The 72,089-nt window shown below is 31.0% G+C and overlaps 1 protein-coding gene across 4 annotated transcripts; it reads left to right on the top strand.

Moving 5' to 3' along the window:
* The first annotated feature begins 17,816 nt into the window (after positions 1-17,816).
* Positions 17,817-56,928, top strand: LOC149580065 (metal tolerance protein 11-like). 4 transcript variants are annotated; one of them, XM_089788812.1, is made up of 7 exons: positions 17,818-18,151; positions 18,453-18,557; positions 18,690-18,825; positions 18,974-19,228; positions 48,853-48,933; positions 55,989-56,222; positions 56,458-56,928. In XM_089788812.1, exons 3-7 carry the CDS (start codon positions 18,715-18,717, stop codon positions 56,818-56,820), a joined length of 1,044 nt encoding a protein of 347 aa, XP_089644938.1. In that variant the 5' UTR covers positions 17,818-18,151; positions 18,453-18,557; positions 18,690-18,714; the 3' UTR covers positions 56,821-56,928. The 4 variants fall into 4 exon arrangements, with proteins under 4 accessions (XP_089644963.1, XP_089644938.1, XP_089644948.1 ...); XM_089788822.1 differs by having other exon boundaries at positions 55,989-56,111; XM_089788828.1 differs by having other exon boundaries at positions 55,989-56,057.
* Positions 56,929-72,089: the final 15,161 nt, after the last annotated feature.

A 72,089-nucleotide genomic window follows, 5' to 3' on the forward strand; every position in this document is an offset into this window, starting at 1 on the left:
GCTATTGTATTCTCAATTTTTTACTTTTAATACTATGTATATCAAACATCATAGAATCAAATTTATAAACTTTGAGACCTTAAAGAGAATATAAAATTGATATGGTTCTAAAGTCAAATCTTTTAATTCTTCTAATTTCAAAGTTTTGGTTTTGTGCAAGGGACCAAGAGTATCTGTACTTACAAGCCTTTCAGTTGTAGAAACCCTTATTAACTTGAAATATTCTTGATGGGATACATTTGACTAATTTGAGTTCTAGATCAAGCCTAATGTTGTAGAATCTTTTCTTTGTTAGCTCTTGTATTACACATGCCTGGAGAAAACAATGCAATTTTTAAGTAAATGATTATATAACGCTTCTTTTTTACATGACAAGAGTGTAAAATTTGAGATTTTTATTATAATGCATTGCATTGGTACATATAAAAATTATGTCCTACAAGTAAAACTAAAGGTTAAAGGAAAAAAAAGAAAAAAAGAGAGAAGAAAATCATGATAACAAAGTTTTTGTGTGTGTGTGTGTGTGTGTGTGTGTATCATAAATTTAAAACTACAAACAAATCCTAGCCATAAATATGTTCATCTGTTCACTATTGTTGAATTCTAGAAAATAAAATGGTTGATTTTCTATAACAGAGATGTAGTGATCACTACTTCTATTTGATCCACAATAGGAGTGCATGAAACTCAAACAAGAATGTGTGTGTGTGTGTGAGAGTGTGTGTGTGTGTGTGTGTGTGTGTGTGTGTGTGTGTGTGTGTGTGTGTGTGTGTGTGTGTGTGTGTGTGTGTGTGTGTGTGTGTGTGTGTGTGTGTGTGAGAGAGAGAGTGATAATAATAGAATTGACAAGGTAAATAGAAAATTTTATTCACTTAATTTTTAGTCACTTGGGAATGCAATGTATGGCATATATATCAACAGTGCATGCAAGGTTTCCTAAGCAGCAATGATGTGAAGTGAAATTAGAGTACTCAGCTAAGGGGGCCAAACACAAATATATTCAATAACATAATAATTTGAAAAATATTTAAATTACTTTTAAAATTAATAATACTAGCTTATATATACCCATATATATTACATCGAGAGTAATCATTCTCGAGACATCTATTTTTATTTAATCCCAAGGTTATTTTAATCACAATTGGGATTTATGAAAATAAATGCCTTGAGAATGATTATTTTCTAACTACACCCAGTAATATCTCCCCCCCACTGTCTAAATACACCCTCTAATCTCTCTCTAGTCTCTAGATATTCCCCCTAATCCCTCTCTCTAATCTCTAGATACAACCCCTTATCTCTCTCACCTTGCTCTTTAGATACACCTCCCAATATCTCTCTCCCTCTATGCTCTCTAGATACACCCCTAATCTCTCTCTCTCTCTCTCTCTCTCTCTCTCTCTCTCTCTCTCTCTCTCTCTCTCTCTCTCTGCCCCCTTCTCTCTCTCTTGATACACCCCCTAATATATCTATTTCTAGATAAGTCCGCTAATCTATCTTTCTCTAGATACACCATCATATGACTATCTCTTTCCTTATCTCATATAAGCTCCCTCTTGTCTACAACTCTCTCTCTCTCTCTCTCTCTCTCTCTCTCTCTCTCTCTCTCTCTCTCTCTCTCTCTCTCTCTCTCTCTCTCTCTTTTAGGTATGAGATTTAGGTGTAGTGTTGGAGTATTTGGAGTACAACGATGTTCAAGTTTGGGATATATGTTATACAAATGACTCGAATACTAGAAAAATTTTAATTCATGAAAGGGGAATTATAATTCGCAACACAACTATTTGGATGATGTAAAAAGTGTGAAAGTATATATAAGAATCAATTTTATGGAAATTATTTCTCCATGATGATGTGAGAACATTATATATTGTTGAATTTTTAATAATGCTAATGCAATTTTTATTGCAATGATTAAGAATTGTAATCAATAAATATGCCTATCATTAAAGACATCTATTTAGACTTATGATTTTCTTTCTTAATTAACATATTTAGTAGCCACATCCATTGAAGAAATGTTTTGTACAAAAATAAATATATTTTTTGTTGTTCTTTTCTTCATGAAAGTTACATAGAACAATGGGGAAACAAAATTGCCAACACAACTAATTAAAAGTAAAATTCTAAAACTGGAGACAAGAATGAACTATATACAAAAAATACCTCTGTAATGATGTAAATACATGTCACATTCTTCAATGATTAGGATTCTTTTGTGACCTTTATTTGAACAATGATTATGAAAGACTTCTTTCATCATTGAGGGAAACCCATCCACTTTTGTAGATGTGTCACGCAAGAATTTTTATGCATCTTTCATATGCATTATTTATGTTTCCTCAACATAGTCAATTGGAAATATTGCATTCTCCACAACTTTAATTATAGTTGTGCAAGTCTCTTTAACTATTTGTAGGCATTTGTCAAATTCGATCTCAAAGAAATCATTTGAGGCCATTGAAGTAGTCAGGCTATTATCAAATAATGTTTGATTCTCTGTTCGAGACACCCATAACTCAAATAGTAACCTACAAACTTATAAACAAACATCAAAATATAAAAATAATCAGAATAAAAAAGTATTAATAGTTAACATAAATTCTTTCAAATGAATAATGAACAAAATAACATTAATAAAAATCAAAACTATTTCAAATGAAATAGCTAGATTGTAATGTCTGAAATATGGTGGCATTGCCTTCTACTTTTCAAATATTACAAACATAAATATTAATAAAAATCTATATATACTATGAAAAATATTTAAATAAAACACATACATATTCTAATTAAGTAATGAAAAAATATTAACTAAATATATGATTCGTTCATTTTAAATTAATCATTAACTTTAATAAAAATATAAATTTTATTGATAAGGTGACCTTGCCATCCACATTAATGACAAAATTTAATCATGAAACATGAAAAATATAAATATCTTGAAACATGCAAATATAAAACTATTATAGAACATACAAATCTAAAACATGCAAACTAAAAACATTTTGAAATATACAAATCTAAAACTAATATGAAACATGCAAATGTAAAATTAAATTGAAGCATGCACCATTAAAAATATGCAAATGAAATGTATTATCAAATATCTAAATCAAACAAATTTTGAATCAATTTGAATTTTGAACCTAAATCAAACATGCAAAGCTAAACTATATGAAACTTATTGAAATTGAAATCTAAATCAAAGGATAATATTATAAATTATGTGAAACTCAATCTATATTTAAATCTAAATACATAACTAAATCTAAATCTAAATACAAGAATAAATAAAAATAAAAAATAAAAGTAAAAATCTCACATGCAAAACATTATTCCAAAACTTCAATCTACTCCTCTTCAAAAACTATAATCTGCTCCAATAATCTCCACGTCTTCTTCCTTGTAAAAACACAAAATGAATATGAAACGAGGAGCATTTGTTTTATAACCTATGAGAGACTCCTCATATCCCCCAATAGATGTCTTTTGACATTCCACGAATTTGTTTCAAATTCCCCCACTCCCCACAAAAAATTAGCATGAATTTGCATGCAAAAATATATTTAACAAAAAGAAAGTCTTTTATATTTAAAAAATTTAATGAAATTATTTCAGCCCTATTTTTTTGGGTTCTATTTTTTTGGCCTTATTTTTCGGGTCCTATTTCTTTGCCCTATTTTTCGGGTCTTATTTTTTGGGCCCTATTATTTCTACATCCATTTGGCTTCATATTATTTTGGCCAACTATTATTTCAAGAATGTTTTTTTAGTTTATAATTTAATAATGATAAAATACATACTAAATATATGATTCATCTACTTTAAATAAATCATTAACTTTAATAAAATACGAACTGTATTGATATGGTGGCATTGTCATCCACATTAATGATAAAATTATACTTTGAAACATGAAAATATGAATACTTGGAAACATGCAAATGTAAAACTATTATGAAACATTCAAATCTAAAACATGTAAACCAAAACTATTTTGAAGTATGCAAATCTAAAACTAATTCAAAATATGCACTTTTAAAATATGCAAATGAAAAGTATTATAAAATATATAAATCAAATAGATTTTGAATGCAAATCTAAATCTAAATCAAACATGCAAGACTAAACTATTAAATGCAAGCCTAAATAATTTTGAATAGAATTCTAAATCTAAATGAAACTAATTGAAATTGAAATCTAAATCAAATTAGACTATAATAGCTAATTTTGAATCTCAATCTACATCTACATCTTAATTTGATTGAAAATCTAAATAAAAAATAGAAATCTCACCTGCAAAAAATAACTCCAAAAATTCAATCTACTCATGTTCAAAAACTCCAATCTAATCCTCCAATAATCTTCACCTCTTCGTTCTTGCAAAAACATAAAATGAAAATGAAATGAGGAGCCTTTGTTTTATAACTTGTGAGAGGCTCCTCATATCCCCTAATGGATGTCTCCTCACATTCCACAAATTTGTTTCAAATTCCCTTACTCCCCATAAAAAATAAACATGAATGTGCATGCAAAATTATATTTAACAAAATAAAAATCATATTGAAATTATTCTGGCCCTATTTTTAGGGTCATATTTTTTGGGCCTTATCTTTTTGGGTCCTACTTTTTTGTGCCCTACTTTTTTTAGCCTATTATTTCGGCCTCCATCTGGCTTCCTATTATTTTAGCTAGCTATTATTTTGGGAATTATTTTTATTTTATGATTTAATAATTTAATTCTTAATTCAGAAGTTTGTAACTCCTCCCCTTTCTTTTATATTGACAAAGAATCTTGGCATATTCTCATGCTCGGCATTTGTGTTGCCATTGTATAGAATGCCTCTCAGCATAATTAAGTTGCAACTTGTAATCATAGGTTGTCACTATCTTAATTAAAAATCTCAAAGTTGTGAATGTTTGCCTATGTCTTTCTTGGATTAGAATATAGTTGTAATCTAAAATCCAAAATATATAACAATGTTTTCAAAAGAAGTATGGATTTAGCATATCTCCATTTTTATTTCTTAAGATTTTATGATCCTAGTATCAATTAAAAGTTATATTTTTTATTGCAAAGGAAAACTATTTTTAAATTCATATCTATAGGTGATTGATTCTCTTTTATAGTTTTCCTTTTGACCATTTTAAGTTTTTTTGTGCCACATCACAACAAAGTAAATAGAAGAGAAGAGAAAAAGAATTGAAGGGATAAGCAAGCAAGATACCTCTAAAACCAAATGAATGGAAAAATCATGCCATTGTAAAGATTATTCACATTATAGGACCACAAACACGGTGATACCAAAAGTCATTTATAACAAGATTTTTTTGGAGAAAAATAGAGAAATCTACTAGAATACTAACAATCTACTAAGATTTTCATGCTAACACATCTCATGGTAGGATAATCTTATTTTTATTAGATTAAGTGCACTAATTTTAGTTAGATGGTATTATTTATTCAAGTAGATATGCATTACTCAAATTTGATATTAAGTAGAGGTCTTATAGTTTATTATATGAAGTCTTACTATGGAACTAGCTAAAAGCTATTATGGCTCAAGAGAATGTATTACAAGAACATTAGATATTTAAAGAGAGGGTATTATTGCTTATAGATAAAGGGAATTTAAATGATATTTTTCATATACTTGAATATTCCAAATTTCTAAGAGAAAAGATTCAGTCAAGCTTGTTTTAATAATTGTTCTAGTATTGGCTGATAAATTATCAAATATATCTTAATCATTTAACTATATCTTGTTCATTTACTCTAGATTTTTGTAGATTTGGAACTTTGATGAGTTTATTTTCTTTTTCTATTGGAAAGCTCTATGCATTATATCTACAAACCTCTTTGAAAAACTTGATTGTCCTTTGTAATTTAATAAAAAATGCTTTATACAATCGTGAGTGAAAAATTGAGTCTCTCTTTTATTTATATATCAAATTATATATCTATTATGTTCTTCTCTATTAATCCTTATTTTGGTTGCAAGAAATTTGGGTTGTAAGAGGAATGGTTATTGCTCTGTTTTGGTTTTTTTGAAACTCAAAATGAGCTTTGAAAATAACATGTTTTACTGTTCTTCTCTTTTGTAGCCTACTTAGCTTCTAGGCTATAACATCTAAAAATTGTAGGCTTTGTAATTTTTCATACTGGTTGTAGATTCTTCTTATTTTTGTGACTCTTGAATATCTATACTATCATAGCTCACCTTTTGGAGCTCTTCTAATGAAATATTTATTGTATTTCCTTGTAACTCCTCTTATTTGAATAAAGATAGGTTGTCTTGTTATTTTGTATATATTATTTAAACTTTTCATTTCTTAGTTGTTGATGAGTTATAAAATGAATATTTTTTGAAATTATTTGGTATTTCCTCATAGTAGTGGATGTTTGAATACCTTTGAATGATCTTGATGACTATAAAGGAACATGTCTATTTAGAATATTTTGTATGGAGTCTTTCATGGATGGTATCTAAGACAAGTGGAGGTTATTGATAAATTTGGAAAATCTCATGGAAAATCTTTATCTATTTTTGTAGTACTTGTAATTAATAGTATTTTGTATCTAAAGCTCTTGAATAATGAATGTGATTCAGATTTTTCTTGTGATATATCATATAAATGCTTATAACTATTGCCTTCACTTTTGGTAGTGAGTATACATAATGGATTGAAATCTATAATATCTCATGGTTACACTACTTCCAATAACATTTTGATATTGTTTATTTAATTCAAAACAATTTAGTTATTCATTTAGCATGAGAACCTCAAAAAGAAATGATGGTGCATTGAGGCTCTATCAAGAAACAAGTGTATGGACAAATTTTTGGGTTCAAATGGCTCACAAAAAATTGTGTCTATTATTACAATGGATTCTCATGCCAAACAATTCTTCAGTTGATTTATTAAATTATTCAAGAAAGATTTTGATTGTTTTTTAGTAAATTCTAATTAATTATAGTGGAAAATATTGACGCAATGCATATAGAAGTTTAATTAAAGCACTCCATTTAAGTTGTTTAAGGTACTAATTTTTATATAGTCATAAATATATATTTCTCTCATAGAAGTAAGTACATTTATGTTATATGTTAGATGAAGCTACACATAAACCAATTCCTCTCAACAAAATAAAAATTTAGAAGCTTGGAACAATAGTAAATTAACATCAAAATAATTTGACCCCTTGTTTGCACAAATAAAGGTATTTTTTTATTTAATGTTCCACAACTTTATGATAATAAGGGAAACAAGCCACATCTTTGACAATGATAACATTCTCTTTATTTTTATATTATGCATTTAATAATATCACTATTCTTTAAAGGGTATTAGCTCAATGGAAGAGCACCTACTTTACAAGTAGGAGGATGGTGATTCAATTGCATCATGCCCTAATATTGATTAAATTTAATGATTAAATAAACTACCAAATAAACTATCAAATAAATTACTAAATTAAACTAACAAATATACTATCAAATCAACTATTAAATAAATTACTAAATAAACTATCAAATATACTATCAAATCAACTATTAAATTAAGTACCAAATATACTATCAAATCAACTACTAAATATACTACCAAATAAATTACTAAATAAACTACCAAATTAACAACCACATCAAATACCAAATAAACTACCAAAATTATCAAATAAACTACCACGTAACAATAATAAACAACCAAATCAATGACAAAACTAATGATTGAAATAGTTTAGTCATAAATTTGGTTACAAGATTAATGACTGACAATAAACTACCATTGGTCATGTGATAAAAAATAGTCATATACCTACAATTTTTGGTAGTTTATTTAGTCATATATTATTATTTTTGTACTAGTGACAACCAATAAAAAATGGGTCACTATTGAAAGGAGAATAATGAAAGGGAATCTTCCACTGAAATAAGTGCTACACAAGTTATAATACTATAATAACCCTATGGTCTATTGCATCAAATTGCACACTTTCACATACTTCTAAATAATATGATATATTTCTTTCAAATTTACATCCTTCGACCAAACATATAAAGATTAATTGGAATAATCTTTTACTCATACCATTCCATGCATTCATAATCTTCTAAGTTGGTCAAACACAATTTGAATAGGTCATCAAAAATCATTCCCATAGTGGAAGGAATGCAACATGGACTACATAAAAACTCCTTGATCAAATAACATGTTACCCATTTACTACAATATATAGAGCCAAAAAATAGAATTTACATATTACAATGCATTTGTTTTTTGGAGCATGTTGGCCAAATTCTAGATAGGGCTAGACCTAAAAGAGTAAATCTCATGATCCACCAATCTAAATGGGACTAAGATAGACATGTACGAAGATAGATCATTACAACACAATGTCTAGAGCACAGAAATCTACAAAGATAGATTATTGCAACATAACAACATCTAGACTGTGCTAATCTAAATCACCAAAGAATCAAAACAAAACCTCATCCAACCAACCAAGATATGTTAACATTAATGACAATTATTAATAAAAATAACAATAACACTATCACATTTATAACATAAGACACTAACAATAATCGTATGAAGACTATGGAACAAATTATAGGTGATGACCTTGTTCAAGCTACTTCGACTAACTTAAATGTTTCAAGAGTCAATTTATAGCCACCAAGAAAAAAAGATAATAATAAATTTCAAGTGATCCCTTATGGGATCCTAATTTTTTTCTAAAGAGATAAATTATAAAATAACTCAAAGGGAAAATAGATTTTTTTTATAAATTGTGTAAACAAAATATTGATCCTTCTGTATTGTGGGTCACCCAAAAGAAAGTGTAGACCTCGCTTCTCTTAGTGTCTAGGTTATGTTTAATGAGGTAAAAGAAGAAAATTCCCTTGGGAAAACTACCAGAGAATGAATTGTAGATCTTTATACCAAAGGTTCCCCATTTTTACACCAAATATAAAGTTAGTTTGATAACATAGTACATATAAATGAACTTGTCCATTGTAAAATGCCCATATTAAAACAAGATAAATCCATATGGGATAAGATACTTATAGAGATAAAGTAAATAGTTATGATAGATATTTCCATGCTATCTCAAAGAAAATTATAATAGATAAGAATCGTGTGAGGTGCATGATATGGTTTAAAGATTTAAAATAGAGTAGTTATCTTGTCAAGCAATGTATCTACATGAATTTGTAACAAAATATGTAATGCCCCGCCAAGGGATCCAAAGAATTAACCTAAAATTTCACTAAGTTTGGTAGCATTTTTTTTTTTAAATATGAAAGTAAATACCACATATAACTTATGCACAATTACAGAAGTAATAGCAATGTCCATCTAAAGGTAAACATAACATACATAACATATTACATTCTTTAAGGATCCCTTAACATTGAATTACATCTAAGTCAACTAACATTATTGAATCCATCTAATATAAAAACCACATGAAATAATAATGATAAGTCCAATGTTTATACATTACATTTCTAAATGCTCAATCATCCACTATACATGTCACAGGGTATGAAAATCTTAAAAGAATATACATATGTGAAATAAGGTACATCATCCTATTCTAATCCATGATACATCAAAGTAAAGATAATCACATGTCATACATGATACATCATCATAGAAGATACAAACATCCATCATAAAGATCAAACATAATAAACTAAGTGCATGGTTCCTCCCAACCGTTAATAGCATCATTAGACCATCGTGGGCCCTAGTCATCCCTCCATGCATAACATTCCAAATCACCAAAGAGATCATCGGTATTAACATAGTAGGAATGTCACTCCTAACATATATTACATCATATGTAGAAAGTAATCTAACATGCAAATATAAGCTTAAGATAACATCATCTAACATATGCTAATCATCAATGGAAGGATACATATCCACCATCATCAAGGATGCATCAGCCACGATGTCTCAATGAATCTCAAATGATAAGAGTGGAAAAACACTACCACCTAACTGCATGGTACCTAAGTGGTCCACTCCCACCGTGCTGAGGAGAAAATCTCAAGTCCCAAATAGGCTATCCAAAACACATAGCATAAATATCTATAAGTCCAGGAATCCTAAACGTATACTACTCAAAGGTTCCAAACACAAAAATTGACATCTAATTCTCAGAGGCACACAATGACATGTAGGAACCTACTATGCAAGCGGAAAAGTGTCATCACATATATCATGTACAAGTTACCTTGGCAGTTAGCTAAACTCCATAGGTCCATACTGATCCTCATGTGGCCACTAGTATCCTCTCATACTAACGAGGCATACTATGGAATGCAAGGTTGCAACCATGCGTTCTCTCTACTCCCATCCTAGTTTGTACCAGCATTCGAGGCATGGGCGAGAACAAAACAATTATCTAGTTAGGTTCATTTAGTTACTATTATGTGTGAATATTTTCACTTATTAAAACAACTTACAATGAGTTACCCTAGCAGCCTCTTAGGGCCCCGACCCCCATTGCAAGCCACTTCTTGACACTACAAGCAAATAGCCTACCCTAAGCTCATGGAACCATAAATCTCAAAATCACAAAGATAATCCATGATAAGAACATCAAATATGCACAATAAAAGCATCAAATCTCCATGAGCAAGCATCCATAGAAAATCATGACCGCAACAGCTCTCTATTGGCAACTGAAGCATCACTGATAATCAATAGTATCCATTGGTTCTCAATAACCAAAATATATCTCAAATCATACTGATCGAAGACTCCAAAATGGTTGAGTCAAAACATGTCACAACATGACATCATAAATCATATTTCAATCCCATCATGGTGACTGGAAAATTAAACCAAGGATAACTGATCGATGACTCAAAAATGGTTAAGTTAAGTGTCTCATACATATGAATCTCAACTATAACAATCAGCAATTACAAACATTACATAGAGCATTCCATCACATAACCATGGTTGGGTTTATAAAGATCGAAAATAAAACATCATCATGAAATCACAATCACATAGCCCCCAAGCCTCTGGTAGACGTCCTATAACTGGTCAACACTAGTCAACCCAAAACCCAAAACAATAGCATAAAGAAAACAAAATGCAAACACATGTTTTGGTTTTGCTAAAATTACATACTTGAATTTAAATGTGGAGGTCTCAGTTTACATTTTCCAATCTAGATATCAAGTGGAGAAATTTCACGTTTTACCTAACCCATGTATTTGTTTGATAGATAAAAGTTTCTCCCCAAAACCATTAGACTCAATTTTCTAATTGATCTAATAATATTTTGTTTATATAAAATTTGTTTGAAAAATGACATTCCCAATGAATCCAATATTATCAACAAAAATTTCATATTTCAAAACTTCGACTTATAACACGTTTTAATAATTAACCTTAATTAAACTAAGTTTAATTAAGTTAATTATTAATATCTCTCCATTTTAATAATAATTGATAAGTTATTATTCATATTTTTAAATCATTTATCTTTTATAAAATGATCCATCTATACAAATCATTTTAAATAAAATAATTATTTATAACTAATATACATATACTTATATACGTACATACATACATACATATATATATACAAAATATATGTATATATTATAATATACAATAATAACATTTTATAAAAATGAAATATTAAAATCGAATTATCAATATCGATTTCCATCCACATAACCCCCAATGTCCATATTAAAAAATATATAATTTCTCTTCCCCCCCACCGTGGTACGTAGTACCTGTGGTCGTAGGCACTACGCCGACAGTGGGTACAGTGTACCCCTATCGTCACAGTCCTATGATGGCAGGCCTCTGCGACCCGCGGGGGTATGGGTACCATACGTGCCCAATGTGATTTGCAATATATATATAACATTTTAATAAAATGTTTTCCCATTGATACAATTTGCGATTCAGAATTTAAATAAAGTTTTATCACTGTGATTTATAAAATACGATTATTCAATATATATATATATATATATATATATATATGCATGTGTGTGTATGTGTGTGTGTGTGTGTGTGTGTGTGTGTGTGTATGCAGATTCGAAATAATAAACATGTATATTTTACAATGAGCATATACACAATTTATTTAAAGGTCTCAATTTCTAGAATTTTCCTATAAACTTTTTGATCTCAAATTTACCCAATAATTCATCTAATGGATTTGGCTACAATTTAAACCCTAGCCCCGTGTTCTCTACAAATCTATGCATATAAAATTTTCTCAATTAAATATTAACTACCCATATTGAGAAAGCATACAACCAAAATAGGGAAATCCTCATAAAACATATGGAAGACACGAAGAAGACAGGAAGTGCAAGATGCGGAAATAGCATAAGCAAAATCACAAGAGTCTACCCAGATTCTGATGCTAATTCACTTTTCCTCAAAAAATTTGCAAAGCAAGCTCCTCCCTTATCCAAAGTTCTCGAGTCCTCCAATGCTCCAAAACACTCTTCCATGCTGTGTCTAAGCTTCTAGGAATGCTTGAATATAAAGAGTTCTTAGGAAGCACCTAGAATGTCTCTAGAAACAACTAGAAGGTGTAGACAACTAAGCATGAGTCTATTCCAACCTTTTAGATGAGTCATTAGGTTGTAGACACCATGTGCTTAATTGGTGCACTAACCCCCGTGTTGTTGACATATGAGAAATGAAAAGGTGTGTTTACTCCTAGGAAAGCTTATAACTTTTATTTAATTTTTTTATAACTTTCATTTTAATTTTTATAACTTTTATTATTATTATTATTATTTATTTATTACTTTATTATTATTTTATAATTATTATTAATTTTTAATTTCTAATTTTCTTTTATTTAATTCTTTTTCCTCAATTAATTCTCATTTAATTAATTATAATCAAAATATCAAAGATCATGATATTATATTAATTTTTCCAATTAATTAATTTATTAATTAAATCTACTTATTAAGACTTAATTAATAGAATATTCACCATAGACCTCCAAGATAAAATATGAAAACCCATCACAGAACAATTCACACAAAATCAGTCTAAAGGGTTAAAATCACAAAATATGTCATCCAACACATTCGATGGGTAAAATATCTAGATACTTGTCCTACCTCACTAGGACAAATGGTTTAAGGGTTTGGGATTTGGACTTGAGAATTTATCTCCCTTCTCTTATCATTGAGATAGTATAATAGGGTACACTCATCCTGGCAATTCAAGAAAGTCGATACCCAGTACCTACAACCTGCAGAAAAACCATACATGTACATACAATATATATGATGCTAAGCTAAACAGGAAATGGCAAGAAGTGGTGCATCGTGTAGATCCTGACTAGCAAGTGACTATGACTCCCTTCCTTAACCACATTAGAAATGCCATACAATATCAACAAACACGCACACCATACACATGCAAGTATGGGATAAGTATCCATAATAAAGCACATGAGATAATAAACCATCTAACTAATCATCATTAATAACTGAAAGCAATGTAATCATCATCATGCGTACATGAAATGTAAAGTCTAAATGATCTCATCATATATCCACTGAATCCATAACATAATGTCTGATAGTCTCAAAACAATACTACTAATCCATCAACATAAAACTAGTCTAACATAGTCTGATAATGATATCAACAATATGTCTAGAAAGATGTGAATGAGGGTAGGCACTACAAAATATATGCAAAGATAATCAAATTGGATAATAGTGTTTCTTGTACAATTAAGAAGAAAAATAGTAACAAGGATGGATCGATGGATGAAATCAAAGGAGGAGCTAGAATATAATCAAATATCTCTTTATAAAAATTCTTATAAGAGAGCTTTTAGATGGTGGTGAATATTAGTGCTTATCTTAATTGCAATAACAATCAACAATAGACAAAATTAAGGGAGGAATGGCATGTGATATTAGATTGAAATTCATTTTCATCTCTAAACACACAATATCAGTCTGAGTACTAAATACCTATAGTTTTTAAAGGATTTCCTTGCCATGCCTAAACCACCTCCATTGATTTAGATAAATTTGACCCTTATCATCTCAACCTTGATAGCTCTTTTAACATTTATATTTATATTTTAATTTATTTTAGAAACTTTAGTGCTTGTTTTCCTACAGAATAAGAATAGAGGAATAGAGATTTTTTATACTAGATTTTTTATTCTTGAATAAAAAATAGGAATGTGTATTCCTATTATCTGTTTGGTTCTACAAAGCTAAAATTAGAATTATATTGAAAATTTAAATTTACTTTTTTTAGGAAAAATACTAATTGATTGTCTTTTAATCAAATTGGTAACTACTAATGAGTCTCTCTACATAGGATTCTTGTCCATAAGACACCCACAAATTTTGCCCAATCTAATCTTTTTGCTAGCAACTACTGATCTATTATCTTTTTCATGCATTTGTAGAGGGAAGCTTCTAATGGTGATATTTTGAATGTTTACTCATTATTCAACAGTGGTTGTCGCTATTCAAAACTTGACTAGAAAAATAATGTATGTTTCTCTTTGCAAAAGGATTTTGCATTCATTTCTTTTTCTTGGACCAGTAAGAGGTCGAAGCCAAGATTCATTACAATGAATATGTCTTGTGATTAATTATTATTATTTATTAACCTCATGTAGATTTAAACCCAAGACCTCGTAGAAGAGAGGCTCACAATTTATCGTTGTGTTGTAGGCTCTTGCTTGATTTTGCATTCATTTCACTTATGGTCTATTTGGTGATTTTTGTGTGGTTGCTAAAGAAATCAATGTATACGATGGAAAAGGTTGCATCATATGGGGAAACAAGACACATAGATGTGTCTTATTTATCATCTTTCATTTTTATTTTGAATATGTCAGATTCCTTCTCTTTCAATTCTAAATCATCAAAATCGCATGCATCAATCCAATGAACGAAATCAATCTATTCTTTAGTACTATAAGGCTTCCTTTTCTTGAGCTTGGTGCAAAATGTTGCAATCGATGAAGTTCATATAGAACTTGGGATAGAAATACAAGAAATGAAGAAAGATCAATAAGGTGTTGTGTCAATGAACCCTTCATTATTGTCTTTTGACTATAGCAATGTATTGTGGTCTGGTAACAAAGATTGTCATTAGTTAGATGTGAAGTGCATCAAAGAATGGCTCCAAATCATATTTCATCGGCCAATGGACTTCAAATTTTCATAAAACATGAAAAAGTAAAATTGGAATATGAATACATATTCCAATTCCACTTATTTAGGTGAAATTACAAATGCTCTTTTTTGGGCAAAAATTAGAATACGTATTCTTATTCTCAATTCTGATTTGGTGCACCGAAACGAAGAATTCAAAATTGTAGGAACTTGCATACGCCTATATTTCCAATATAATTCTCAGTGCCAAATGAGCCTTTACGTTTTGGAGAATTTATGTTTAAAAATCCATGTATTTAAGTGGGACATTTGATTTTTTAGAAGACCTTTTTAAAAGAAATTTTATTTTTTAAAAGAATTGGTTACTTAGAGGCAACTGTTACATTTTGGATTCTATAAATATTTATTATAGAGACTATTGACAGATCTTAATATTTGGAGAAACATATCACTATGTGACCATTTTTGGTGGGGTTATGATAATCAAAAGAAAATGGATTTCATTTGTGTTCTCTAATACTTAATTATTTGTGTGAGAATTGGAGTTTCTTTTATTTATACTTAATATGTGTATTAAAACCTATTTGGATTTCTTTCCATTAGGCTTTCTTAGACCTTTCTATTTTTAATTATCTAAATTGTTATATTTTTTTAATTGTGTATTATGGATCTATGATTGTACCATTTTAATGAGTTTCATGGAAAAACTGACCTTTATGTTGAGAGAATATAAGAAATAAATTCAATCGTTCTAGTTTTATAGTTCTCTATGTTAGGTTTGTGTTTATTTCTATAAGAGTTTTCCTAAGACAAGGAATGAAATGCCAATATCTAGAAGCTCAAGAGATAACACAAGAGAGAGGAAAAGTTATGGCCAATGGATTAAATCAATAATGATCAATAGTAGAATGCTCAATGGCCTATTGCCCCATTGATTTACAATGAAGATGTGTCTCAATTTATAGGCAATGCATGATAACTAGGAGTGATGCAAGTGATAATGAGAGGATCAACCTCCACTACAAGTGGATCAAGCTCCATTGTGCACCAAAGTACATGCAACAATGAGAGGATGATAATTCATAAGAACACAAAGGTTGATCTCACAAATAATGAGGTGTAAGACAACAACTAAGTACAAATAGATTTCTCCTACACCATGTGCTAAAATAGAATGCAAACTCTTAGTTGTCTATATGAAAACTAATATGTGAATACATTATGTTAAGTAAAGTGTAACTTGTAAGTTTTAATTACACAAACAATCTCATGGTGATGAATAAACATTAGTCACCTTTTATTATTTATCCAACTATGGTTTTTTTTTTTTTTTTTAATGTTTCTATTTTCTTGGGCAAAAAGAGTTATTTCTTTTATGGAATTTATGAGAAACCAAATATTTTAACCAACAATTTTGAGCTTTGTGCAAACAACCATTCTCGTGACGAGCCCTCTTTGGCACCTTTGGTCTATTGGTTTAGGTTTTGGGTGACTTTGTTAATCCTTATATGATCACTGGGACGATGTAGGTGGTAGGTTTTTGACAATATTCTTAAAGTGGTGGATAGTATTCTTGTGATGCCCAATTCAAAGTTTATGGTTGACATTTTTCTTATCTTATTATTATTCTTAATAAAACTAAAATGAAACAAGCTTCAAGTCTATATAAGCATGGGGTGGAGAAGAGTAACAATATTGAGGGCTTTCTAAGTTATGTTAACAACTTTGGTGTATTGTCTCTTGAGATCTATATGGTTGTCAACATTGTTGCTAGAATTAGTTTCTTGTACTACTAGTGTGATCGTGTGGTTATAAATAGATGGAATATTATCAAAGCATATTCTAGATTGAAAGTTTAAAATTCAAAAATTAAAAGAATTTTTACATTTTATCTAGACTAAAATCTGCTTTTAATTAAATAATCTAGCATCACCCAGTTTGGAAGGAGACTAGACTTTGTGACCCTCCGTTTCACCATAAGAAGCTTTGGTCAATAAATTAAGCCCCTGCCTAAAATAAAATACTTTAATTCTTAAATAAATATGATAAATAAAATTAATAGATTTAAAATATTTGTATTGGTTTTAAGTATACCATTTTCATCAAAGAGAGTAATAAATAATATCAAGGATTTTGTTAAAAAAGAAATGATAGAAAATACACATCAATATTTTATCTTAATAATTGGCCTACATGGAGAACATGGCCACCTTTGCTTTGCGATAGGAATATCTATCATATCAAGAAAGGAAGAAAAAGGAAGAGCCATGGGCTTTTCTAAATTATTCTCTTTCCTTCTAAGCCATGTTGTAACTTTGCCTTTTGCCTGAAGAAGGATTTTAGAAGTTTAAAATAGATGGGATAGATTCTCAAAGCATATTGCAGGTTGAGAGAATGATGAGAAGGCTGTCTTTATCAGAACCAAAATTATTCGATGGATTTTATATTTAGTTTTAGATTCTCTATGCATTTGAAGAACATAAAAATAATGGATTAAACTATTGTGAAGAAACGTATTTATTCTCCGTTAGCTTTCTTTAGAATAGTTTCAATGCATTACGAATTACATAATAGTTTCTAGAGCAGAAGAATAGATGCCATCCTATAAATATCTAACAGGATTCTTACTTGGTGTAATGCTTTTGGTAGCATATAGTACAGTAGCAAAATAAATACATATTGTATTCTTCCTGGCCTTTCCCTTTAACCTTATAGCGTTTCTCACTAGCCACTTTATAGCCTTCTAATTACCCACTTTATAGTCCGCATGAGATTGAAGGGACAATTCAATGGTGTATATTTTTTCATGATTTTCTTGATCAAACAGTGACCTATTATAAAAAATTAAAAGAGCGCTTCTATATTCAATCGTGTATATGTTCTTCACTGAGATTTCTCATCATACAATGGTCTCCTGTATCACACAATGATCTTTCATCAAAATTGAGCAATGATACATCATTAAGGTGAGAACACTAATCTTCGCTCTCATATAAGAGAGATTCTACATTCAATCGTTCATGGTTTGTAATCGAAAAGTGATTTATCATGAGGAATAGGAAAGTGAATTCAATTGGATATTATTTTCATTAACATTTCGTATCATAGAATGATCCATTGTTTCGTTGATTGAAGTGGGGCATTAATCTTCTCTTAGCCTTTAACTACAAAATCACAGAGCAGATATATGCTTAATATCTTTCAATTTTTTCTTTAGAAATTTAAGTCTATTAGCCGCTTGTTTATGTTATTGTTCTTGTCATGCAGCGATCTAATATCAGAGAAAAGCCAATTCAGTTGGGTACATTTTCTAACAATATTTCGCATCACAGTGATCCATCATTAAGAAGAGGGAAGTAATATTTCATTGAGGTGAGAGCACTCATCTTCTAACAACTTTCATCTTTCAAATCATACAAGAATTGATAGTAACATGTTTAAGTTTTTTGCTCATACATGTTGCCCCTCAGCTGCTTGCTCATGTTGTTATTGTTATCAATATAGTCAAGTGCAGAGGATATAGATCTCAATGGCTAGCATCTGTTTTGCAAAAGCAATAGCTTTATACTATCAACAAGGGAAGATGACTCAAGAATTTGAAGAAATGAGTACTGTTAATGTAGAAGGTGTGGATTCACAGGTATAATAATACTTCTTTCACTGCTTATGATTTCATGTCAGTGTGTATTCCATCAACATAATCAATGATTAATCTGTAGAAGGGTTTTGTGCTTTTATGTTTTTTTCCCAAAATGATGTCATGCCAATGTGTATTCTATTGATGGCAGTTGGAGAGAGGGGATGGGGAGGATGATCAAAGACAAATGACGATTGCAATTTGGATCTGTAGCTTGGCCAACATCATGCTCTGTATTGGGAAAATCTATGCATCAGTAAGCAGTGGATCTTTGGCTATCATTGCTTCCACAATGGACTCTTGTTTGAATGTATTGTGCGAGTGGATTCTCTGGCTGACTGCAATTTCATTGAAGAGATCAGATCCCTACATCTACCCAATTGGGAAACAAAGGATGAGACCATTGGTAAGTCTTCTCTTTCACTTGTTTCTTAGCTGTTGAGAGATTTATACTTTCTAAGGAATTGACAGTTTTACTTATGATTCTAAGAGAACCCAATGACGATAAACAATTGTAAACATCGAGAGAAATTTATAAGGCAATTGTCGGCATAACCATAAGTTATTCATTTTTTAGGCTATAGTTAGTTTTGGGACCAACTTTTAAAATAAGCAACAAGAAACATTTTAATGAGGTCAAGCCAAACGATTGAGCAATAAGAGAACCAATATAGGAAGAGGAGAAAGTTCATTGGGGTTCCCAATCAATGAGAACAAATTTTTCCTTTTTATCTATAGAATGTTGACCATAAATAAAAGAAATAATTAGATTTAGATGAGGAAACTCGTTAGAATTTGGTCAATTAAAAGCATCACACCCATGGGAAGAGATGGAAGGAGACTAAGAAAAAGAAGGACAATTATGGACAATAGGATCTTAAAAGATGGAAGGAGACTAAGAACAGCAAGAATAATTATGGACAATAGGATCTTAAATTCTTGTAGATTAAAATCTATGAGATTGGGAATCACAATTCTTTCTAATAGGCAATTTTTGAACCATGAATTGGCAAGTGCAAGTTGAATTACCCTAACAATCTAAGAAGACCTACAAATGAGTAAATGTGAGTACAATTCTTTTGTCTTTTGGCTGAATCTAAATAAACATTATGGAAGAAATAATCTTTAATAAATGATGAGAAATTAAAATGAAAAGAAAATTTTCATAAGAGAATAAATTATATTTTCAAATTCAGTAAAAGGAATCTCCATATGTCAAATTTGAGAAAATTTAAACCAAGGGTTAGGGCTAATCTCCTAAAAGAATGATATACCATGAAAATGGATCAGGTAAAGAATCATGAATCTAAGACAGTACTTGCTTGACTTTGGTGCAAAACCAAAATGAAAGCATGCTTTTGTCTCAAGCTCCCCACAAATTAGACAAGAGGATTAAGAACACCCAAATGAGATAAAAGGGAACAAAGTATATATCTTGATAAATAAAGCACCACGTGAAATGAGCTAACTTGGGCTGGAAAAATATCAATAGATAATTTGAAATATGTGATGTTGATTACTCATTGAGGAAAAGAGATTCCGATGATGATTTAGTTGAGCCACCATAGGTCTAGGATGAGACATAAGCCATATATATTACTTGTGGCCTTTTGAAATTGAAAAAAGTATATCAACATACCAATTTCAATATAAGCAATATGGCTTAAATTTTCTAACTCGGATTGTATGAACCATGTGTTGAGGAATGACATTCTTTGCAATCTAATAGATCTCATGTCCCCAGTTGATTATATGAAACTTCAACTTAATCTTAGGCCAAGACAATAAATTCTTGATAGATTTATTGAAGGATCAAGCAACATTTTAACTCCTCATTATAAAACATCAAATCATAGACCAAAGGAGCTTTGGTTGTATGATGGTCTAATATGGTAGAACTAGAGATAACCATATAGAACATTGACTAATAAAAAGTTCATTATAGAAATCAACACCCATTTAAAGAAGAGACAACTTGATGAACCACTAATTCTTGTAAATTCTCTTCATAACAAAATTGCCTTGGATTTGAATGGTTTCCATTAGAGTGAGGAAAGTATGAATCCCTATGTCTTTCCACACTAGATTCTTAGATGGAACTTCAAAATACAAATAATGCTTTATATAAGAATTTCTGAGAATTATTACCTTCCAAGCCCTTGACCCATTTACAAAGACAAAAATCAATAGCAAGCTAAAAACCCTAATACCATAACTTAGAGGCAACAAAGAATCCAAACCATGAGATATTATTTATTATTTATTTTAGAAGATGCCAATAGAAAATCTTCAACAAACTCCTTAAAAATCAATTGGGGGGCCTAATTTGAATACAATAAGAAGAATAGACATGAGTAGTGGATATTTGTTTAGAGCTTATTTATAACTTTCCAACCAAAAATAAGTTTTGTTATCTAGAAACCCAACTTCTTTTCAATTTTTGAAAATGGTAGCTTACCAAAAAATTAGTAGGAGGATCTTAAAAGGAAAAGTAAATGCCAATAAATATTAATATCTCCTTCTAACTAATTGATTTCCAACCATAAGAATCTAACTAGCTAGACTAGGATCTAGAAATAATTTCCCATACTATTGAATCAGTTTCCATTGAATACTAGATACTAAGACATAACAAAATATGGGGTGACTACACAAAGATGGGGGACCAAAAAAGGAGTATAAATAGCCATTTTTTTAAAAATCAAAGATTTTTTTATTTCAATGATAAAACCAAGATAGTTACACTCAAAATTTGTAGATGTGATGAAAATGAGTTGTAAGACTCTAAATCTAGTTTGTAAACTACTATTCTTTTTTTCAGATTAAGGGCCTTAAAAGGGGAGCACACAAAGTGGTCTTGTTTTATTTAAAAAGTAAAACATAACATAGAATCTAAGTGTTCTCCCTAAAATGTTAACTTTTTTGAATTTATTTAATTATTCTAGTGAGAAGTCACTAATGCCACATAGTTTATCCTAGATTTCTTGGCTAATTTTTTGATGAATGCATGACTTTATTACATATTTTAAATATGGACACATCATGAAAACATGAAATTTGAGTTTACCACCACCCACACCCCCCCCCACCCCACCCCCACCCCCACTTCAAAAATAAATAGATAAATAAATATTGTGGAAAATTCATCAAAAATGACTTTCTTTAGGTGTGTTAAATGGACTGTAGTTTATAAAAATATTATTAATTTTAAAACTTGATGATCGAGTCAAAATCTATGCCCCAAATACTAGACATTGGGTTTTGACAAAAAATGAACCTAATTATTAAAGAAATTAGAGATGGAAACCATAAAATAATCATTTAACGTAAAATAAATTATATGGTTAGATATTTAATATAAATCTCAACAACATCATGGTGTCTGATTTTGTCTCTATTAGACCATATTAAAACCTGACGAGGAGCACAAATCAAAATATAAGAAATCTTTGCATGTTTGTTGAAAAACACTTTTCAAGTTTGTCATAGTCTTCGAAGCCTTTGGTTTGGATGCCCAAGGCAAATCCAATCCTAAGGATGGGTATTTCTCAAGGTAGTTCATATGGTACATGCCATATTAGTCATGCATCATATTTATAAATTCTCTCCATATGGCATGCACCATATATGGTACTAGCCAAATGAAAAAATGCATTTTTTTCATTATCAAGTTATAATTAATCTCTTAACATGAGTATATACATGAAATACAATATCAAGTTATAATTAATCTCTTAACATAAGTATACATGAAATATAATATTTAATCATAATACCCATCTCAATATGTGTTTTTATATTCTTATACATTAACTATAAATATTCCATGTATATATTGTTAGGGTGTTTAAGAGTGGTTTTAGATCTCTAAGAGTTATAATGTAGATTCTAGGTTTTTATGATCATATAATTTTCCAAACTTTTTCTAATTTCAGCAATTAGCATGCTCCTATTAATATTATCCCAATTTTTATATATCTAACTCTATTTATCTCCCCCAAAGTATAGACCTATCTCTCATCGTCTTTTATCTCTCTCACCTTTCTCTACCACCCCCTTACTCTCTCTTATATTTCCTTCCCTTTTGAGGGTGATATATATATATATATATATATATATATATATATATATATATATATATATATATATATATATATATATATATATATATATATATATATATATATATATATATATATCCTTCTCTTATCTCTCTCACAAATATCACCCTGCCTAGGTTCCTACCTCCATTTTTTCCTCTCTCCCTCTTTACTCCCCTCCCTCCTTACCTTTATATTTATCTCCCTCTTTCTTTCTCTTATTTTATGTATGCATTCTCTAGATTATTGCATCTCCCTGTCACCCTTTTTCTCCCCTCTCTTTATTCCCCCCTCTCTCCCTCTCCACCTCTATACCACTTTATCCATGTCTTATTGAAAAAATCTCTCTATTCCCTACTATCTATCTTATGCCTCTCTCTCACCATATAGGTCTCTCACTTATCCCTCTCACTTACACCCCACCCACCTCTAGGTACATCGTATCACTATCTATCCCACTCTAGTTCTATCTCTTTTTATTTCCCTCTCTCTTTCCCACCTTACCCATCTCCCTCTATGTAATTATCTCTCTCTTCTATCACCTTCGTCCCCCTTCCTATAGTTTTATCACTCCATCCATGTATATCTCTCCCTCCACCCCTTACTCTACCTTCTCTTTGTTCTTCTATCTATCCTAGATGCTTCATCCCTCCCACCTCTAGGTAATTATTTCTCCTTTTACTTTATAAGGTAAATTTTTTAGGGCATATAATTGTTAATGTTATAGGTTTTTAGAGATAGGGTATAGGAAATAAGATTTAGGGTCTACTATTTAGGATTTAGGATTTACGATATTGGTATATATTTTAGGGTACAATGTTAATGGTGAAAGGTTTAGGATACATAGGTTTGAGGCTATTTCATGTGTGTACCCTCTCTCCCTCTCTCTTACCCCCATATATCACCCTCCCACTCAATTATTATCTATGCCAAGAGGGTAGAAGTACATATATGTGTCACATTCAAATTTGTTTTGGAAAAATCTCATTTCCCATCACAAATAAATTTTTTTTTAAAACTAAAAATATACTTTTATAGATTTCAGAGTCAAGATCATCATCATGTAAATTTTTTAGTGTTGTAATTAGCTATAATATGTTATAATTTTAATATATTGAAAGTAGGTATTTTAACATTCAAGAAAATGCTTCTTCAAGAAAGGAAAAAAAAATCATATCAAATATATATATAGAGAGAACTAGATGACAGACTCTTCTTCAAGAATATGTTTTTTTTTTCAAAAATTTGTAGATTTGATAGGGAAATTTTGACGAGACGAAAAGAAATTTTTGGTTTTTGATAAGTTTGACTTTGAGTACTTATAACAGAGAAAATATACATAAAAAACCAATAGTTCATTTTTTATGCACTGGTTATACATGTCATCTATAACATAAATTTTGAAATCAAGGCAAAAAATGATTACTTGCATAGACTTATTTTACGGTAACTACAATCCATATTTCCAGTGATTAAAAATTGGACTTCAAAATTTTTTTTTAAAATACATAAATTCATGTTCAATTTTTTATATAAAAAAAAACTATAGGTATAAACTTCATCCAAATTTACACATTTTATCAGTTTACATTATCTTCATATTCTAAACATAAATTTTACCTTTATGTCATTAAATTTGAATAGTTTGTGTTGTCAACCTTTTCCTTTATAAATTATGACACAAGCTTGTACTTTCACCCAAGTCGATCGTAAAAGTGGAAAAGAGAAATAGAATAAAGTGGTTAAGATATTTGGGAGAGACTGAGAGAGGGAAGAATAGAGAGAATGGAAAATATATGGCAAAGAGAGGGAGAAAGGAGAGAGATAGGGGAGGGAGAGAAAGAGAGAGAGAGGGTGGGCAGAGAGGATGGGGGAGTTGGGGGAGAGTCATGGGGCTTCACTTGTTGAACTTGAATCATAAAACATGAACATATTCACAACATACTAAATATATCCCCTATTTTCAAAAAAAATTGCCCCAAACTCCTTTCTTCAGCCCCTTCAATACCCACTCGATACACTCCACATGGTTTTTCATATATAAACCTCCACCCCTCCCCAAAAAACTCCTCCACCTTATTTAGGGAACATCTTACTCCCTTTATGAATGTACATGGTATTATGTGTTTCCCATTTAGTCAAATCCCTTATGAGGAGAGGGAGAGAGAGGTTTGGAAGAGGGAGAGGATGGAAATAGGGAGAGAGTGAGAGAGGAGAGATGAGATAAGGAAAAAAAGGGAGAAAAGATTTAAGTTTCTTAGGGTTGAGAGAGAGAGAGAAATTGGAGTTTAAGTATTATGTTTATAGAGTTTAGGGTTTAGAGTTTATAATGAGAAAGATGGGATAAAATGATAGTGGAAGAAGAAAAGAGATGAGAAGAAAAATAGAGAGAGAGGGAGAGAAGAGAGAGGTATACCTCTTTCTCTCTCCATCTCTCTTCCACAAAACCCTATATACATAAATCCTCAAATTTAATTTATTTCTCCCTCTTATCTCTCTTTATTTCTCCCATTCTCACTCTCTCACTCCTTCTCTCCTCTCCCTATTCATAATATCTCTCCCTCTCTCCTCATATCTCCCCTGTCCCAGTTCCCTACTTATCCATATTTATCGGTACCTCTCTCTCTTCAACTCTCCCTCTCTCTCTTTTCTTAAACCATAAACTTTAAACCCTATGCCCTAAAACTTAATCCTTATAACCATAAACCCTAAACCATAATTATTTATTAACTTTCTCTCTTCCCCATCTCTTTCTCTTTTCCTCTTTCCCACGTCTCCCTCCCTCTTTCCATCTCTCCCTCTCTACATCCCCCATCTTCTTCTATCTCTCTATCCTACCCTCTCTTACTTTTTCTCTATTTCATTTTTCTCCAACTTCCCTACCTCACTTATACTCCCTCACTCTCCTCTATTCATCACCCTCAGTCCCCCATCTCTATACATCTCTTTCTCTCTTCATATCTCTATATCAACATTCCTCTCTTTTGCTAAACCCTAAACTATTAACCCTATGCCTTAATCCTAAACCCTATAACAATTTTCCCAAAACCTTAAATCATTTATCCATTTCTTCCTTCTCCCTCTCTCTTTCCTCCTTCGTCACTATTTTTATTATCTCCCTTTCTCTCTATTACATACCTAAGAGGGGGGTGTATCCATTTTCCTACAATGCCTTCAAATAATTTCAATACCAAAAAAACTTCATAAAAATCATAATCATTCACTCAGTGTACTCACTTAACTTCATAATTAACTCACTCAATTACTTGACTCTAAATTGTTCATTCACTATTCTATAATAATCAACTCATAGCAATAAAACTTAGATATTATCGGCCATTAACCTAGTTGTTACTAAGTTGTAGTAAAATAAAAATAACATGTAAAAATCAACTTGTGGCATCACAACAATCACACATTTGACACCAAGATTTTTAACATGGAAACCCTACAAAGGGAAAAACCACCTAGGACTGATAACCCAAAATTTCCACTCTTCTAAAGTGATCTCTACTAGGATCTAACCTTGTTAAAGGTTTACATATACATTTCTAATGTGACTTTGTTGGAGGATTTACACCAAAATATCATCTAGACCTTATCACTTCTTGATCTTGCCTAAAGAGTGGTCTTCTCTAAAGGACTTGTAAACACCACTAATTGATGTTACTATATAGGGTTTTAAAAACTTGTTAGGTCCACTTGGTTAAGATATTTTTCTACTACAATGTTTAGAAAGTAATAGTACAAATGATTTGTTAGGTGCACTACCTAAGGTCTTCTTTCTGCTCAATCTCTTCCTAATGTCTAACCTCTAATCTCTTTACTCTTTTCTCTTAATTGGTTGATTCACTCCTTCTCTCTTTCTTCTTCTTTAAACTTTTCTTGGTTCACTTGTCTTTTCTTCTTGAACTTTTCACTTTGATCTCCTTCTTCAAAAGTTCCTCCAATGATTAGAAACCAAAAAACTTTCTCAACTACTCTTTAAATAGTAATCTATGTGTTTCCAATTTCTTCCAATTACTATCACTTAATCATAATCATTGATCTCAAGTTCATACCGAATGCAAGAAATGTAGACACTCAAAAAATAGAATTGTCATATCACTTTGTTTCTATTCTTATGCTTCTTCAATATTCATCATCATATATTCCTTACATTTTCCTAGTCATTGATCTTGTAACAAACTTTGACTCATGACTTTGAACATCTTGAACATTCGTTATTTCCATCAAAATTCAGCCTCTGATTCCATCTTTTCAAACTTGTTCTTCTTCTTTTTACTTGGTGAACATAACATTTCACTTGGGTAGTCTAACACTCGAGCAATGCTGAACTTTTGACTTTACTTTTCCAACTACTTGGTGAAGTCACTTGATGAATATTGTCTTCCTTCAATAACCCTATCACTCAGTTTAGCTTGTATATCTCAATACATTACAATATTACATGATTGTAAAATAATCAAACCAACTTTTTATTATCACTATCTAACTCATTCAAGTTCCCATTGAATACCATACTTATCAAATCTATTGTGAACATACTTTCTTCAAATCTTCTTCATCAATCAAAATGATATGGAACTCTACTGAATTAGCATAATGTCTAGCCAACTAAGACTTGGCATCAATGACAACATAACAATTGATATAGCTCTTTTACATACATTTATAGAATTGTCAATTTCATTATCAGTTGGGGCTAAAAGTATCTCCCTTTGGCATTGATGTCAACACATAACATATGATTTTATATTACATAAGATAATGAAATGTATGCATTGGCAAAAATACAATTTTTTAGCTTTTTGACTTCATCATTAGGTTCTCTATAACTCAACCTATAGCAACAATCATCATCAAGATTATCTCCCCCTTAGAATATGATACTTCTTCTGTTCAACTTCACTTTTGATTTTTTCAGACTTACTCCCCCTTTGCATAGCATTATTTGATTCTTTGCATCTTCATTCTCTCCTCTTTTGTATTATGATATTCTCCCCTTTGTAATCTTCATATTCTCTCTTTGATAATCTTCTCCCTTTGAGTCATCCTACTACTTTATTGATATTCTCCTCCTTTGACAACAATGCCAAATTTCATTATAATTTTGAATATGAAACTTATAAAACCTTGTAGTTTTCCTTGTACCTTGCATGTATTGTTTACATTAGTTTCATCACAATATTCTTCACAACTTCATAAAACTCCTAAAGTGTGAACTCTTGCATCAACTCCATAAAGATGTTTATGTTCATCCATGAATTGATTAAACATGAATCTTCACCTAGTGAATTTTGGATATGAGCGGGACCCCTAGTTTACCTCTTAGATACTCAAAAGCATCCTTAGGCAATGGCTTATTAAATATGTCTACAATTTTCTCTTTAGACTTCACATATTCAAGCCTCATTTGTTTCTCTTGTACTTTCCACCCCAAGTAATGGTACTTGATTGGTATATTCTTTTTTTTACATGAATTACAAGATTCTTTGATATATTTATTACACTAGTGATCACAATAAATAGTAACAAGCTCGGTTATCTTTTATTGCACACCTTCCAACAATTGTTTAATCCATACAATAATTGAACAATTGATTGTAGCAGTAACATAGTCAACTTCAATAGTAGATTGTGAAATACATCTTTGTTTTTTACTTATCCAAGTTATCAATCGTTCTCCTAAAAAGAAAGCTCCACCACTTGATCTGTTTCTATCATCAACATTACTAACCCAATCAACATCTGTGTAGACTTTAAGATTAAATTCATCATCTTTTTTGTACCATGGCCCATAATCTTCAATTCCTTTTAGATATGTGAATATCCTCTTCACAACAATCATGTGTGTCTCCTTGGGATTAGAGTAAAACCTTGCAACTATTCCAAAAACATGTGCAATATCTTGTCTACTCGGTACAACATACTATGATTTACCAATCATGGATTTGTATTGTGTTTCATTCATTTGTCTAATAGTGTCTTCCTTTGATAAATTTAATCCAATCACCATAGGTGTACTCACTAGCTTAGACTCATCCATCCCAAATGTATTCAATATTTCTTTCACATACTTAGATAGGATCACATATATACCTTTCCTTGTTTAATGAACTTGTATAACAGTGAAAATTTTTATCCCACCAAACATTGACATCTCAAATTTTGTACTCATTTGATCATAAAATATATTACATAGCATGCCATTTCATCCAAATATAATTTTTATCCATAAATAGTTCAGCAATCAATATCATATCATCATATTGACATTTCAAACAGGGATTAATTTTCTCACTTGTTCTAGCAAAACCAATCTTAATCAAATAAGAATGTAACTTTTTTATACCATGCTCTTGGTGCTTGTCTCAATCCATATAATGCCTTGATGGATTTGCAAACCATGTTCCTCTGGTTAGGTTCAATGAATCCTTTAGGTTGTTCGATATAGACTTCCTTTTTTGGAAATATAGGAGTAACTAAGAGGGGGGGGTGAATCAGTTACCACTAAAATAAATCTCAAATCCCTTAGATGTCAACAATAAAATTTAGACTAAGAAAACTAATTGTTGCTATTACTTGGTAAACACATAGAAAATGTTGTAACTTGGTAAATGTAGAGTGTGAATTACTTTTTAAATCTTAAGATATTATCATTAGTTATTTGCAAGCATGAAAGAAATAATACGAACACATGAGACACCATGATTTAATGTGGAAACCCAATTTGGGAAAAACCACCAATGTAACTAATTACTGTTTTTCACTCTTCTAAAGTGAGCCCTGATAGGAGTCAACCCTATTAAAGGTTACAAAACACACTGTTAGGTGTGACCCTGTTAGGAGATTTAATCACCCTACTAGGAGTGGCCTTGCAAGAGGTCTTAAAACAATTCAATGGAATTGCCGCCTTGTTAGAGGATTTACAACTGGCTGTTAAACCAAGTCTGTTAAGAGATTTTAGATCACTGCTAAAATGGTTAGAGAGTAACAATGAAATGGCCTGATTGTGATGCTACTGAATTTCTGAATCTAGATCTCTATTCTGCTTAAACTTGATCCTTCCTGATCAAATATTACTTTTCTACTCTCCAAGGATACCTACTTATGCTTCAAGTTCACTCCCTCTCTTTTCTTCGCAATTCAATCAACACACTTGCACACGCTAGAAATCTCAACCTTTTATTTATACCTTCTAGATTGTCAAGTCAGCTCAAATTCAAATTACAATAACCAATATTCATCACCATAGTTGGCTAGAATCAATACATAAAGTAATTAAGCTTCATATGCAAAAACAAGAAAAAATCCTTCGTAAGTCAACCCTACTCGATAGAAACCAACTTTAGAATGATTTCCTATGTTAACCAATAGAAGCTTGGTTAACACTGCAAACTTGCAAAAATCCTTTAGCAACTGAGTGAACTCAGTGAACACTGACTCTATCCAATTTTCCCTTCATTAAATAAGTGGACTCGGTCAACACTCTTTTTTGCTTGAATTCCTTTGATGTTCAAGTGAGCTCGGTAGACACTGCCATCTATTCAAAGTAAACCAGTGAATGCTTGGTAGACAAGGAAAACTATCTTCATTGACCAAGTGAGCTCGGTAAGCATTGTCTGTCAACTGATATGACATTTGTGTAACATCAAAGACAACACATAATTAATCAATTGTATCCAACAATCTCCCTCTTTGGCATTGATGGCAACACAACATGTCATATCACAATGAAATTTTGAGAACAAGATTATTTTGAGAGAAAATTTCTCTCTTTGATTTTTCACAAGAACTTCTTCTTTATGTTGTATTCTCCCTTTGTATACCTCCTTTTCAAACTTCTCCCTCTACAAAATTTCAAAAGGATAAAGATATGATAGTAAACTTCTCCCTCTTTGACAACATATGCCAAAGACAACACATGCCAAATTTGTATCAATCTACCTTGAGTATCGATTCATATGCAATTTTTTTTTTATTGTGTTGCATCAATTGATTGATCTTTAGCTTTGTTCTAGTTGATGCATCACTAAACTTTATTTAGTGAGCTTCAGATAGGGGAATGACCCCTAGCTTACCTCATAGATACAAGAATGCATCCTTAGGTAATGGCTTGGTGAATATGTCTACAATTCATTCTTTTGTATGGACATATTCCAATCTAATTTCTTTGTTTTGCACCAGTTCTCTAACAAAGTGATATTTTATAGCAATGTGCTTTTTTTGGAATGCATCACTAGATTCTTTGATATGTTAATTGTGTTATTGTTATCACAATACATGACTACTAGCTCTTTGATTTCAACCTTCATTCCTTCCAGCAATTATTTGAACCAAACAATGTTAGAATAATTCACTACTACTGCTACATACTCTGCTTCTACTGTAGATTGGGATGCGCATTTTTTCTTCTTGCTTGTCCAAGATACCAACCTTTTACCAAGAAAGAAAGCTCCACCACTTGTGCTTTTTCTATCATCAAGATTTCTTGCCCAATCAGCATCAATGAATACCTTTAGGTCTAGGTTTCGTCCAAGTTTGTACCATATGCCATAGTCTTTAGTACATTTCAGATATCTCAAGATTCTTTTGATTGCCATGATATGATTTTCTCTAGGTTTAGCTAAGAATATTGCCACTATCCCAACTGCTAAGGCAATATCAAGCCTTGTGTGAACTACATATTGTAATTTTCTAATCATTGATCTATATAAGGTTTGATCTACTTCTTTGGAATCATCATCTTTGGTAAGCTTGAGTCTAGTACACATGAGGGTACCAACTAGCTTAGAATCTTCCATACCAAAAATTTTGAGTATCTCTTTTACATACTTGGATTGGGTGATATAGATACCATTCTTGTTCTATTGTATTTGCAATCCAACAAAGAATTTTATTTCACCAAACATGCACATCTCAAACTCTTTGTTCATTTGTTCTAAAAATGCTTTGCATAGATCATCATTTCATATAAATAAAGTGTCATCCACAAAAATCTCTGCCAAAACAATTTTTTTATTTGGCCCTTCCTTGTTGTACAGACTATTGTTATCATTTGTTCTCTAAAAATCAATCTGTATCAAGTAGTTATGTAGTCTTTCATACCAGGCTCTAGGAGGTTGTTTGAGACCATATAGAGCTTTGTGTAATTTTTAAACCATATCTCTTTTGTTAGGATCAACAAAACCTTCTATCTATTCAATTTAGACTTCTTCATCAAGAATTCCATTCAGAAATGTAGATTTAACATCCATTTGATATACTTTGAATCCTTTGTGAGCAGCATATGCAAGTAGGGTCTTAACAGCTTCTAATCTTGCAACAGGAGCACAAGTCTCACCATAATCAATTCTTTCTTCTTGAAATTACCCTTTACACACTAATCTAGCTTTGTTTCTTGATATTTTTCCATCTTCATTCAACTTATTTCTAAATACCCATTTTGTTCCAATCACATTTTTATCTTTAGGCCTAGGAACAAGAGTCCAAGTTTTGTTCTTTTCTATCTATTCTATTTCTTCATTTTCTCAATCCAACTTTCATTTTATATAGCATCCTTAATACTTCTAGGTTCAAAATCAACAAGTAAACATGTAACTTTCAATTTGCTTCTTGTCATAGTACCTTCTAATTTATCTCCAATAATCTGATCAGGTGCATGCTACCTTCTAACATATTTGGCCAATACAGGTTCTTTTCCTTTTGAATGAATTGTACTTTCTTCATTTTGAATTTCAACTTTACGCTCAAGTCATTTAGACTTGGTAGATATTGGCTCAGTAGCTTTAGAATTTGACTCGGGTCCTTGTGACTCGATTTTTACTTCTTGCAACTCGATAGCTGAGGAAGAATCAGAGGTGAAGTCTCCTTATTGTTAGATATGTTGGGTAATGTATCAAGCTTGAAGTAAACAAATCTTTTGTAATCTTTTGGTTCCCTTTTTCTTTCTTCTTTAGTCTTTTCTGCAAACTCATCAATTCTCACATGTACACTTTTTATGATTTTATGAGTAGACAAATTCAAACATTTATATGCCTTACTTCTGTAGGAATATCCTAAGAATATACCTTCATCACCTTTCACATCAAATTTTCCTTTTCTAGACTCTTTCAAGATATGACATTTACTACCAAATACTTTCAGGTAACTTACATTGGGTTTATAGCCATACCATAATTCATAGGGAGTTTTATGTGAGTCCTTCTTCAATTGTACTGGTTCAAAGTATGAACTACAATGCTGATGGCTTCCTTTCATTATTTGATAGAAACATTCTTTTCAATCATTAGAGTCCTTGCACAATCCATGATGGATCTATTTCTTCTTTCAGCTATTCCATTTTGCTCAAGAGTACCAGGGGTTGATACTTGCCTTTTGATTCCTCTTTCAATGCAAAAATTATTGCATTCATTGGAGATGAATTCACCACCTCTGTCTGATTGAATATTTCTTTTTCTACTCTTGCTAGATACCATTTGAATTTCTCAAATACTTCTGACTTTTCTCTAAGGTACATAATAGTCGTCATTCTAGAATAGTCATCAACAAAAAGAATAAAAAAAATTTCTCCGCTATAACCTTCTATTCCAATGGATCCACATAGGTTAGTATGCACAATTTCCAAGACATCTTTAGATTGATTATAGTTTTTGCTCTTACAACTAGTCTTTCCAATTTTGCCAATCTAACAATTTTTGCATAAACCAACATCTAGTTTCTTCAAACTAGGGATACCTCTTACTTTTTTGAATTTTCTTATCTTCACCATACTATCAAAGTTTACATGACATAGTCTTCCATGCCATAACCAAATTTCTTCCATTTGAGCAATAAAACATGAGCAATCACCAAGATCAAGATAAAATAGGTTACTTCTGGTTTGTTTTCCTAATACAATTGAATTCCCTTTGTCATCTAGCAGCCTTGTCTTGTCATGCATGAATTCTACCTTGAATCCAATGTTGATTAGTTGTGCCACACTTAGTAGGTTATGTTTTAGTCCTTCAACCCAATAGGCATTCTCACATACAAGTTCACTGGTTAATGAGATTCGTCCTTTCCATTTTATACAACAAGGTTCATTGTTTCCAAACCTTACACTACCTCCATCATAGTGTTCAAAGTGTTCAAATTTTTTTTTGTCTCTAGTCATATGATGTGAACATCCACTATCTATGATCCATGTGTCATTTTTACTAACATGAGAGATAAGTTCCATCTTAGCTTCTTCTTCATCAAATTCATCTTTTATAGCAATGTACACTATTTCATCTTCACTGTTATCAAAATCTTTAGCAATAAAATAAGTCTTCTTACCTTTGTCTTTGAAGGATTTGTGACTTTTGGATTTTGTCTTGCCTTTGTCCCTGTGGCTCTTCTTCTCATCTTTTCTTTCTTTGTTTGGGCACCTGGCAGCAATATATATGACCAATTTCTTCACATGAAAAGTAGATTAAAGGAACTTTACCTTTGTACTTTCCTCTACCTCTAGAATATTTCTTTGCAAGTAAAGCTTCAACAACTTCAAGATCACTGTCAAAACTTTCCTCTATTTCCTCTTCACTCTCTAACTAAACATCCTTTATTTTCTTGCCTTTCTCTTTGAGTGAAATTTTTTCTTCAAATGCAAACTCAACATTTTTGGAAGCTGGAACATAATTGTCAAAGTTGTCTAGCTCAAAAGCTGTCAATCTTCCTACCAAGGCATCCAAACTTAACTTGTGATTTTGGTCACATCTCTTTTCTTGAATAGAAGATACTCTAATTTCATAGATAGGAAGCAATATTCTAAGAACTTTACTTACAACAATTTTTTTCTTGATTTCTCCTCCAGAAGCTCGGATTGCACTAACACTAGCTTTTATTCTTTCCACATATTTGGCAACATTTTCATCTTCTCTCATTCTCATCTGATCAAACTGTCCTCTTAGGCTTTTTTTTTTTTCTCTCCTTACATTTTCATCACCACCATAGATATCCTTTAGCTTGTTCCACATATCAAAAGCAGTTTTATAGTCTTTGATCTCATCAAATTCATCATAGCTAAGAGCAGATGCAATATCAATCATCATGATGTTAAGGTTCTTTTTCTTAGCAAGATCTCCAACAGATAATGTACCAGTAGGAGTTTTTTATTCTTCATCAAAGTATTTGTAGCCTAAATCACTAATGGTAGCCAGATGAAGTCTCATGAGTCCCTGCCATGCTAAAAAGTTGTCTCTATTTAGCTTTGGAATTTCTCTCTTGTAAGACATCCTAATCTTTAGCTTAGGTCCTTTAAACCTTTCCTACAAGTACCAAAAGCTCTGATACCAATTATTGGAAATATAGAAGGAGTAACTAAGAAGGGGGGTGAATTAGTTACCACTAAAATAAATCCTAGATCCCTTAGATGTCAAAAATAAAATTTAGACTGAGAAAACTAATTGTTGTTGTCTCTTGGTAAACACACAAAAAATGTTGTAACTCGGTGAATGTAGAGTGTGAATTACTTTTTTAAATCTTAAGATGTTATCATTAGTTATTTGCAAGCATGAAAGAAATACTATGAACACATGAGACACCAGGATTTAACATGGAAACATAATTTGGAAAAAACCACCAATGTAACTAGTTACTATTTTTCACTCTTTCGAAGTGAGCCCTGTTAGGAGCCAACCTTGTTAAAGGTTAAAAAACACATTCTTAGGTGTGACCCTATTAGGAGATTTAATCACCTTGCTAGGAGTGGCCTTGCAAGAGGTCTTAAAATAATTCAATGGAATTGCCAACTTGTTAGAGGATTTACAACTAGCTGTTAAAACAACTATGTTAAGAGATTTTAGATCACTACTACAATGGTTAGAGAGTAAAAATGAAATGACCTAATTATGATGCAACTAAATTGCTAAATCTAGATCTCTATTCTGCTTAAACTTGATCCTTCCTAATCAAATATTACTTTTCTGCTCCCCAAGGATACTTGCTTATCCTTCAAGTTTTCTCCCTCTCTTTTCTTGTCAATTCAATCAACACACTTGCACACACTAGAAATCTCAACTTGACCTTTTATTTATACTGTCTAGATTGTCAAGTCAGCCCAAATTCAAATTACAATAACCAATATTCATCACCATAGTTGGCTGAAATCAATACATAAAGTAATTAAGCTTCATATGCCAAAACAAGAAAAAATCCTTCGTAAGCTAACCCTACTCAATAGAAACTAACTTTAGAATAATTTCTTGTGTTAACCAATAGAAGCTCAGTTAACACTGTCAACTTACAGAAATCATTTGGCAACCGAGTGAACTCAGTGAACACTGACTCTATCCAACTTTCCCTTCATTAACCGAGTGAGCTCGGTTAACATTCTTTTCTACCTGAATTCCTTCGACATTCGAGTGAGCTCAGAAGACACTGCCATCTATTCAAAGTAAACCAGTGAACACTTGGTAGACAAGGAAAACTATCTTCACTGAAAGTATTTTCTATCAACTGATATGAAATTTGTGTAACATCAAAGACAACACACAATTAATCAGTTGTATCCAACAATAAATAGTTCAGCAATCAATACCATATCATCATATTGACATTTCAAATAGGGATTAATTTTCTCACTTGTTCTAACAAAACCAATCTTAATCAAATAAGAATTTAACTTTTTTATACCATGCTCTTGGTGCTTGTCTTAGTCCATATAATGCCTTGTTGGATTTGCCAAACATGTTTCTCTAGTTAGGTTCAGTGAATCCTTTAGGTTGTTTGATATAGACTTCCTCTTCAAGTATTTCATTGAGAAATTGTAGATTTGATATCCATTTGATAAACTTTGAACTTCATATATGTATCATAGGATAAAAATTTTCTTACACCTTACAATCTAGCCACAAGTGCAAAATTCTCATCATAGTGTATTCCTTCTTCTTGTGTATAACCTTTGCAAACCAATATTGCATTTTTTCTTACCACTTCTCCATTTGGTTTGAATCACATTCTTATTTGTAGGTCTTAGTACTAATGTCCATGAATTTTTATTCTCTATCTAATCAATCTCTTCATTCATTACATTTATCCAATCCACAACCTAAACTATTCTTGACTCAAAATCAATAATCAAACAATTACTATCAGTTAACTTACTTCTTGTTTGTACTCCACCACTTCTTTCACGAATAATTTCTTTAGGGGAATGATTATTTCTCACATATGTGGCCAACATAGGTTCATATCTTTTACTTTCAACAATTTATCCACTCAGGGGTCCAACTTCATGCTCAGGTTGTACTATCTGGTGTTCGGGTAAATCATTTTGTAACTTGGGTTATATTTTCTAGTGATTGATGGCTCCCTTTTGTAACTTGGGTAGTGTGTCTTGTTCTTATTTATACACATACCTAAACTTTTTATAATCTTTAGGTTCATTCTTGCTTTCTACATCATTCTTATCTGCAAACTCATCAATCCTTACATTTCTACTTTCAATCATCTTGTCAGTAGCTTTGTTCAAACATTTATAAGATTTTTTCTTAGATGAATAACCAAGGAATATACCTTAATTTCCTTTAAAATCAAATTTATGATTCCTTGCATCCTTGTGAATGTAACACCTACATCCAAAGATTTTAAAATAACTTACATTGGATGTATGTACATACTCGAGTTCATAAGGTGTCTTGTTTGTTCTTTTCTTCAACTAAATCTAGTTGAGAGTAATTTCTTCTCTCCAATATATCTAAGAAACCTCTTTTCAATCATTAATATCCTTGCACAATCCACAATTGATCTATTTCTTCTCTTAGCAATACCATTCTATTGTGGTGTCCTTGGTGTAGATAATTATCTCGTAATAACATTCTTAGCACAACATTTAGTGAGATCAACAAACATAAACTCACCACCTCTATCAGATCTTAAATACTTCAAAGATTTACCAATTTCTTTCTCAACTCTAGATTTATACCATTTGAACATATCAAAGGCATGTGATTTCATCTTCATGAACATAACATTCATCATTCTAGAATAGTTATCAAAAAAAAATTTGAGATATTTTTCACCATGATAACTATCCACACCTATTATTCCACATAGATCAATATGCACTAGCTCTAGGATATTTATTGAAGTGTGTGTTTTGCTTGGAAAATTAGATTTTTTCATCTTACCAAGCTGACACTCTTTACACATATCATTTTTAGGTTTTTGTAGATTCATTAAACCTCTAACTCTTTTCTTTTTACTGACCTTCACCATGTTCTCAAATTTTACATGACACGGCCTTTTATGCCACAACCATTAATCCTCAACTTTATCAAATAAACATGTCTCAATGGTAGGATTAGTATAGAATAAGTTACCTCTTGTTTTCATCCTAGTTCTAATTATATTTCCTTTATCATCATAGATCTTGACTTTTATGTTTTGAAATTCCAACATGTGACCTGAATTATTTAACTAATCAATACTAAAAGATCATACTTTGGTCCTTGTACCCAATTTACATCATCACATCTGATCTTATCAATCATCATTAGTGATCCTCTACCTTTCACTGGACATGGAACATCATTACCTAGCTTAACTGTTATGCCATATGATGTGAGCATCCACTATCTATAATACATGAAGCATTCTTGATAATATGTGGATTAAGGGAAAATTCACTTTCATACATTTCTCCATTGGGATCTTCCTTGATTACAACATATACCATCTCAAGTACTTCCTTCTCTTCATTAATACTAGAATTGATGCGCTCTTCAACAATGTAACTTGACTTATTCCCTTTATCTTTGTAATTAATTTTCTTCATGTACTTGTAAACTTTATTGTCATTTCTATCACTCTTACTTTTTTTAGGAAGCTTAGCAACAAAATGACCAACTTCATTACACTTGAAACAAATCTGGGGTAGTTTACCTTCACCTCTGAAAATATTCTTGCAACAAATGCTTCAAGTTCATCTAGACCATCCTCATAATCAAATTGACTTTCTTCCTTTTTTTGTTTTCTTCTTTGGAACTTTCAATGGTTAGTGAAGATTTAAAATCATGTCCAATTATAACCATACTATTGTCAAAATTGCTCAACTCAAATGCAGTCAACTAACCAACTAAATTGTCAAGCATCAAAACATTACCAGGCACGGATCTTACTTCTTAAATTGTAAAAATTTTGATAGAATAAAAAGGAAAAATAGTTCTAAGAACTTTATTTACAATTTCACTATCACTGATAATTACATCAACAACTTTGATTGCACTTACTATTAGGATTAACCTTGGATAGAAATAATAGTTACATGCAAATATAAGCAATATCAAAAAATAATAGACCACACAAAAGAGAACACAAGACACCAAGATTTAACATGGCTCACCCAATCCTTGGGCTCCACCAACAACAAGTCTAATATTATTATTATCCAGTGATTACAATTTGCAATCCCTTACATCTCAATATCACCATGAGAAGCTACAATATCACAATTACATTATGAAATCCCTAACCCTAAGCCATTTTTATACAAGCTTTTGTCGCTTACAAAATTAGGGCTACAATAAGTCGTCCAATAGGAAAAATAGAAGCCAATTCATTTTACAATATAAGGTAATTTTTGGCTTTGGGGTGTTGCCCTTGAAAACCTCCAACCCCACCTTGTACTGTGACAATCTTGGAGTGCACCTGGGATGCTTCCCTAAGACCCCATAGGAGCACTACCCCTTCACCCTGTCTTGGGGGTCCTACCCCCTTGTAGAAATAATATGGGGAGAAAATTGCACTAAATAAACCTTTGAGTCTGATTAGGCTCCACATTACAATAATCTCCCACTTGGAGACTAACTAGGCTCCATAACAATAACCTCCCACTTGGAGATTGATCATAGCTAAACATGTAGCTCCCACTAGAATATCAAACCACCCTCAACTATGTTGTTCTTTTATTTTGTTCAGTCTAAAAGACCAATCGAAGCTAAAGAGGAATTCAAGTTCTCCCTTGGCACTACCTTTGTAAAAATATCCATTGGATTGTCATTTGTATGTATCTTGTCCAACCTTAACTATCCATCATCCAAAATTGAATGAATGAAATGGTATTGCAACTCTATGTGTTTTGTCTTTGAATGTAGAGTTGAATTATTTGCAAGATGAATGGCACTTTGGCTATCTGTGAATAAATAGTTATCCCTCTATGGATGTCCCAACTCTTCCATGAAGAACTGAAGCCATATCATCTCCTTGGCAACCTCTATAGCAACAACATACTCTACCTCTATAGTGGATAAAGCATTAACCTTTTGCAACTAAGAAACCCAACTCACTACTGCCCCACCAACAATAAATACATAACCTATAGTACTTTGTTTGGTATCAATATCTCCTATCAAATCTGAGTCAACATATCCCTATAAATTAGTAGTAGATCCCCCATGTTCCTCTCAAATATCTAAGAATCCATTTAACTACATTCCAATGCTTAATTCTTGGATGACTCACATACCTGCTAACAACTCCCACTACATGTGCAATATATGGCCTTGTACATACAATGGCATACATCAAGCTTCCTATAGCTGAAGCATAAGGTACCTTAGACATCTTATCCTCCTCTTCTTGTGTCTCAAGATACATCTCCTTAGTCAGCTTCGAATGACCAAGTAAACCTGTGCTGACAGCTTTAGCATTCTCCATAAAGAAATGTTACAACACCTTCACAATATAATTAGCCTAAGATAATGTCAAGTTCATGTTCTTCCTATCTCTCCAAATCTTCATACCAAGGATTTGTTTTTCTACCCCCAAATCCTTCATAGAAAATGCATGTGCTAATTTTTCTTTTAACCCCTTAATGTGATCCATGTTAGACCCAGCTACAAGCATATCATCAACATATAAACATAAAATGATGCAGCTACTATCATCCAACCTCTTAAAATAAACACAATGATCTAAGTGACACCTGCTATATCCATGCTCATACATAAACCTATCAAATTTTAGATAACATTGTCGAGGTGTTTGCTTCAAGCCATATAAACTTATCTTCAATCTGCACACTAAGTTCTCCTTATCTTTGACCTCAAATACCTATGGCTATGCTATACATATCTCTTCATCCAAATCACCATGAAGGAAGGTTGTTTTAACATCAAGCTACTCCAAATGCAAATCTTCAATAGCCACAATACTTAAAATAGTGTGAATAGAAGTCATTTTAACAACAAGAGAAAATATCTCATCAAAATCAATGCCTTTTTTCTGTGCAAATCCTTTTACCACTAACCTAGCTTTAAATCATTTCTTACCTTCATCCTCTTCTTTCAACCTATAAACCCATTTATTCTATAAAACCCTTTTACCTATAGGCAACATGCAAAGATCCCATGTTTTATTTTTCAGCAAAGAGTCCATTTCATCTTTGATTGAAGACTCCCACTTAATCATTATATCCACCTACACAACTTCATCATAACATTTAGGTTCACTAGCATCAATAAGTAAAATAGAATACAAAGAGGGAGAAAATCTTTCTGGAGGTCTACCTAGCCTTGTTGATTGTATAATAGTCACTAGTGTGTGTGGTATTTATTGTTGTGATTGTTGTATATCATGAGGAATTATCTTTTGGAATATCATCAGCACTACATAATCATTTTATTTCTTCTCATGTTGCTGCAACAAACCTTTGTACAACACTTTCTCATTGAATATGATATCCATACTTCCTACAATTTTATGATTTTCATAGTCCCAAATCGTATAACCAAATCCATTAATGCCATATCCAACAAAAAACATATTTCTTTGGCTTAACTTCTATCTTGGTTCTATTTTCAGAATTGATATGAACAAATGCTTCACAACCTAAGGTTTTGAGAAAAGAATAACTTGCCTTCTTACCAGTCCATGCTTCATCTAGAATACCATAGCCCAAAGGAGTAGATGAACCTCTATTAATCAAATATGTAGTAGTATTGATAACATCTACCCACATATTTAAGGGCAACCCTGCCTGAAACCTAATGCTTCTTGCATGCTCCATTGTAGTCTTGTTCATGCATTCAGTCACTCTATTTTCCTATAGAGTCCTTCGAACAATTTTTTGTCTATGAATACCATTAGTGGAGCAATAATCTTCAAATTCATGACTACAATACTCACCACCATTATCAGATCTAAGACATTTTAATTTCTTACCAGTCTCATTTTCAACCAAGCATTTCCATTTCTTAAAAGTTTAAAATATATTAGATTTATGTCTAAGGAAATAAACCCATAATTTTCTAGTTGCATCATCAATAAATTTAACGTAATAATGAGATCCACCAAGGGAATATACATGAGCTAGTCCCCATACACCTATATGCACAAGCTCTAATCTCTCACTTTTATTTTCCTTCCCGGTCTTCAAAAAACTCACTCTCTTTTGTTTTCCATTCACATAAATTTCACAGAAATCCATATTAACACCTTTTAGACCTAGTAAAAATTTCTTTGAATGAAGTACTTTCATACCTTTCTCACTCACATAACCAAGTCTGTGGTGCCATAGTGATGTATCAGAATCTACAACAACTATTTTCTCTCCCTACTCAACTACAACAACTATTACTAAACACTCATTTTTCTCTGAAACAATTAAAGTAGAAGGAATAGTATGACCTAAACAAAGATATAAGGTGCCTACTTTCACACCTTTTGCTACTACAAGGGAACCTTTTGAAACCTTCTAATTTTTGTCATTAAAAGTAACTACACAACCCTCCTCACTAAGTTCCCCTACTAAAATTAAATTCCTATTCAGCCTTGGAATATGTCTTACCTCATGTAGTAGCCAACAATTCCCATTCTACAACTTAATCTTAACATTTCCTTTTCCAAAAATTTGAAAGGGTTCATTATCCCCCACATAAACAAGTCCAAAACCCCCTTGGACATAATCAATAAAATAACCTCTATGAGGTGTAGCATAAAATGAAGCAACAAAATCTAAAAGCCATGAATCATCAATACATTATAAAGGAAGAAACAAAACATCCTCTTCAGATTTGTTACTTACCACATTTTCCTCCTTGTTCCCTTTTGGTTTATCTCCTTAATTGTTCTTTCAAGTCCAACAATATTTTTTCTTATGCCCTATTTTACCACAATACCAACAATCTCCTAGTCCTCTAGATTGAGATCTCTTCCCCTTTGACTTTCCTCTTGATTTCTTATGATTTCCAGAATTATTTCTTCTCTCATTCATTCTACCTCTGCTTTGTGCATTCAAAGCACTTCCTAATGTAGATCCAACTAAGGTTTTCCTACAAGTTTCCTCACTCAAATTAACACCAATCACATCATCATATTTTAGGGTATTAGATCCAGAAATAGAGTTACTCACATCCATTACCAAGCCATTCTAGCTTTCGGGCAAAGAACACAAAATCAAGAGAGCCCTAATTTCTTCATCAAAATTAATACCAACAGAAGATAACTAACTAGTAATAGTATTAAACTCATTTAAATGATCTGTAACAGATCCACCTTCTTCCATCTTCATATTAAATAAATGTTTCATGAGAAATACCTTATTTGAAGTGAAGGGCTTTTCATACAATTTTGTCAAGGTTTCCATAAACTCTTTTATCGTCTTCGCTTTTGTAATGTTAAATGTCACTGATGATGCCAAGCATAACTGAATACTTCCAAGTGTCTTTCTATCTAAAATCTCCCATTCCTCATTTTTCATAGTTCCCTGATTCTTGGTTTTCCCTTCCAATGGCTTCCATAAGTGCTTCTAATAGAGATAGTCTTCCATTTGCATCTTCCATAACTAAAATTTTTGCCCATTAAACTTGTCAACCCTCAGCTTACCCTCATTTTCCATCACTCCCACTCAACCGTGAGGCCTTCCTACATAGGTTTGCTATAAATCAAAAAAGACAATCTAGTTTTAAAAAATGACATTTTTCTGGCTCTGGTACCACTTGTTAAGATTAACCTCAGAAAAAAGTAATAGTTACATGTAAATATAAACAATATTAAAAAATGATAGATCGCACAGAAGAGAACACAAGACACCAATATTTAACGTGGTTCACCCAACCCCTGGGCTACATCCACCAACAGTAAGTCCAATATTATTATTATCTAGTGATTACAATTTACAATCTCTTATAGCTCAATACCACCAAAAGAAGCTACAATATCATAATTACATTATGAAATCCCTAATCCTAAGAATTTTTTATACAATCCTTTTCCACTTACAAAATTAGGGCTAGAATAAGTTGTCCAATAGGAAAAATAGCAGCCGACACCTTTTACAATATAAGGTGATTTTGGCTTCGGGGGCATTGCCCCCAAGAACCCCCATGAGAATGTTTCCCCTCAACCCCACCCTGTACTATGATAGGGAATGCACCTGGGGTGTTGCCCTAGGACCCCACATGGGCACTACCCCTTGACCCCATCTTCGGGGCACTTCCCCCAAACCACCATAGAAATAATATGGGGAGAAAACAACACTAAATAAACTTTTGAGTCTAATTAGGCTCCACATCACACCACTTACAAATTATTTTATTTGGTTCACATATTGTGCAACATTCTCACCTTCTTTCATTTGCATGTCATCATACTTTCCTCTCAAATTTTCATTTTTATCTATTAGCACATTTGGATCTCTATCGTTTATAAGTGCCAATTTGTCCCACATTCTTTTAGCATTTGTGTAGTTCTTAATATAATCAAAGGCAACATCATTAAGAGCATATGCAATCTGAATCATTAAGCTATTATGGTTCCTCTTCTCAATAATTTGTTCCACTATCATAGGAGTAGGAGGTGCAACATATTCATGATCCAACTATTGAGTAATATTATCTCTAATTAGCCTCATTTTGTCTTTCCATGATAATAAATTCTCCTTTTTCATCTTTGGTACATCTTTCTTATACATATTATGATCTTTAGCTTAAGTTCCTTTAAACTTCTTTCTCTAACCAATGTACTCTGATACCAATTATTAGATAACTAGAGGGGGGGTTTGAAATAGTTATGTTCATTTATCCTACAACACCTTCAAACAATTTGAATACTAAGAAAACTTCATAAACATCATAATCATTCACTCGGTGTACTCATTCAACTTCACAATTAACCCACTCAATTAATTAACTCCAAACTATTCATTCACTATTATGTTATAACCAACTGATAATAATAAAACTTTGTTATTACCGACCATTAACTTAGTTGTTATCGAGTTATAGTAAAATAATAATAACATGTAAAAATCAACTTGCAACATAACAACAATCACACATTTGGCACCAAGATTTTTTAATGCAAAGACCCTATAAAGAGAAATACCTCCTTGGACCAATAACCCAAAATTTTCACTCTTCTGAAGTGAGCTCTGCCAGGAGCCACCTTTTAAAAGGTTTTCATACACGTTATTAATGTGACCTTGTTAGAGGATTTACACCAAAATATCATCTAGACCTTATCACTCCTTGATCTTGTCTAAAGAGTAGCCTGCTATAAAGGACTTATAAATACCACTAATTGATGTTACCATATAGGATTTCATATACTTGTTAGGTCCCCTCAGTTCATATTTTTTCTGCTACAATGATTAGAAAGTAACATTAAAAATTATCTGTCAGATATACTTGCTTGTTCAAATCTCCTTTCTGCTCAGTCTCTTCCAGATCTCTTTACTCTATTCTCTTGACTAGTTGATTCACTCCTTCTCTCTTTCTTGTTCTTTAAACTCTACTCAAAGTTCACTTGGCTCTTCTTTCTTCTTCAACTTTGTACTTTGATCTCCTTCTTCAACAATTCATCCCCAAAAAGCTTGCTTAACTACTCCTTAAATAGTCATATTTGTGCTCCCAAATTCTCCCAATTATTGTCACTTAATCATAATCATTGATCTCAAATTCATACCATATGCAACGAATATAGACACTCAAAAAATAGACTTTTCATAGAAATATGTTATCCTTCTTCAATCTCAATCATCAGATCTTTCGTGCATTTTCCTAGTTCATCTTGTAACAAAATTTGACTCATGCCTTTTAATATATCAAAAAAATATATTCACATCAAAAGTTGGCCTTTGATTCCATCTTTTCAAACTTGTTATTCTTTCTTTTACTTGGTGAACATAAAATTTTACTTGGGTAATATAATACTCAGCTAATAGTGAACTGACTCGAGCAATATTAAACTTCCAACTTTACTTTTCCAACTACTCGGCAAAGACTATAGTCACTCGATGAATATTGTCTTCATTCTTTAACTATGTCACTCAATTTATCTTGTGTATCTCAATACATTACAATATTACATGATTGTAAAACCATCAAACCAACAATACATTATCATTGTCTAGCTCATTAAAGTGCCCATTGAATACCATACTTATCAACTCTATCTTCAGCATTTTTTCTTCAAATTGTCTTCATCAATCAAGTCGATATGCACTATATTGAATTAGCATAATGTCTAGCCAACTAAGACTTGACATCAGTGACAACATAAAAATTGATATGACTTGTTTACATACATCAATAGAATCATTAATTACATTATTAGTTGGGCCTAATACTCTCTCCCTTTTATCTCCCCTAAACCATACTAATTTTAAGCCCTAAATCCTATAACCATAGGTTCTAAACCTTATACTAGTCCATGAACCTTAAATATTACAACCATAATTCCTAAACTTTAATTCGTTTCTCTCAACTTTAATTCATTTCTCTCATTCTCCCTCTCTTTTTCAGTATCTCTCACTCTCTTCCTATTTCCCTTCTCTCCTACTTCTCCGCCTCTATTTACCTCTATCCATGTCCCATATTTATCTCCCTCATCTCCCTACCTATCTTTCTCCTTCTACCTCTCTCTTTTTTAATATACCCTAAACTCCTAAATATTAAACATTATTCCCTAAACCCTATAACCATAAGCCCTCAACCCTAATTCATTTCTCTCTTCTCTTTCTCTCATTCCCCCTCTCTAAATATTTTCCTCTCTCTCACATATCCCCCCTCTCTACTTTCTCATTCCCACTCTATCCCCTAAATCATATAACTCTAATCTCAAAACTCTATTCTATCCCCTAAAATCTATAACCACAAACCCTAAAGACTCTCTCTCTCTCTCTCTTTCTCTCTCTCTCTCTCTCTCTCTCTCTCTCTCTCTCTCTCTCTCTCTCTCTCTCTCTCTCTCTCTCTCTCTCTCTCTCTCTCTAACATTCCAAAATCAAATAAAGAATTAGATATTTGATCTTCATCATCTACTATCTGGTTTAATGTCTATTCAATAACTCTTTTACCCGCAAATGCAATGTATGCATTTGGCTCGACAATCGTGACATTAGCTAACATACCAAAGCTAGCAGTGACCCCACCAGTTGTCGGAGATGTAAGAACTAAAATATATGGTAATTTTTTTTCCTTTTGATGTGTATGCAACACAACTTCTCTCTCTCTCTCTCTCTCTCTCTCTCTCTCTCTCTCTCTCTCTCTCTCTCTCTCTCTCTCTCTCTCTCTCTCACACACACACACACACACACACACACACACTAGTTCCAATTATATCATTAATTAATTAAGTGTTGATGTCAAATAGGTTAGAGAATACTAGTGAAACCACCTAAGCCTAGTTCATTATAGGTACACACCAATGAATAGAAAACTACATGATAAGGGATAAAGCATAGAGAAAAAATTCAAAAATCATACCTCTTATAGATAATGTTTAGGCCTAAAATTATTCAAGTTTCATTCATAATTTCAAGGTTCAAGAAACCATGAACATTCAAGGATGTGAAATTTATAAGAAACTTTTTAGGGTCATAGATTTTGACTAACTATCCCATGCAAAGGTAAATAGTTATCCTACAAAAACTACTACTATAAGTGAAAATTACATATCCAAGTGAAAATTGAGAAAGAAAGTTGTTTATTTAACACAATATTCTCCTTATTCCAACCACCAATGTGATCTATAAATATTTATTACACAAACTATTGGAGATGGGTAAGTGTAAATAAATATTGATGAATTCATGAGAATATAAGATCAACATATCTATTGGTATATGACTGAATTCTATCTTATTCACCTCGCCAATGTTTTCTATGAGAGGAAATAACATAGTTCCTTATCTTTTAGGGCTTTCAAAATGTGCCTATTTTTTTTCTTAGATATGTCACTAGAGCCATTATATGGCTTAGATGGAAGACCACCATTACCATTTTTATTAGCTTTTTTGATTTAGTGTATTTGTGTATGAAGTGAAGTTTAAACATCTAGTTCAGTAGTGTCCTTGATACAAGAAGAATCCAAAGTGTGTACTTAATTCTTATACTCAAAGAATTGGCAACAACAGTGAATACTAGGTAAGCTTTGATAAATAATACATTAATCATGCCTCATTTCACCAATCCAAATATCAATTATATCCCTAATATCCTTAGAGAGGCCCACCTTAGTAGAAGTCATATTTTTTGTTTAAGCCAAAAGAAATTATCTTATCAACACAAATTAAAATACTTATGTAATTGTAATTTTTAGTTAAGAAACTCTAGGACAACAAGGAAAATTAATAAATTTGACCCCTTTAAGGATGTCAAGAAAATTCCCATGAGGTAATTAAATGTTTATTTTAAACCCAAGCAAGGATTTTAATCTTTTGTGATCCAAAATAAGCTATGATAACTAATACATATGCAAAATGTTATATTCAAATTTACTCAAGACAAGTGTTCTCACATTTCTATATGTACATAAATTTAAGGAGTTACACTCATGAAAATATATTATGAATAATTTGTGTTTTTTTAACATCAAGCCTAACATTACATTTTCTAATTTATATATTTATATGATTCTTAAAATGTTGAAGTTATACATTTAATATTATGAACATTTTTTTATGCAGGTAGGTGTAGTATTTGCTTCACTTGTGACAACATTAAGCCTACAAATATTATTAAGATCTTTTCAAGAATTTTTGGCAAAGGTAATGATTTGGCCTTATTGCCCTACATTATATGTGCACACACACATATTTATTTTTTTTATTTTTATTAAAGTTTAAACTTGGAATTTGGTAATATTTTATAACTGTTAATTATATGATTTGTTAATGATAATTTACAAAAAGAATTATCATATATTTAAATAGGGTTAGGGTCATTGATTCATAATTTAAAAGATATACTAAAAGCCAAAACTCTAATAAGTATCTTTGTCTGTCTTAAGTAGGCATAGCATCTAGATATAAAGACGTATTAATGATATATATCACAACATATATATAACTATCCAATACATATATATATATATATATATATAGTATTAGTAGTTCCTTGTATTATAATAATCATCCATGTCCTTCTACCTAATAGGTGGAATTTTATCTAAAATGTCATCACTTGATCTCATAGCCTACACAATGAATTCTTCTTCATAATTAACACGAAACATTTATCCATTTTGAACTTATTTTTTCATTTTCAAAATCTTAGCTACATACATTTTGTTATGTTTCATTTTAAAATCTGAATCTCCCTTCTAGAAAGCGAATTTTAGTAACATTTGATCTCACTCTAGTTTATTTCCATTGTACCCTTTTTTGGAATTTAATAAATTTTTCTATGACCTACATTATTAGTGGAACTTACATATAAGCATTGTAATTTGGCATTAGTCTTCTTATAGACTTAGTAAGTGTCCTCTTTGCATCTTGAAATTTTTCCTCATTTTTTGCTTTTCGCATTACAAAACTTTATAATTTTTTATTCAAATTATTCCAATTGATCTCACTTATATCTCCCTTCCCCAAACTTATTATTTATATTAAATAATTATTATAATTTATGAAATAAGCATAAATATTAATATAGATTGAAAGGTGTTTAGCAATCATATTATGAAGGTTCAATTAACTTTGAAAATGATAACTTTTTGCATTTAACAAAATTAAATATAATATTTCATAAGTTATTTCTCTTACTTCTTTGTTATTCTCAACTCATAAAAATGAAATTAATACATTTCCATAAAAAAAAAGTATTTAAGGAGTTGTAAAATAACTCTTTAAAATTTAAAATCATATCATGTGCATATCATCAATTGTATATATTAAATGTTATTATTTCAATTGTTTAACCATAAATGTTTTACAAAAAAAAATATTAAATCAAACGTACTATTTTTATTAAACTATTTTATTTTTCAACAAATTTAATATATTTGTTATATTTCATTAACTTTAATAAATAATATTTTTTACTTATAATTATTTATTTAATTTTTAAAATCAAGATAATTTTTTATTTATATTTTATTAGTGAATGTGTATACTTTAATTTGTGAATAATTTGTAGATTTTATTCTTCAAATCGGATTTTCTATCAAGTTATAGATTTTATTCTTCAAATAACATCTTATGTTAACCCACCATTTTTAAGTATATGTACTATTATTTGTTAATTAATATATTGTTGATGCATCTTCATAACAAAATGAATCAAATATCAAATTTAAATTTTCTTAATGAATTAACGTTAAAGAGTAATTTTATACGAAAGCTATGTAACAAAAAAAATATGCTAAAAATGCAATAAAATAGAATTGAAAGATACTTTCTTTCATATTTATTAAACATCATTGATTAATTCAATAAAAATTAATAGTTGTCAATGATATAGTAAAATAATAATAAGTTCTCTTGACACTGCATGCAATGATCAATATGTAATGACTATTAGAATTCAAGTTGGTACAAGTACTGGGTCTAGTCACTTGATATAAAATTGTGATTATAACAAAGATGCAAGTGAATTCTAGTATTTCTAAGCTTGTAGAATTACTGTATTTCATATTTTTAACTTAAATCTTAGGTAAGCACACAACAACAAAAATTGTGAGAATAGTTGTTAAGCAATTGTAGGTTAGAATTGAGTCATCCCAAAAACTTGACTAATCTTAAAAATAATGATTCAAGACAAATTTAGTTAGTACTAATTAAAATAGTTAAACAATTTAATAAATTTTGTTTCAATTTTCTACAAACCATATATATTATTGATAAATCTTTTAGATTGAAGTGTAAATTTTTCCCAAACAACCTTCCAGATGGCAAAAAAGATTTTAACAACTTGATAAAATAATAGTACCAATTTTCTTCAACCCATTAATATTGATAAATATTAAAATTGCATATAACTACTAAAATAGTTAATATTAATGTATCTTCAGCCAAAATGGGTATTTTTCAAAAGAATCTAAGCAATTCGAAGAGGAAAACAAATGCATGGTTGTAGTTTGAAATGAATGACTGTCATGCCCAAACTATGGGGGCAAAACACACACACACACACACACACACACACACACACACACACACACACACACACACACACACACACACACACACACACACACACACACACACACACACACACACACACACACACTTTTTTTTTTTAAGTTAATAATTAAAATTTATTAAGTAGATAAGTTTGCGATCACAGTCAAAGTAAAGGTTCTCTACATTTCATCTCAAATAAGGTTAACATAAAAAAGAAATTTTAATCAAGTTCAACTAAATCAAGTTCAATTACAATTCTCTTAGACAATTATCAATTGACAATCTAATCGATATTGAAAAGTCACTTAAGAAAAATGATCAACTAGAATTAAAACATAACATATATATATAAGCATTATAATGGTAGGGGTCTAAGGAAAATTTGAGACTATGATCAACATGGAATCTTTGGTTTTCAAGACTAAATTATCTATTGACATTTCCATTTCTAGCATTATTTCATTTGCTAGTTGTTATGATAAGTTGTTCATTACTTTAAATATTTTATTTGATCTCCTACACATCTTTTATGTTATTGCTTACAATATTATATTTTTACCACTAATATAATAATTACTTCCTCTAGAGATCCTATGTTGATGTTAAGTAAATAGTTACAACATCTAGTTAAATTAATGTTATGCAAATAACAACATATAATTAGATTATAAATATATTGACTCCAATATTTAGATAATTATACTACCCTTAATACCACTATGTGTTTTTCTCTCTAGTTTCGTTTAGTATTTATCCTAGGTATGAGTTACATCTAGCCAAATAAAACTAAATGGTATAACATTATGTAAGTCCACTGCGTATTAATATTCTAAACAATATTATCCCCCTTTGTATAAATATTTCTCCTTATTTTCCTTTAAGCCCCATTAAAACATTATTGTAATACTTTAGTCTTATTTTCCTTACACTGAAATTAGATCCTAAATCTAACTAATCATTTTCCTGTTATAACATATCAACTTATTTTACTAATATCTTATTTCATCATAGGCTATATGCTACTCCAACTCCCTAGGTCCTAGCTAGGGAGCTTTTCCACTTACCAATAACTTTCAGCCCACGAGTCTTCTAGCTACATGTGCAAGACTTCTCCTTGAGGCGTGAGTGGGGAAAGAGGGTTTAATTTATGTTCACTACCCAAGATATGGACAAGACATTGGGAAAGATTTCCTTTCGTTGAGTCTACTTAAAACTTTCACCCTCCTCATTAATGGTCGCCTTATGCTAAATCTGCTGCCACATTTTTTTTTTTCAACATGACTTAGAGAACAATGAATATATGAGGCATGATAAGACATCCCCAACTACTTTCTTTTTGTGAGTTTGAAAGTTGCAATGCCAAAGTAAGGAGAAGGTTTGATGTGATCCCAAGGTGATGTCACCATATTGACTTGAGCAAACTTTTGTAAGATACTCTCCATTCGACCTAGGAGCATGGAGTAAGATGTGACCGCTTCACATCATTAAATTAATGGTTTTAGATTTATTCTATTCTTTCTAAAGACAAATTCTGACACCTCTTAATATCCTGGCCACCCTCCTAAGGAAAGTTTATGATATCCTTGTCATTATGAATTGAATTTGGTTATAGGATTTATTTTATTTTATTGTGATGTGAATATTTTAATTGTCTGTAATTGGAGAGGGGTTTTTTGCTTTTGTTCATATATTTTCCAGAGAGTTATGTGCATCTACAGGCTTATGTTTTTTTTCTGAGTCTTCTTTGTGTTGTAGCCCTTAAAATTATTTGGCTTATAAGGTAAGAAAAGAAATTAGTAGCTTGGATATAAAGATTTTTATAAAGTATTGGTTTTTATTTCATTGAGGGTCTATTATTTTATTAGTCTATAATAGTATCAACTAAATTTTGTGTTTTCCATACAATTTCCAGAATAAAAATGTGCTACTATAGGCCTTTTTACATGCAATTTGAAATTTACTTGATTGGTTTGAGTCTTACTATGGAGTCTTAAAGGGTTGGTGTTCTAATGATTAATAATATTAACTAATCATCTATTATACAACATACTCAACAAAACAACTATTGCAAGATCATCAAAATCTACTTAAACCTCTTATGAGTTCCTGGTTAATAATTTTCATGAACCCCAAATGCTATGCATTTCAATGATACCCACATTACAAGGAACAATCATCTACATATTCATTTAACCATCTATTATAATTGATGGAGCACAAATTGAATAACATAGTGACTAAACTAATCTTAAGGAAATTGAGAAAATAAGGAGATCAGAATGATGATGTTCTATTCATTTGAAGGGAGTATCTAACACACAAAGTTCTTGCAAATTTACTTCCAACACAATCAATCATGAACTAAATCATATCAAACTCAAACGAGATACCATACATTTTCAAATTGAAAATTTTCATAATTGAACATCCTCATTTCATCTTATCTTTGATATACATTCATATGACGAAATAAAATACAAAAACTCCAAGAGAAGCAAAAATTACTCAATCACTTATTTTATTAACAACCTGATTCAAGGGCTCAGTCGGGAAAGAATCAGGAAGAAAACACAGCTTCGTTGACAATCCAACAAAGTTTGAAATACAACTTACATAGGATTTCAATCCTAAATTACAACAATTTTAATTAGATTTTCTTCATGACCCTCATCAAGGGATTCATAACAATTTTTGCATCATATTTCTAGTACCTTGGAGGGAACAGAATCTGATTGGGTGACAACCAAGCATACCCAAGAGACAATCAAACATACATATTCATACATGGTTTACACAAAGGGATTCACAATGAATCAACATTAGGGAAAGGTGGATTCTTCCAACCAGGAGAAGTCAAGCACAACACCAACAGATGCCCAATTGGGGCTATATACCAAGAACTTCCGTTCTTCCATTTCAACATACCATAATCATACAAGGTTTTTGCTAATGGGTAGGGGCCCATAACACCCTACCCTTTCTCCCTCTTCTCATCCTAAGAAGGGACTCTACACTGGTTGGAGTCTGACTAAACAGACCTTTCCCAAAATTGGTCACTTCTACCCTCTCCAAGGGTGACTAATACCAAAACTCCCATGCAAGAAAAAAATCTTCAAAATTGCAAACATGAACATGAAAGGAAATCATCCAAAAATAATAGGATTTTCAAGCTTCCCAACATACCCACAAACATACAAACATTGAAACAACAACAAGGTAGCATAAGCATGAAACAAGAATGAAATCTGAACAAGGGAGATGACAATTCCTACCTGCACAAAGAGGTAATGGCAATGAACAAATTTGAGTAGAGTTTCCACTTCCTTCCTTCAATCTTCAAAACTCCTCTCTAAATGTAGAGATTGGGTAACAACCTCCACAAGTCCAAGAAGGGCCTCTAAATAAGCCTCCAACTCAACCACCCAAAAGGAGCAATAACTTCTCCCACCCACTTACAATTCTAGAAACTCCTAACTCAACCCATACCATGGTTAAACACTAAGTGGAGGTGGGGTGAGACAACTCATGGCAACCACTTGCAATTTTCGCACATAGGCAAAAAGAGACTTTTTGAGTGACCTCAAAAGTCAATAAAAGGAGCTTAGGGGTTGGAAAAGACCCCTAACCCATACCCATACCCCTTGGGTATAAATATTCCATGTTTTAAAGCCTTAGGAAAAAGGTTTAGAGCCAAACAAAAGTTAGGAATAAAATAGGACCTTCTAACTACTCTAACATTGCAAATTAAGCACTAATTCATATTAAGGGATGACTAACCTCGATTAAGAACTCAATTAGCAAAATGACACTAACTTAACCCAACTTGGGTCCAAAGGTTACACAACTAACCCTAATCAACATACTGAAGAACATAACCAATTTACGAGTGTCAAGCGACACTAACAGAACATAATTACGAACACTAACATTTACTAAACATAGAAAGATACATACATGTACATCTCACAATACAATACGTGAATTACGAACAACAAGGTTTTCCAAAATTAACACATAGAAATCAGTTTTGTTCCTCCGTCGGTTTTCTCGGCTAAAATATTTGCACACTCATTGCGCACATCAGTAGTCCCAAAAAATCACATGTACATATGTATATATACGTATTAGGAATCACATAATTTAAAACATACATCAATAAGGGTTTCTTCATCCTACTTAATTCTTAATCATAATGATTCCAAAAATCAATGTGTTAATCCTACATTTTACTTAATTCATCATCATACATAAACATAAAGCCTTTAAATGACAAACATCAATATATCTGAAAGTAACATCACATAACATGAAATAATATAATATGTTCTAAGTATCAAAAAATGTCTCGACATTTTGAGTCGTGAGTAACAAAATGATAAGGTAACAACTAAGGCTACGAAGGGTCGGGGCGAGGCCTCACAATGACAGTGAAATCTTTGGATGTATATGAACTTTTCCATCAACTATTTTGTGTGTTTATATAGGTGTTTATGATAATATCACTTAGAAATTTAAATAATATAATTTTAAGTTGGTGATGCTCAGTACAGTTCATATATCTGTATTGGCTTCATAGGATTATCCATGTATGTTGTAGTCTACTTCTATACTATGACAATAAAATTTGCAACAATACTTTTTTATTCTTTATCACTTGAACAATTTATATTATTATAATTTGTATGTCTAATTTTGTGCAGGAACATGGATTTTCTTTAGATGGGAATGAGCAAAAATGGGTGGTTGGCCTCATGCTATCAATCATCATTGTAAAGTTATTACTTGCAATTTACTGCCAATCTTTTAACAATGAGCTTCTAAAGGCATATGCTCAAGACCATCTTTCTGATATCATCACTAATGTGATAGGCCTCGTTGCTGTTATTCTAGCTAACAAAGTACTTTGGTGGATAGACCCTATTGTAGCAATCTTGGTAAACAAATTAGTTTAGTAATGTTTTTCGATTTTATTGAATGAAGGAATTTTTAACTATTAATGTTTTAGATCACATTCTAGAATGTTCAAAAAGAAGCAATCAAATATTGATGATTAAAAATTTCTCGCATGGTCAAATCAACCCATTTTCTATTTCTTCATTATTATGATTTAAAACATCATGACATGAATGATGAATCTGATCATGATATAATTATTTTTTGTGGTTTCAGCTATGGCTCCACATAATAAAGTCATGGTCCATTATAGTGTTGGATAGTTTGAACTCTTTGATTGGAAAAACAGCACCTCCTGATTATCTACAAAAGCTTACATACCTTTGCTTCAATCACCACAAGGAGATAAGGTATATTGATACTGTGAGAGCTTACACTTTTGGGTATTACAAATACTTTGTGGAGGTTGATATTGTGCTAGCTAGAGACATGCCTCTTCAAGAGGCTCACCAAATTGGAGAATCACTTCAAGAGAAATTAGAATCTCTTCCTCATATACAACGTGCCTTTGTGCATTTGGATTATGAATATACTCACATTCCAGAGCATGGAAATGGAATTGCTAGTCCTCTAGTTTGATAAGCTTTGTAAAAAGTTTGAACAAGTCTACTATTAAAGTTGTTAACTCTTATGTCTTTATCAACTTGAGGAGTTTTATTTAAAAAATCCATTATATATTTCTTATAATTTGATCACACCATACTATGGCATGAACATCCATTAAAAGATAGTAAGGAAGAAAAGACAAGGGAAAATCCCTACAAGAAATGTGGTTGCAATGGTGCAGTATGAGTGCATGGTTGGTCTTTCTAACACCTCAAATTTATTATAGTTTAAATTTAAATTTGTAATGTTTATATAAATAATTATTATTAATATTAGCATATCAATATAAATTATTATGGTTGCACCTTTTTTAGTCTTTAGTTGGGGTATTAAGATATGTTCATTATAATATTTTTATTTTATTTTAAACTATTTCTTATTATTACATTTTTCTTGTACAATATATTTGTTTGTTTATTTATAATTTTAATTTATGTATGATATTGATGAACTTTGTTTGTTATAGAGAAAATACAGCTTATTGTTAAACAAATTTGCAAAGGTTATATGTGTTTAGGCCTCATGCCTAAACACAAATCTAGATTGGCACTCTATAAGTTGATAGGTGATAGTTGGTCTCATTTTAAAAAGAATTCTATATTAATAGTGTTTTGTATTTTTTTCTAATTGTGATTCATCCAATTTAGGGGTGGGTGAATTTAATTTTAATTATTATGACTATTAGTTCACTCTCTACACTTTTTCAACTAGATAAAGTTTGACACTACTATTGTTGATAACTATTTTCCTTGCAAGAACCAACTTTAGTGATTGAAATTATCTTTAGCCACTCTATTCTCAGATTACATATATACTACCATAGTTATGTATAATTTTGGGATGGGTGTACACCAATAATATAGGTAATTTTTAATAGACTTAAAGTTTGAATCTCCTCTCACATTGAAGAGGTGACTATACAATATTTTTATATTTTGTTCACTAACAAAATACTTAAAACAAGATAAATGATAATTAATCTTAATTCATAATATCATTAACTTTAATTGATACTGTAAACTATTTAATCATAACTTTATTTGAGATATAATTCTTGAAATACAATTTTTGTTGGTTGAATAGTCACGTGATCTTTTTTTTAAAAAACTATTGAAATTTATTTGGAAGATTGTGTTCTACTAGAAAAAAAAATTATGATATTTCAAATTTTGTAATTTCTTAATACTTATTATTTATTCTTTGATTTCTAATAATTTAAATGGTTTGATATAGAAAATGATACATCCCACTTTAAGTTGGTGATTTATGTATCATATGTTAGATATTTCGAATTGTAAAATACAATTTAAGGAAATAAGATTAAATGATATATTAAGGAAATAAGGAATTAGTTGGAGAAACATTTTCAATATAGATCATATAATATATTAGATGATAAAGTCGAGTGAAATTGCATTGGAATCTTACTATTTTTGGGAGACATGTCATGACCGCCCCTTGAGACAAATATAAATCATAAATGGAGTGCTTATTTTGAAGAATGACATATGATTTGTGATGACTTATTGGAAGTGTAAGTGATATAATATTTGTAATGGATTTGTTTGACACTAATTTTAGTTTTAACTTTTCATTTGGAATATTTTTGTATTGAATCTTTTATAAATTGGTCATAGGTAGATGAGTTTATTGTCATGTGTTATGCATAATATGTAAATTAGAATAGCATTTAAATCAATCTAGGATTGCATATTGGTTATATTCCTATCAAAACTTGTATTACAAATATTTATTCACAAATAATTATTGGTTTCTTTTGTAAATTTTTTTAATCTAATATTTTTCCATGTAAATCGCTAGTCAATGTTTTACATTGTTTATATTTTGTATAAGTCAAATGCATGTTAATAGGTCCACTTTTACTGGAAGTTTCAATCCTAGAAAACAATCCTATAGAACAAGTATCCATTTCATAAGTAGTCTATATCTATTTATGAATGGGGGCATTAGCTGAAACATGCATTCCAAACTATTATCTATTATGGTTTCATAAGGAATATTAATCTATTTAGAAATAGGGTTGTAAACTGAAAATATGCATTATTGATTGGTACCTATTATGGTTTGGGGTTTAAAACAAGAATATATTGTAATTGCATACTCATTTCAGAATATGTAACCATTATAAACATGCACCTATTTTGGAATGTGAATGCATATAAAGCTATTGGTTTTCTTAAGCTATTTTGTGTTCCCACATGCCTTCATCTATATTTACTAATAGATGAATAAATAGGAAATGTGGATACATCTTCATAGGCATATTTTCCACCTTAAAAGAAATTATAAGTGGTAAACTAATGGTAAAAGTACTTGATTATAATTAATAATAACCTTGTCATTCATTAAGACATAAAATTAAAGTGCAACACATATATTAGGGGACCTATTTGCCTCACCATTATTAATTTTATCAATAAAAATTCACAATGACTTGATGAATGTACAAATGAATCTAAGTTGTCTTGAAATAGACATGAATGATATGTTTTTAATTTGATTACTTGTATTTACCACAATAGTGTAGAATGATATATATTGAATACTATGAGTGACTAAAATTTTGAAAATCGGGGACCCAAAACCCTTTACAATAAGTTCACAAAAGATATTCCATGAGAGCCCACAACAAGGAATGAATCAAAACAAAGACAATGGTTTTACCAACAGGATATCATGACCTAAGACAAATGCTTCACCAAAAGAACCAACATACAAATAAAAATAAAGAAAAAGAAGACTAGAGAAAATTCCAACCATAACAACACTACCAAAAACCATTAAGAAATACCTTTTTCCCTAGCCTTGTAGGAGAGAAGGACATGCTAAAAGAGGTTGTAGATATCTTAAGCTTTTTTCCTTTTACGATAATCTAACCCTCTTCCACCTTAGCAGCCACTTGTTTCCAAGCTAATGAAATCAACACTAGAGTCCTAAAACCCTAAGAGGAAAGGCCAAAAAATCTATAGAAGAGATAGAGATAGAGCCAATAACATTGTAAGAGACAAGATGTGCAACATCCAAAGAGGCAGTGCAACAATGATCCCAATAGACAAGGGGAACCCTCCAATAGGAACCTTATTAGAGGCATCAATATTCTGGGAAATAATAGGTGTAGAACTAGTGGCCCCAAGTGTTTTAGCATCAGTAGTTCCAGCAAATATAGAAATGCCCTTCCCACAAATAGAGGAAAGGAGAGAATTATCCTTAACAACCAAACCACTAGAAACTGTTAGGATTATAGAGACAAAAATAATAGGGTGACCGCAAGAAGTTGGGTCGCAATTTTGTGGAAGTCAAATTCATGGAACTGTACTTCTCAAAAATGAGTGTTTCTAAATTTATGCTTCGGGCACCCGAGCCAAGATTTAAAAATTGGGTACCTAATTTTTAAAACTTAGATCGGGTACCTAAAGCACTCAAAAATTGGGCACCTGATTGCTTTATAAATCGAGTACCCAATTTGTTTCAAATCAGGTACCTGATTTTTTAAAAATCAGGTACCCGATTCCAAAAACTAATATAACCCCTGATTTTGGCATTTTTGAAGTCATTTTCATGACTTCAAAAATGAGAGCCCGATTTTCAGCTTTACCGACCACCCCCTATTGTTAGCCTTCCATACCAGGTATTTTAATATGTTTTGTACTATTTTACTTGATTTTTTTTAGTTTTATATTTTATATGTATGTTAATTTATTGTTTTTTTTTTAGTTTTAATATACATAAAATTGTAAATTTACATTGTTAATGAGTATATGTTTAGATTATTGTATCTATTAATTAAAATATAGTTTTGTAAATGTTCATTTAAAAAATTATTATTTTAGATGTTTTGAAATGTATTTAATTTATGTATTTATTATAATGTTGAATGATTCTGATTAGATGTAAATTCATTGTTTAAACATGTAATTACAAATAAATATAAAATCAACCTAGAACCATATAACCTCAACCTAAATTCATTGTTTAAACTATAACCTTGACCTAGAACCATATAACCTCGACCTAACCATATAGTTATGTACAATAAAACCCTAAACATATATAACTAAGTACTTAATCATGTAACACCCCACCAAGGGATCCAAACACAAAACTTAGTATTTAATGATTTTACTTAAATTGTATTGTACTTTGTTTCATGGATCAAAAATGGATGATGTAAACTATTTTATAAATGTATATTCTTTCAGCCTTTCATACCCTATGACATGTATAGTGGATGATTGTGCATTTCGAATTAATTTTCCAAGTGGCATTCGGAACAAATGTATATTATTTAAATGGATTGAACTCAAGTAGTTATTCTTTCATGTGGATGTGTTATTTAAATTTTACTTTTAGTACTTATAATTATTTAAAAATGAAATGTAAATGTGCTTGTTAAGGAATGTAATCTCTTATGTTTTTTATAAATGTAAAGTATTGTATGTATGTTATTGCTTGCTTGGTAAAACTTTTGATTAGTTCTTTGGATCCCTTGCCTGGGCATCATTTAGGATTAACTATAATCCCAATTTTAACCAAAACTCTAATCATAACCCTTACTATCATCCTAACTATAATCTTAATTTGCTAAAACCTACACTAGGTCATATATAAATAATTAAATAACTAGATCCTAAGAACTAAGTACTGATTTTATAAATGTCAAACCATAATTGTAACCTTATTTATGATAGACTAAATTATCCTAGAGGAGCATCATATCTACATCTACATGTCATACATGTGAATCTAAAAACATTTACATATCTAATTACATCATTTATTGCATAGGAAGGATTTAAAAATTTCATTATATTATCCATGCATATCATATCAAAAGAATCATATAGAGATATGTCATTTACTACATCCATCATAGATAATCAAGAAGGGTACTTAGGTAAATTTATATATAACACTATATTATAAGAAAAGAAAAACACCATATAGGAGCATCTCATGTATAAACTAAAAAAATTTACCATGACACATGTAATGAGATCAAATAATATTTGTAAGATTCATCGCATATACTATCAATGTATGGGGGTGATATAATCAATATATCAAAAAATGAGTGATTTCAAAGCATTATATCTTAATTTATCACTAAAATAAACTAACCCCTGGGTAACCCTAAACCAATTGAATATCAAACTAGATTGAAAGCTAACCCTAGCACTTAACTAATTAATATTATACTAATAAACCAAATTAAATTAAACCATTATCATAAACCTAATTATATATCCCAACTTAATAGTATAAACCAAATTTAACCTTGAATCCTTTCCCCAACCATTAGCCAAATTGAACCCTTACCCTAAGATTGAACCAAGTTAAACGTTGACCTTAAGACTAAACCAAATCACCCTAAACTTAAACCTAACTCAGTAATATATTCAACAATTTAAAACAAAACTTAAACATAACATTTTTGAATTAATGCTGGTTTTTAATGTAAAAGCTCTAACTATAATTCTATATCTAAAACCAAATTTAGCACTTTAAAACTTAATTCAATATATTAACTTGTGTCCTAATTGAAACCTAAGCATAAAACTAATCAAACAGTAAACCAAATTGAACCCTAATCCTAAAACTAATTAAACATTGATATCAAGGTCTCAAAATGATACATCATAAAAAAATTAGAAGAGAAGAATGAATCAAGCATCTAATTAAATAACCCTCCCTCACCATCAAGAGGTGGAGGTGGAACATCAGTGTGAGTAGGAGGGACTACACCCTTGGATGCCTAAGAATATATCTAGAGAAGTGAATAACTTGTCTCTCCACTAGATGCCTAAACCTTTATATCCTAAGTGAGTATTCATCATAATAGTAAACCTTGCTAGCTAAGAAGATACCTATGTCTAGATTATCACCTAGTACTATGCTACTCTCAATATTCTCTAGAGTCCCCTAATGACTTCTTCTTATGTGGGCTCTCCTTTGGCTTCCTGTTCCAGAGGTCCATGACAAAACATCAATAATTTAATATTAAAAAAATAATTTTAAAAAAAGGGCATTGATTCATTAATTAATCCTAACATAATTAATCATATCAAGTTTTTAAATCCTATGGCTAGAACTATTAATTAAATGCATTAATTAAAATGATCAGTTATCCATATCATCACTAATGGAAAATGAAATTAATTCCCACCAATAAAGCTTAATCATGTATTGATCAATCAAGGATTCAACCTCCACCATTCATGGAGAATGAATCCAAACCATTGAACTCCCAGAGATTTCTATAAATGTGCCATCAACTTAAGCTTTTGAGATATCTACATTTTTTGTAATAAGGTTATGCAAATCATTCTAGGTGATTTGCAAGTGCTTCTGAGTGAATTATGGGCATTTTCAAGAGCTAATCCATATTACAAGATCATAATGTCATTACACTTTATAGCTTTCTAGCATCATGTAGGGTTTATTTAGTGTGACTTGAGCTCACGTGATTACATCCATTTTATGATTGCATGCGCCTAATTTACAAAATATTAAACCTTGACATTAACTTTTAAATTCTAATTATGTCAAGTCATAACCCTTATCCTAAACCTTTATATCCTAAATTCTTAACCCTTAGACTAACTAAGTTATCCTAAATGGTAAACCTTTATCCTAAAAATAATCATAAATGCTAAGCCCTTCTCCTAATTCTAAATAAAAATATTAAGCTTAAATGTTAAACCCTAATCTTTACCTTAACTATGATTTACATATATAAGGTTATGGTTAACATTTAACATTTAAGATTAGGATTTGTATTCAATTCTAGAATATAAATAGGATCTAAACTATTATAATTTAGATTTTATAAGTATATTTAGATTTATGATTAAGGTTTACAATTAAGATTTATGATTAAGGTTTATGATTAAGGTTTATAATTAAGGTTTATATCTAGCAACTCATTAAAACACCTTAAGAAAAATCATAATTTATGAGGTTTAAGTATTTATGATTAGAATTAGGATTATTATTAGAATTGGGATTATTATATGGTTAGGGATAGGGTTCATGTATTAGTTCGTTAGGACATGATCTAGACTTATAGTTTGCATTAAAAAGTGGATAATATTTAGGATTCAAACTATAATCATAAATAATTTTAAAATCAAATCATAATTCTATCTCTAAGCTTTCATTCTAATTGTAACCTTAACTCTCATCCTAACACCATCTATTATATATCCTTTAAAAAATAGGACCATAATAAATATCCAAAACCTAAATATAATTCTAACCAAAACCATAATCCTAGGTAAGTTCCCTAACATTAAAGGACCATAATCATTATAATAATCCTAAGCTTAGCCATCATGAAAACTGTAAACATAACAAAATTGTAAACCATAACCTTGCCATAATCTTAACTTTGTTTGATCCTAAGATGAGCATATAATCCATAATGAGAATACAATCCCCCAATGTCACAAAATAAGTGTACATGAAAGCAAAATTAGCTAGGTGGCTCTTATTTTAAGAAAAGAAACCTTGAACTAACCTAGACATAGTTTTTTGGAGTATTATTTTATGATTAGACTTAAATTCAATATTTAATGTTCAATTTGACTTAACTGTTTAACTTTATTTATTTAATTGATATGATTTTAATAAAGATATGCGCATTTATATCTAGTTGATATTTTAGATTTAAATTTTATTAAATAGTAATTTTGTCATTTTTTATGTTATTTAAACATATATGCAGATTATATTTGATGGACCTACCGCCACCCCCTCCCCCTCCCACACCCTTGCCTCCACCCCCTCCATCTCCACCTCCACCTCCACCTCTACCCCCACCTCCACCACCCACAGCAAATGAGCTTCATGAGAGCATGAGGCATAACCTTAACAACATCATGTGTGATATAGAGGCTATCCAATGTGAGACCCACCCCCCTCCTTACCTACTAAGTCTTGCAGATAGCATGCAAGGCATGATTCACTCCATAAATCATTTAGATTGTGGAGGGAAAGCATGTGTGCCTTCTATTCTAACAGCTTATCATATAGATAGGTTCATGACCTCAATATAGGTAAAGGGAATTTTTTAAGTTATTTTTTAAACCCTAAGACAGGTGAGGAAATTAATGAGAAGAATCCTTGCATTTCCATTAGGTGGTGTACACATCCACATATAGCAGCACATTTTTGGGAGCAATGGTGGATGGTATTTGACCATCCACCACACACTAACTATGAGGTGCCCATGTACTTCCTTAGGAAGCTATGGGTTGAGTTTGAAACCCAATTATTTTGATATGAAAGCATTTTAGGGGGTTGGTGGAAGGATTCCTTAGGACAGGCCTGGGGCAAAGTTGAGTGATAGAACAAGAAATTGTAGGTGAGCTCAGCCCCTTGTACCTCTTCCTGCACTTGTTGTGCCTGCTTCTCACCATCATCAAGTAGTTTCATCTACTCTTACCCATTTGAGTGCCCTTTCAGGCAATTTAGTACAACAATGGACGTAGGCAACACATGCTCCTCCACTTGGACATATTTGTACTAGCTATGGAGGCATATGCACAGGCCCCCAGAGAGATGTTGATGTAGCACAAGATGACCATTATGTTGAGGATGCTGATTTTGATGATGATGTATACGTTCCCCATAGTGATGGTAGTGACAAGATAGATGTGTCATCATTTGTTGACCTCATGCAGCACGGAGAGCCTGGAGAGAGTCAAGAGTAGCAAGTAAAATTTTAATTTTAATTTAAATATAAAGTACACATAATTATTTACTTTCTACATACATGTGTAATTGTATTAACCATATTAATTTCTACTTTTGAAATAACAGAGGATGGATGATATTGTTCCTTCTAAGTCTTTTTCTGAGACCTACAGATGTTGGCATCCCTTATACGGTATGCACTTTGAATTACACTGTAAAAATATACATTTGAACACAAATTTAATAACATTCGCCCATATGTTCTTTTTATCTAATTTTGTAGGGATTGTCCGTAGCTACACAGTTTGATGTTAGTACATGTCCTACTCTAGTTACCACTAAGGCACAGCCTCAAATACATATAGTATGAACTTTTGACTGAAGAAAAATAATTTGTACTATTTTTATGTATGTACATTGTTGTTAACTTATAATCTGAACAACTTTGACTCACATGTAAATATATATTTTATGTGTTTTGATTTTATGAACAGAAGCCATATTGCACTCATCCATACAAGCCTCGATGTAGTCTATTTTTGACTCCATCTTATGATCATCATGCTAGCATACCTATAGACACATCTGTGACATTGGCTACTACTCATGTATCATATATATACATGTTAAATTTATAGTGTATAAAAAATGTAGTGTACAAATTATGTACTTTTTAGTTTGCATACTTTGTAATTATTCATGTATATATAATTTTGACTAAATGTTTATGTATCCATAATTTTAGGACTATGTCACCATGAGTGTCACTAAGAGCATAGGACTTAGCTAGATGGAGGTATCTACATTGTCTTTTGAGGTTAGTATTGTGATTTATGTACATAATGTATAGTTCATTATGCTCTAAAATCAAATTTTAAAAATGTATGTATTGTAAATTACAGGACCTCACCACTGTTGCATTTGGTAGTTTTCACAGTGCACCTCCTCCCATTACTGAGGGACACCCATCTCATGTGGTATTTATTTTATTATGTAGTGAATATTTAATTTATTTGCAAGCTAGATTTTGAAACCCATTTCAATTAAGCATGTACATGATGAGACGTGCCTCATGTTACACAGGGTGATCCATCTACCTCATAGGGTGTCCCACATGACAAGATGGCTCATATTACACATGACAATCCATCTGAGTCCTCTTCGTGTGGAGTAAAGAGGATATTCGATCAAATAGATTAGGTCTTGTTGGCACCTGTAGATTTTGTTTTTATGATGTATATTGTTTATGATGTATACACTTTGTGTTAGGATGGTTAAAACTGTATTATATATGTATTTTTTAACTTCATAAATCATGTTATGATGTATTTTAGACCATGTAATATTTTTTTACGACTTCTTATCATGCTTGTGTATGTAGTATATATTATTATGTTTCATCATGTTTTAAGTATTCAAACCATTTTCTTTATTCTAACATATTTTATTCATGGACATATGACACATTTTGTTAGTATATATGCTATATGAACAATAGTTTTAACTATTTATAGAGCATCAGTACTGATATAAAAAATATTATTGGATAAATATCACATCAAATTTATGCTTTGAGATTCATACAAATAAAAATGACCTACTAGATTAAAAAATGTATGGATAATGTAAATAAAAATGTATCATAAGTGATCTTAATGTGTTGTTTGGTAATGTAAGACTCATTATTACCTAACAATACCTATTATGTGCTAGTAAACATATCAATACCTATCATAACCTATAACAAACATAATGACCTATTAGGACTCCTATGTCCCATTAAGACACAAATGTATGGATAATGTACCTAACAATGCATCATAAGTGATCTTAATGTGTTGTTTGGTAATGTAAGACTCATTATTACCTAACAATACCTATTATGTTCTAACTTAAACATATCAATACCTATCAGAACCTATAATAGACATAATGACCTACTAGGACTCCTATGTCCCCTTAAAACACACATGTATGGATAATGTACCTAACAATGTATCATAAGTTATCTTAATGTGTTGTTTGGTAATGTAAGACTCATTATTACCTAACAATACCTATTATGTTCTAGTAAACATATCAATACCTATCAGAACCTATAACAGACATAATGACCTACTAGGACTCCTATGTCCCCTTAAGATACACATGTATGGATAATGTACCTAACAATGTATCATAAATGATCTTAATGTGTTGTTTGGTAATGTAAGACTCATTATTACCTAATAAGACCTATTATATCCTAATAATACATATTAAGACTTATTAGAACCTATAAAAATTATTATGACCTATTAGGACTCCTATGTGCCTTTAAGACACACATGATGGATAACGTACCTGAAAATGTATTATAAGTGATCTTAATGTGTTGTTTGGTAATGTAAGACTCATTATTACCTAAAAATACCTATTATGTGCTAGTAAACATATCAATACCTATTATAACCTATAACAGACATAATGACCTATTAGGACTCCTATGTCCCCTTAAGACACACATCTATGGATAACATACCTAAAAATGTATCATAAGTGATCTTAATGTGTTTTTTGGTAATTTAAGACTCATTATTACCTAATAAGACCTATTATATCCTAATAATACATATTAAAACTTATAAGAACCTATAAAAATTATTATGACCTATTAGGACTCCTGTGTCCCCTTAAGACACACATGTATGGATAATGTACCTAACAATGCATCATAAGTGATCTTAATGTGTTGTTTGGTAATGTAAGACTCATTATTACCTAATAATACCTATTATGTCCTAATAATACATATTAAAACTTATTAGAGCCTATAAAAATTATTATGACCTATTAGGACTCCTATGTCCCCTTAAGACACACATGTATGAATAACATAACTAAAAATGTATCATAAGTGATCTTGATGTGTTGTTTAGTAATGTAAGACTCGTTATTAACTAAAAATACCTATTATGTGCTAATAATTATATCAATACCTATTATAACCTATAACAAACATAATGAACTAGTAGGACTCCCTAGGTCCCCTTAACATATATATGGATAAAAATACCTAGAAATGTATCATAAAAGGTCCTTGTGTGTCATTTGGTAATGTAAGACTCATTATTACCTAATAAGGCCTCATTATTACATAACACACATTATTACCTAGTAAGACTCATTATTACATAACACGCATTATGACTTGGTAGGACTCCCTATCTCCCCTTAAGACCCGTTAGGAACCCTTATAATCCATCAAAACCTCTTAGAAACCTCTTGGAAACCTCTTGGAAACCTCTTGGACTCTCTCACTATCTTCATCCTTCCCTCCCTCTCACTTAACATGGTTAAAATGGTTAAACATACATGTCAATTATCAACATAACAATAACATATAATCAATACAATGAGTAATGATCTTTAAATTATCATGTACAAGTTACTTGTTTTTAATATTACAATCAATAGTAATTTGAAACTTCAAACAAACATTAATTTAAACATGCTTGAATGTAAAAGTAATGGAACAAAATAGGAGTTCATTACTTAAATTGACAATTAATTTATAATTTATCAAGTGCATACCTTTAACTTTCAAATAGAAGTAAACTCTTATTTTAAAATTAGTTTGTACAACATATTTCACAATATATGTAAGACAATGTCAATGATATATTTATAGAAGTGAACTCAAAATATAAAATTGGTTCAACACATCTCTTCAAACAAGGTCCTGTAAAAAACACATGTTAATAAACACAAATTAATATGAGGTATCTAAACTATGTAATTATATGTGTAATTTGTATGTAATTGCTATGTGAAATTGCACAAGATGTTGATGATCGATCCACTTTAACATTTAAATTTGCATAAATTGTAATTGAGACCTGAATAAGAGGTATATATAAGTTCTCTAAATTGGTATTGACAATACAAACATGCATGTAATTAAATTATATAAGTACATATATATAAATAATACAATAAAGAAAAAAATTACATGTGTTTGATTTAAATGTAGTCATCCCATTGTATCATCTGCACCCTCTCTCTTTTGCAATGCATCTATGATTATCTCGTACTCGTCCATTGAAATTGTCCATAATACCTTATTGGCGGGTCTCCCTTTGTATCTTTCTAATTTGATATTTGTTGCCACAACCAAATGAGAATAGTGTAAAATCTTCTTTTCGATTTGGTAGTCTTCAAATGTTGGCAAACCATTTCTTCTTGTTAGGTATCTACATAGCCAGGTGCCAGCTATAATGACATACCCAATTGGATACTCAAAACCATCATCATCTACTTGATGACATGTCAATTTTTTCTTAGGTTCCACACATCTAGCTAGCCAATACTCAGTCTGTTCATCATTATCACTAGGTGCAATAACAGCATAAACATGTCCTACAAGATAAGATAAAGTATAGAAACACTTTAATCACATGAGTGTACATATGCAGATTATATAAATTGAAGCATGAGATCACAACAAAATCTAATTAAATTATGCATACTAGGTTCTATGAGGTCTGAAATATGATCATAGTCTTCTAATGCAAAAGTAACATTCTAGCCTTCATTTATTATATCATCTTCAAAATGTGTGTCAATAGGTACTAATGATCTTTGTTGCCAATCTTCAACCCATTCTATATTCTCACATTCTTCCCATTTACCTGCAAGACAAAATTGACAAAAACAAGCAAGCTCCCTAGTCCATATAGTCCAAGTGTTAGAATCTAAACTCCTAAATGAATGCCATTTAGCTAACCCGCTAATTATATCATAGTCATATCTTGAAAGGATATTCTTTTCTTCAACTAGGTAGAAGAAACATTTGATTGTAGAGTTCTGACTTGATCCTGTGTATAAATATTTGTTACATCATTCGACAATCTCATGTGCATTTTTGAATTTAGCTTTTTCCTCAAATTTTAATTGCTCTCTACTAAGGGCTCTCTTTATGCATGCACTAGCACCATCATGTTCTCCTTTACCATGTCTAGCCTCAAAAAAACTCCACACATGTTGGATGTTAGTTTTCCTATGTGTCCTACTCAACCAATAAAACATTCTAGCATCCTTGAATTGTCCTATACAATTATCTGACCATATCCAATGTTGTGTCATTTGAATTTGTCTCTCTTTTAAATTATCATAAAAGACCTTGAAACAATATTGGACAAACTCAGATGAATGGAGTTTATTATCACTCATATAAAAATGGTACTCTCTCAATATTTTTTGATCCTCCTCTATACTATTAGGTGCATACCTATAAACTATATGAACATAAATTATTACTTGCATTGGATTGTAAGATTGTGGTTGTACCTCTTCTTGCGGTGCAAGTGTGTAGTTCTCTGCAAAGTCAACAACTAAAAGTATAGTACCAATTGGAAATGTATTCTTACATATGTGAAATTGTTCATCAAGCCATCTAGAATATTGAGTGTTTAACATATTTTGGTATGATCACACTCTTAAACTCATCCATAAATGCATGACAACTAACTTTATCTGTAACTAGATCACACCTTCTTCCAATCTTCCCATCCTTCAATGGATATTCAATAGTTTTGAATCTTTTTACCGCAACTAATTGTTGTCCAAAAGTAGTCAAAGCATTTTCATGCAAACATTCATCTAACAAAGAAAGATTGCTGCACATACCACATGTACCAAAAAGACATGCATTGAAAAGAAAGTATTGATCATTAGGTGGCTTACAAAAAAAACCTGATATGAAATCTTCTATAGTTTGAGGTTGTATTTTTATACCAAATTCTTGCAACATTTTTTTACTATGCATGGTACCACGTATAGATCAAAATACATCATAATAGTAACAAAATTGAATATGAGTTTTACAAAAACATGTGATTTTGTCCTTGTTAATCCTTACATACCATGGTTTACACTTTTCAAAAGATCTTTGACTAATGGTAATATTTAATACCTTACCATCTACAATTTTTTTAAACAATTCAGTTTGAATCATGTCCAAAAGGTGCTTAGGATGTGGATCGCGTATTTTTGACCCAATTCTCAATTTAAGAACATCTCTTGAATTAGGTGATACTCTTGTATTATCATGCCAAAAAATTTCAATTGAACTTTTGACTTCACTAGTAAGTTTCATATCACATCTTGGGAGTCTACCACTAGAAGTCCATAAAATATTTGTTGGATCACATTCAAAGTTAACCCTTCTCTTTACAGCTCTTTCTAAAGTCTTACGATTCACATTAAAATATCCACTTACGTTGCTAATCAATATTTTTTCAAATGTTGATTTGTTAACTAAAGCTATTGTTATTGCTCATCGTGTTGCATTCTTATCTTTAGACTGACTTCTCTTTCTAATAACATCAAAGGCACTAGCAACAATGGATACAACTTGTTTTAAAGACTCATTTTTATTCTTGGTTTGTGCATACATTCCCAACCTTCTGATTACTTTTTGCATTTTAGAGATTTTAATTAGTTGCAGCATTAACTGACATTGAAACCCAAATTTCTTATTATAAAAA

Source organism: Cupressus sempervirens, chromosome 1 (assembly GCF_028749045.1).
Source record: "Cupressus sempervirens isolate cs-2001-9-10 chromosome 1, ASM2874904v1, whole genome shotgun sequence".
NCBI classification, from domain to species: Eukaryota; Viridiplantae; Streptophyta; class Pinopsida; order Cupressales; family Cupressaceae; genus Cupressus; species Cupressus sempervirens.

Bases quoted from the DNA above. Each gene is read 5' to 3' on its own strand.
- LOC149580065 (XM_089788812.1), top strand. From the start codon at position 18,715: ATGGCTAGCATCTGTTTTGCAAAAGCAATAGCTTTATACTATCAACAA. The intron at 18,826-18,973 runs GTATAATAATAC...TATTGATGGCAG, and splicing joins TAGAAGGTGTGGATTCACAG to TTGGAGAGAGGGGATGGGGA. The intron at 48,934-55,988 runs GTAATGATTTGG...AATTTTGTGCAG, and splicing joins TTCAAGAATTTTTGGCAAAG to GAACATGGATTTTCTTTAGA.